This window comes from Gastrolobium bilobum, unplaced genomic scaffold, assembly GCF_033153095.1.
Source record: "Gastrolobium bilobum isolate Gb01-03AN ecotype WA unplaced genomic scaffold, APGP_CSIRO_Gbil_v1 utg3220, whole genome shotgun sequence".
In the NCBI taxonomy this organism is placed as follows: domain Eukaryota; kingdom Viridiplantae; phylum Streptophyta; class Magnoliopsida; order Fabales; family Fabaceae; genus Gastrolobium; species Gastrolobium bilobum.
The window spans coordinates 139,551-211,639 of NW_026896412.1; the positions used below are offsets into that span (position 1 = coordinate 139,551).

Consider the following 72,089-nt stretch of genomic DNA (forward strand, 5'->3'; position numbering starts at 1 on the left):
CATGACCCCAAGTCAACTGGAACTTCCTCATGAAGACCTATCCAGTGGAAGTCTGTAACAGCCGATGTAACAACCCGTTGTACACCAGTATTGTTAACATTGATTATGATATTAAGCGCAGTTACAATCACAGCAATTCATTTATAAAAATGCGAGTAAATGTTTTTCTTTTTATTACGCAAGCATTTAAAACAATAATAAAGCGTAATAAATAGAAGCTGTGATCGTAAATGTAAAATCTTTGCGGAATAATTATTTAAACTATCTAAATATCATAAAACACTTCTCTCAAGTCACTAAGGGGTTCCCATAAACCCACTTAGCTAAAATCTCACTTTTATGTTTTCTACCTACCCGAACATGGTTCGGTCTTTAATTTACTGTGGACGAACCGCATGCCGCGAACCTCCCATATTTTAGTATGTTATTTTAGACTTAATTACCTTTCTATCAAGCTATCACATGAGTCATAAAGTTCTCGTTTGCTCCGGATATCACCGTTTGAAGTTGGACAAGCAAATCTGACAGCCAACCTCAAACAGGTACCAAACAGCTCTCACTCCACAAACGATTCTGGAAAATCCACTCAACCAATTACTCTCAAACTTTCATAAAGTAAACTAGAAATCCCAAGCTTCAATTTGAAATATCATACACCTAATTTAACCAAGAAACGAAGCAGGAATAAAATTCCCAAAAACTGCCAGAAACAGCCCCTGCACAGGCTTCTACTGGGAAGCGTGGTTCACCTTTGATTCACAAATTTTGACACAAGGTAGTTGACATATCAAGATTTAAAATGGCGTATGGCATGTCCCTATTGGACTTTTGTAGAGGGAGATATGCTCTCCCAAAGGACACCAAAATCCTGCTAATTCTTAGAAAATTCGCCAGAGTTTCCTTTGTTTTTCCAATAAATCTCACCTTTGAAGGTGTGTTATCTAACCTCAATTTTGTACGTAATAATCAAGGGTGGAACTCAAGGACCAGCAATGCCTTGGTGCTTCTACAACCCTTCATAATTTATATCATTTGACTTTACGACTCAATCATTTCAATATAAAACCATAAATCATTTCAATCACATTAATTCCTTTGCATGCATTCTTCTTGACATAAAACATAAATCATATCCTAGAATAGGCCTATTGTCCTTTCATCATATAACATGCTTCAATATTACATCAAGTTCCCATAATACAAATTACAAGCCTCTTTACAAATATTACAACAATTCTCCAAATATGCATAATAATCTACCAAAATAAATCATGATAAACATAAGCTAAACTTAGACAAAATATGGCATGAAGAGCGATGATAAAATGCATAAGTCTAACACTACATACAGTGTTCATTCCCTAAGTATAGCCTAGGCCCAATGGCCATAAAATGCAAAATGGCTCTATGTCCAAGCTCAACCTACGGGCCTCTTGCCCGCCGCTCCGACACCACCGGCACTACCTGAAATAAAGTCCCCAAAGCGGGGTGAGATATACGATATATCTCAGTAACCCAAAGGTTCTGGAGAATACTCCGCCCAATGGCTCACTTGATGCATTTCAATAACATAATACAACATTTAAAAACGGGATAAAAGAATGGATTTAGTGAAGTAGGGAAACATAGGGGAACAAAATACGACGAAGCTGGAATAGTCAATGCCAAAACCACGCAACGTCCGGCTTATTGGCCTCGGCATATAGCGTACGGGTTCCAAACCAAGGAGTGTTCCCAAAACATCAACCAAGGCACCCTTCATCCATATACACCCGAGACATCCTAGTGTGCTCCTCTACGGATCACACACCACGACCCCAGGTCAACTGGAACTCCCTCATGGAGACCTATGCAGTGGAAATCCGTAACGCCCGAAGGCAAATGTCTACTGGCCAGAGACTCGGTACATCCTATGTACCACAAACATACACTAATGCATGAATATGTTATACTACATTATCCACATACACCTCCTACCATTACCCTCAACAGGCATGGTGGAGCACACACGGGGATCAAACCCCAGTACCAAAGGATTACCAAAATAATCTCCTACTTACAGCTCTAAATAATACGTTCCCGAGCTTGGTACAAACAGAAATTCCTACACATAGGACATTCCCCAATTCAATTTCCATTCACCAATGCATATACATGATTATAAAGAATTTCATGCATAGGTTCAAGGCCACTCACCAAAATCCCTTTGGTCTGGGACCAAAGGCAACCCACCAAGCTCACGATTCTGAGTTCAATTCCGCGGGGGCAACCTACAATGATCATACAAGGATCGTCAATACAAGGTGAAATCCACCAAGATTACAAAACATCAAAATTCCTCCCTTACACATGGTAGGTTCAGCCAACAAAGGCATAAATCCCAAAATATTTTCCTAATTTTTTTTTTATTTTTCTTTAGCATCCTAAGGCTACCACAACACCATTTTAGGTCCCACTTTCCATCCTACACCATCACAACACTACTTTTTCCAATTATTTCACTCTAGGTCCAAATGCACATCACACACAATCCAATTATTTTTCTTTTGATTTTACATGCATCCACTCATCACACCACACCTCTAAACACCATATAACAACACAACACATCAATTAAATAATTTTTGCATCATCACACCCTACAAGCCTTCCAATGGCCGAAATGTACATGGCCTCCCATAAAAAGGTATTCAACCCAATTCAACAATTCAATACATCATACAATCCTAATATTAACTTATATAAACACTCAACAACTCAATTACACAATCCTAAAATACATCAAGTTCACAAAGTCATGAAACCTTAACCAAAAATTACTAAGTTAAAATCCCAATTTCATTAATAATTTTTATGACATTTATCGCTCTAAAACATCATTCTAAGCCACAATTGTCTACTACACAATTTTCATTTGAGCTCTCTAACTACATCAATCACACAATTAGCTCTAGGTTTTCAAAATTTAGATTCATGAATCAAGCCATAAAAAGTGTTGAAATATACTCACAAGCTTGGCCTAGGACCCCTTCAAGTGATCCCCAATCAAAGGCTAGAATAAACAACTCCAAAAACCTCCAATTTCCTCCAATTTTCGTGGCTGGGTTTTGGCCCTTTTCTCTCAAATGAGAGGGTTTCAAGGAAAATTAATCAGTGGGATGTGTTCGGATGATGATTTCCAACAACTTTGCTCACAAAATTTACTTGATTTGGGTTAGTATTGAAGGAGTTATGATGGAAAAAAGTTTTGAAAGAAAATGACAATGGAGGGGGGAGAGGTTCACGATTTTGAGGAGAGAGAGGGAGGAAAAGGATATAGTCACTTAAATGAGGTGGGCCCCACCGCCACCTCACGCGATTTCAAATTAATTCAAATCTGCCGCCTATTCCACTAAACATCCATAATTTCATAACCTATTTAGAAACTCTAATTTTTAACATTAACCATTGTCATTTAATTGCCCTTGATCAGATGAATCCGAAGTTTTCCGATTGTTCAGAGAAATCGCAGTTTTAAGCTGTTACGCGCGTCGTGGGCACGCTTCACCAAACTAACTAATTTTCGTTAATTTTCATCAGAAATTATATTTCCTAGTCCTATATACTTTTATAACTTATATACAAATCTAGAGCTCAAAATTCAATCGGCACGCTTTACAGTGCAACTGTACCGCAATATTTTTACCCGGTAAAAATACTATTCACCGAATTTTCAGAAACTTGCCTAACCTCTCAATTTTTCGTTCTGAATCCTTTTCGAGGGTTATTTTTATCATTTGAGACCTCCTACTCAATTTTACCTTCCTAGGGTTACGTGTTTTGCTAATTACCATTTTACCCTTCCTTTGTATTTTGACCTAATTTTTAGGATTTTCACTAATCCTTCCTTTTAATCCACATTGAATATACTAATATATGTTTTAGAAATGTGAGGTGTTATATTCACTCCTTCTTTTTGAAATCTTGTCCGCAAAATTAAATTATACTTGTCCGCCAACTCAGGATACATTCGGAGAATCTCATCCTCTCGTTCCCAAGTAGCCTCCTCAGGTGTACGTCTTTCCTATTGTATCTTTAACATTGGAATATTTTTGCTTCTCAGCCTCTTTTCACTGTGGTCAAGGATATCAATAGGATCTACAGGAGTCTTCAAGTTCTCCCGAATCTCAATATCATCCGGTATCACCACATGTGATTCATCCGGAGCATAACGTCGCAACTACGATACATGGAAAACATCGTGTAGATTCGACAACTGTGGGGGCAAGGCAAGTTGATAGGCCACTAATCCCACTCTTTTCATTATCTAACACTACCCAATAAACCGAGAACTCAGCTTCCTCACACCCAATGCACGGCCAACGCCCATGACCAGAGATAACCGCACAAATACATGGTCACCTTCTTCGAATTCCAACGGTCTGTGTCTATTATCATAGTAACTTTTCTGTCGATTCTGTGCCTGTTTAAGCTTTTCTCTGATCATTTCAATCTGTACTGTAGTTTCTTGCACAAAATCCGGCCCAAAACTCTCTTTGTCACCCACTTCAGTCCAAAATGTAGGAGTACGACATCTCCGTCCATACAATGCCTCATACGGTGCCATGCCCAGATTGTAGTGAAAACTGTTATCATAACAGAATTCCACTAATGACAAATACTTGTCCCAAGCAGTACCCTGCTCCAGTGTGCAAGCCCTCAGCATATCCTCAAGTGTCTGTATGGTCCTCTCAGTCTGACCATTAGTCTGCGGGTGATACGCAGTGCTCATCCTGAGCTGAGTGCCAAAAGCCTGCTGCAAGGCTCCCCAAAAGAGAGAAGTAAATTTCGAGTCTCGATCACTGACAATACTAACCGGTATCCCGTAGAGCCTTACAATTTCATTCACATATATTTTTGCTAGTCTCTCCATAGAGAAATCCACTACCACTAGCAGAAAATGTGCAGACTTCGTAAGTCTGTCCTCTATAACCCAAATAGAATCGTAACCAGCCTGAGTCCGAGGCAACCCAACAACGAAATCCATAGAGATGCTCTCCCATTTCCACTCTGGTATATCAAGTGGCTGAAGTAAACCAGCTGGTTTCTAATGTTCTATCTTGACTTTCTGACAAACTAAGTATCTTGACACATACTCAACAACCTCTTTTTTCATCCCAGCCACCAGAACTTCTCTTTCAAATCTTGATACAATTTGTGGCACCTGAGTCGATAGCATATTGAACCTTATAGGCCTCTACCATAACCTCATCTGCTTTAAATTTCAAATCAACAAAATCCCCCTTCCCTTTTATATATTATTTTATTTTACAAGAGTGTTTCTGATTGTAAACAGGTTCTTTGGGAGACGATCCGAGTTGCCCTATCACTACAAACCTGAAGCTTGATAATTTGCGTGGGTTCGACAGTTCACGTCACCCACTAAGGATGTCCTTGTGAAGGATAACCCTAAATCAATCACCGAGGGTCATTGATTTTAGATAAAATAATGGGAGGGCCATATACATTTAAAAGTCTCCGTATTTGGTTATTATCATGAAATACTTATGTAAGTTTATCTTTATTTTTAGAAATTGAGTTATGGCCGAAAATTTGAATTTACGCTCTATTCTGGATAATAACAAGTTAACTGGACCAAACTTCACGGATTGGTATAGGAATGTAAAAATAGTTTTACGTTATGAAAAGATATCATATGTTCTGGATTCTTCTATTCCTGTTGCCCCTGCTGAAGGGCAAGATGGGTATGACCAGTATAACTGGGAAGCTCATAGACAACATTTGGCAGACAATGAGCAAGCAGTATGTATAGTGCTTGCGTCTATGTCTGCGGAGCTTCAGCGTCAGCATGAGCATATGGATGCTCCCTCCATAATCTTGCATCTGCAAGAGCATTATGATAAGCAAGGGAGGGCTGAGCGCTTTGAAACCTCCAAGGAGCTGTTTGGTTGTAAGATAGATGATGGTATGGCGGTTGAACCGCACATCCTCTGGGTTGATAGATTGGGCTGATAGAGAAGCTTGCTTCTCTGGGTTTTATCATGGACCATGAGCTAAGTGTTGACTCAGTCTTGCAGTCCTTGCCACATTCTTTTAATGGCTTTGTGGTCAACTACCATATGAACAAGGTGGAGACAACACTCCCAGAGTTGTTGAATCTCTTGACCACTGCTGAGGGTGCTGTTAAAAAGATCAGGACCCAAGCTCTTCTGATTGGCGGGCCTAAAAAGACCAAGGGTAAGGGCAAGTCTGTAGAATCAGATAAGCTCAAGCCCAGAAGTCAGGCCAAGAAGAAGAAGGGCAAGGGCAAAGGGAAAGGAAAGGAGAAATCCAAGGACAATGCTAAAATTGTATGCTTCCATTGTCAGAAGGAAGGACATTGGAAGAGGAACTTCCCATTATTCCTTGCGAGCCTCAAGGGAAAGAAGCATGATGATGCTTCAGCCTCTGGTATATTCACTATAGAAATTAATTTTTCAAGTGTTGATTCAGCTTAATGGGTATTGGATACTGGCTGTGTATCTCACATCTGCAATTTGTTGCAGGTACTGAAGAGTCTCAGGAAGCTGGAAAGGAATGAGGTCAATCTCCGCGTCGGGAATGGAGCAAGAGTTACTGCACTAGCAGTTGGGGATGTGGATATTTTGTTGCCTACGGGCTTTTCCATACATTTGAATAATTGTTTCTATGTTCCGTCAATTTTTCAAAACATTATTTCTATTTCTAGTTTGGAACAATCTGGTTTTCACTTTGTAATAAAAGATGGCAAGTTTTCCATCATTATGAATGATTTTGTTTATGCTTGTGCATCTAGAGTGAATGGATTGTATGTTTTGGATTTAAATACGGATAATGACATTCTTAGTATTCAGACTAAGAAGCCTAGATTTGGTAATCGATCCTATCTTTGGCATTGTAGATTGGGATACATTAATGAGACAAGACTGTCTAGACTCCATCATGATGGTTATCTGGATTCCCTAGATTTTGAACCCTATGGACCTTGTGAGTCTTGTTTGGCTGGTAAAATGACGAAGACCAAGGTTGAGAAACTTGCGAGTCATAGAGCCAATGAGTTACTAGAACTCATTCATTCTGATGTTTGTGGGCCCTTATCTACTCAAGCTAGAGGAGGATACTCCTATTTCATTACCTTTACTGATGATAAGTCCAGATACAGATATGTGTATCTTATGAGACACAAATCTAAGGCATTTGAAAAGTTCAAAGAGTTTAGGAATGAAGTGGAGAAACAACTTGGCAAGATGATTAAGACACTTCGATCTAATCAGGGTGGAGAATATCTGAGTCAAGAGTTTCAGGATTATCTAAGAGAGAATGAGATTCTCTCACAGTTGACGGCTCCTCACACACCACATTAGAATGGTGTGTCAGAGAGGAGGAACCGAACCTTGTTAGACATGGTATAACACCTCGCAATTATAAATTAAATATTAAAATATTAAATGAGTAATTAAGTGAAGGATTAGTGAAAATCCTAAAGATTAGGCCAAAATACAAAGAAATGGCAAAAAAGTAATTAGCCAACACGCAACCCTAGGCAGATAAAAATTGAGTTGAAGACCTCAAATGACAAAAATAATGCCGGAAACGGACTCAGGACGAAAAATTGAGTGAATAGAGAAATTTGAGAAAAATTGATGAATAATGATTTTTCCGATGTAAAACACTACGGTATAATTGTGCCGATAAGCGTAAAAATATAATTAGTATTTTTATGAAGTAAAAATATGACATGGACGAGAAAAATACGTAGGTTATGAATTTGTGGTGTAAATTAGGTGACTGATTAAAGTTAAATCGCATGTGGGACCCACCTATGGTTTAAGTGACTCAAAAGTCACAATTTCATGACCCTTTCTCTCTCCATTCTCTTCTCCCTCCAGTGAAGTGCAGCCCACCATAGCCATTCCTCCCAAAAATTTCTTTTCTTCCTAAATCACTCATTTCTCCAACAAAATCTTTGAAATTTGTGTTGAAATTCGTTGGAAAACCCATTCTAAAGCCATTGGGGATACTCCCAAGCCTTGAAATCGCCTCTTTATGGAGTATTTGGCCTAGGTCAGATTCGAAAAATTGGGGAAAAATGGTGCTCATGGAGTCATTTGGTCTCTCATTTCTTGGATAAGCCTTGGAGGAGTGTCAAGATTTGATTGTGAGTATGTTTGCATCATTTTTGTGGTTTATTGTGTAGATCAAAATCATGAACCCTAAGTTTTAAATTGTTGATGTGTGATGTTAGAGAGCTCAAATGGAAAATATGCATTAGATGATAATGTCTTCGAATAATGTGTATTAGCTATAAATGCAATGAAATTTTAGATGAAAAGTATGATTTTGTAACTTAGAAAATTTTGAGGCGTCATGACTTTGAACTTGGAAAATGTGTTAGGATTTTAGTGGTGAGTTTTTGGATGATTATATGTGGATATAATGGTATTGTGTGAAGTGTGGAAAGGTTGGAAATTGAAGGAAATCCCTTGGTATTACATAGGTCACAATTCGGCCATTTAGAGAGTTTTAGGAATTTGATGTTGTTTGTATTGATTGGGTGATGTTTCACGTGTTGAATGATGTTTAAATGGGTTGTGCGGTGGTTGGAAAGTGGTAGAATCAATGAAAAATAATAAGGGTATTTAGGGTCATGAAGGAACCTAGAGTGAATTATTAAGCAAAACGATGCTTAAAAGATGTAAAACGGAAAAACGGCACTTGAAATAGCCTCTTGGCAACCTAAGGATGTGTAATAAAATGAGAAAGAAAATTTAGAAAAATAAATTTGGATTTATGCCTTGTTTAGCTGAACCACCTAGTGTATGTGTAGGATTTTGACGTTTTTCGCGTTTTGATGGAATTGCCATGTGCTGACGCTTCGTACATGGATATTGTAGGTTGTCATACGTCGATTTGAAACCCGAACCGTGAGTCGGTGGATTGCCCTTGATCCTGGACCAAGTGAATTGAGGTAAGTGGTTGGATCAATGCATGTATAATTGTAAATTGGCATGTGTTGTATGAGTTTTGAGTAATTGGGAATGTCCTCTGTGTAGGCATTCTGTTGAATAACGAGTTTGGAAAATAAGCTGCTGTGGAGCTAAGTGAAGGAACATTTTGAGATAACCTCTTGGTACTGGGGCTTGTTCCCCTTGTGTGTTCCACCATATCCGTTGATGGTGATGGTAGGAAATGTATATGAGTAGTGTAGAATAACATGAGCATGCATGTAGTATTTATGAGGGTACTTATGTACCGAGTCTCTGGCCAGTAGACAATGTAGCCTTCGGGCAATTCGGACTTCCACTGGATAGGTCTCCGAGAGGGAGTTCCAGTTGACCTAGGGTCGTGGTGTGTGATCCGGATAGGAGCACACTAGGAAGTCTCGGGTGTATGCGGATGGGAGGGGTACCTTGGTTGATGTTCTAGGAAGACGCCTTGGATGAGAGCCATAGGCTTATATGCCGAGGACGTTGCGTGGTATTGGTAGCTACCATTCCAGCTTCGTCGTATTTTATATCCCGATATTTCCCAGTTTCTCTAAATCCCTTGCTTTATCCCGTTTTGAAAAGTGGTTATTTTATATTATTTATATGCATCGAAGTGAGCCATTGGGCGGAGTTTTCTCCAGAACCTCTGGGTTACTGAGATATATTCGTATATCTCACCCCTTCTTGGGGGCTTTATTTCAGGAGGTAGCAGTGGCATTGGAGCGGTGGGCAAGAAGCCCGTAGGATGACTAGTCAGAGCACTTTTATTATGTTGCATTTTGGTGGCCACTTGGCCTAGGCTAGACTTAGCTCATGAACATCCCATATGTATGTAGGATGAGTTTCATAGTCATATTTGTTCATATCATTTTGCCTAAGTCTAGTGTATATGTCATTTGAAGTTTTATGTTTCAAGTTTTAAATTAAAGTTGTGAATTTGTAAGTTGTAATTTAAAGTTGAAGTTGTAAGTTGTAACATGTGAGTTAAATGTTGTAATTGTACAATGGATGCATGATGTACTATGATGGAAGGGCTTTAGGCCTATTTTAGGTGTATGATTGCTTGTATGTTGAGAATTTGCATGAAAATGGACTATGGTGATTGAAACAAGTTAAGGATTATAAAGTGAGCTATATTGTGTAATAAATATAAACTGAGTCAGATTGTAAGTGCCCCAAGGCATTGTTGGTCCTTGTGTGCGCCACCCATTGGTTATTAGGTACATTTGAGGTACTAGTGAGCTTTTGCAAATTTGGGGATTTTAGGAAAAACAAAGGAAACTCTGGCGAATTTTCTGTAGAATTGGCAGATTTTAGACAAACTTCGGAAGAGCATATCTCCTTCCATAGAGGTCCGATAGGGACGTGCCATATGCCGTTTTGAAGCTTGAGATGTCCTCTACATTGTGTCAAAATATGTGAAGATTCTGGGCTGCACGCAGCCCTGTAGAAACCTGTGAACACGGACTGTCCAGAACACTCTTATGCAGGGGATGTTTCTGGCAGTTTTTGGGAATTTTATTCCCGCTTCATTCCACAGTAAAATTAAGTGTATGAAATATAAAATTGAAGGTTGAGGTGTCTGGTTTGTATCATAAAAATTTAAGAAAAATTGGATGAGTGGATTCTCTGCAGTAATTCTTGGAGTGAGTGTGGTTTTGAGCTGTTTTGGGGTGGGTTGGCAGTTTTGTTTGTCCAACTTCAAACGGTGATAACCAGAGCAAACGAGCTCCGATTATAGCGTGTGATAGCTTCTTAGAAAGTTAATTAAGTAAGAAAAAATATAACTAGAGAGAAAGGTCTGGTTTGGTACGGTGTGTCCGCAGAAAAATAATTAGTGAACCATGTTCGAATAGGTAAAAACGTAAGATTGGGAAATTGACTAAGTGGGTTTATGGGGACCCCTTAGTGACTTATATTAAGTAAAATAAGATATAAAAATAGTCTAAATAAGTATTCCGCAAGATTTTACAGTTATGATCATAACTTTGATTTATTACGCTTTTTATGGTTTAAATGTTCGCGTAATAAACGAAAAAAGTTTACTCGCATTTTTATAAATGAACTGTTGTGATTGTAACTGCGCTTAATATCATAATTAATGTTAACAATACCGGTGTACAATGGGCTGTTACATTTTATGGTATCAGAGCAGTTTTGTTAGGGAACTCTGATAATGTATAGTTGTGTTATGTGCTGCAAAGTTGTATGTAGATTCTTATCGATTACTGCATATGTGATTCCTTAGTGTGGGTCTGATCAACCCATTTCTTTGTGTTACATGCGCGGCCATCATAAGAAGCCTGCGTGGCAACCCTGGAGCACCGAATGTAAGTCCTTAGCCTGATGCTGTGGCTGCAGTGTTGACTGCTCCATGGACAAGAGATGGCAGAAAGGAAAATATGAATATTAGAAGACTTAAGGAAAACAGACTTAAATATTTTGTCTGACTTTTGATGAAAGTTAAAAAGATTGTATTATAAGTAAAAGTTGTAAACAAATCTATGATATGTACGGTAGTGGCAGAGGCGAACCTTGTGGTACTGTGAATAATAAATATATAATTGAGATGAGTTATAGTATAAAGATAGTATCGGTAAAATTTCTATGTATAAGTGTAGTATGGTAAAACAATTATGTACAGGTGGACTTGGCGAGTAGATTTCACTAAGGTGAGTGACTTAGAACCTGACGAATTATTGGAAGATATGAACAGGCATGCTTAGGTACGAGTTAAAATATGTTATGTAGATTAGAAGTTATACGTCCCTGATAGAAGATGTACACGTGAATGAATTGGGATGGTTAAAGTAGAGGAACAAATAGAAGGTTTGATGTCTAATCCTAAGGGATTGGACCACTTGAAATCATTATGTTAGTGAAGTGGTAAATTGAGAGATATTGGATTATGGAATTTAAATCCATAAGGAGGTAGTGTTGATTAAACAAAGGTGATATGAATTAATTATGTATTATTGTATAGGGAAGAAGTAGAGAGAATCGCCATGAATGGCATAAGATAAATGTACAATGAAGGCACTATTGTGGTTAATGAACGTTGATTCAAATTGAAAGACTTGTCAATGATAAAATGAATAGGATGGTTGAATTGCATAATTGTATGTAAGATAGTAATGAGAGTTGTAAAGAAATTATGATTTAGTGATCTGTATGTAAATACTACTGAGAGTAGTGTGCTTGTGAAATCATTTAGTATTTAATGTGGATTGATAGAAGGAGTGGAGGTATATTCAAGGTAAGGAATATTCTACAACCACCAAGGGTGGAAGTAAGCAAGAAAAATTGATGGGACTCAAGCAGGAGGTCAGACTTATATATATGAGCCACTTACTGAGGAGGAAAACCGCAGGATAGCTAAAAGTATGAAATTTTAGAAATGTTTTCTAAAGAATACTCATCTAGTGTGATGAAAATTGATAGGTAATTACATTAAGTGTAGATACATGCATAAGAGTAAAATGAAATTGAGTGTGAAAATGATATGACTAGTGAAAGGACTAGGGTACCGTTGAATGATGAAATTGTATTATCAGTGCAAGGACTGATGTACAATAAAACTGTGTATTGTATTATCAGTGCAAGGACTGATGTACAATAAAGTTGTGTATTGTATTATCAGTGCAAGGATTGATGTACAATAAAGTTGTGTATTGTATTATCAGTGCAAGGACTGATGTACAATAAAATTGTGTATTGTATTATCAGTGCAAGGACTCATGTACAATAAATTGTGTATTGTATGATCAGTGCAAGGACTGATATACAAAAAATTATAAATTGTATCATTAGTGCAAGGACTGATGTACAATAAAATTATAAATTGTGTTAATGATGCACTTAGTTTTATACGATTTGAACGGTAACGTGACAGAAGAAACTATTAAGAGTTAGGAAATGTGTACGAAATTACGAAGAGAATATGAATTATTATATTAGTGACTATGTTATAAACCAGGCCTAACAGTTAACCAAAAAGGAAGTAAACTATCAGTGAGAAGAATTGAACGAGAGAGTAAAATGAATTGACTTATATGTAATAGGGTATATTATACCACTACTAATAGTATTATTGGGGGTAGCCCCATGTGAATATACCCAAGATATTTTGCCGTTATATACGGATGTGATACAGACACCAAATGGACTGGGTCCATGTGTGATCTGGAGTGTACTGGGTGCACGTTTGCTATTATATACGGATAAGTTATAGAAATATACATTCCTCTGTGCACTGGGTGCATGTAATACGACTTAATAGTGTGGATATCTCTGTGCGGCTTATGTTCCTGGAGTGTATGACTATCTTCGTGCGGATTATGTTCCGGAGACTAGTGTTATCTGATATGAGTAATATGAGACAAGAAAGTATCCCACATTGGTGGGACTGCTAGTATAGTTGAGGTATTTTATATAAGTGCACAGATAAGAAACATTTGGGGATGCTTCTAGCACAGGGGCAGCTGGTGATAGGTTACCTGTTACTGCATAGGTCATAAGTATAGATTCTCTGATCGGTGGGTTATTTACACCTGGGGCCCTTAGGACAGCAAGAGCTCGAGGGGTTTGACCTGGGGGTACTTTTACCCACTGTATTGGAAGGATTGTGTCGTGTAAATAATGCAAGATATAATATCATGTAAATTTAAGTGAGTAGTAAGATACCAAATGGGATATGTGATGTGAGGCATCATGAGAATGTATTTTGAGGAATGGTTCTGAGCATTAGGAGGTCCGTATACGTGTGTACCAAGAGTGGGATATGGATTTTGGATTTCATGAAAATTGTGAAGTGATCGAGGGGTCCGTACCCTATGAGAAAGGATGGAACTGTTGATACGGATAATTGAGTAAATGTTTTGCTAGGAGGACTAGTGAGGAAAAAACATGCAGTTAAGATAGTGGCCTGATGGCCTTTCGTAAGAAGTTAGTTGTGAAGAATTAAGTGGAGATGTCTAATAAGGATCAGTAACTTAAATTGTGGTGATTAAAGAAAGGTTGATAACTCGGTGGAGTGCTTTAGAGTACGGAAGTGATACATGCAAAGTGTGACAGATAGGTCCCTTGAGATACAAATTATTGATAAAATTTTGAAAATGGTTAAGAATGAAAGTAGTTCCATGTGGTAAAACGAATATGTTTGGAAATTGATTTGCCAATGTGTGGTGGAAGTTAGTAAAGCTGTGAGGTTATAGTATTTTAAAGTTGGAAATCCATGATAAGAATGTCGATAATGAGGAAATTGTGGTATAAATGAATGAAAAATTATGTTGAATCTATAATATTGTTACAGAATGATGAGTAAAAATGGTTACTTGGTGAAAACCTTAGGTATAAGACCTTTGATACGGAAGGCATTGATGGATGCTGAGTTTAGGCTCTGAGAGGGCAAAATTGATAGAGTTTAAATTATATCAACAGGGAGTGTAAATTATAAATATGATTGTGTAGATGGAAATATTTATGAATGGAATTGTGGGTGAAGACCTTGAAATGACTGACAAGGAGTATGAGTTGTTGTGAGGATTGTTAGCTTCGAGTCCCAAAGAGAAAGACATAGTGGTGATTATCTAAGAAGATATGGAGACATGGGACAAAGTAAAGTAAAGTATGTAAGAATGGAATGTAATGTGAGTTGAGATTATTTGGGTGATGTAGCATACAACTGAAACTTAGAGGTATGAGCTTGTGCGAAAGCTAAGGAAGCAACGAAATGGTAAGATTAGTAACATCAATGGAAAAGACTGGTATAATGGAGATGTTGGGGTATTGTTGAAACAGTAAGGACAGCAAAATGAGCTAACTGTTAAAGAAAGTGAGAGTTGGAAAGATTCCAGGAATAATCAGTAAGTATGCATGAGAACGGTTAGAGCCTATTATGGAAACGGTTAGATGCTTTTGCAACAACATTGGATCAAAAAGATAGATAGAGGTGAGAATGAGGTGAAGTGATACAGACAAATTTGTAATATGGTTTTATTATTACCTACAAATTAGCGAAAGTGCAACCGTGAACCAGGAAAAGTCTAAAGTATTGTGAATTAAAAGTCAGAGCACCAGACTAGACAAGTATTGTGAAGGATTGGGGAACGATGGATACCACAAAAAATGAGGTTATGCCTGTGACGAATGCAAAATTGTAAAGATGCCCGTCTAAGGAGGCTAGTAGAGAGTGGAAAGATAAGATTCTCTGATTACACCCCGTGTTACGGGATCGTTAGGATGTTAATTTTGCGGACAAAATTCTACAAGGTGGGGTGATTATAACACCTAGCAATTATAAATTAAATAATAAAATATTAAATGAGTAATTAAGTGAAGGATTAGTGAAAATCCTAAAGATTAGGCCAAAATACAAAGAAAAGGCAAAACGGTAATTAGCCAACACGCAACCCTAGACAGATAAAGATTGAGTTGAAGACCACAAATGACAAAAATAATGCCGGAAACGGACTCAGGATGAAAAATCGAGTGGATAGGCAAATTTGAGAAAAATTGATGAATAGTGATTTTTCCGGTGTAAAATACTGCGGTATAATTGTACCGATAAGCGTAAAAATATAATTAGTATTTTTAGGAAGTAAAAATATGATATGGACGAGAAAAATACGTAGGATATGAATTTGTGGTGTAAATTAGGTGACTGATTAAAGTTAAATCGCATGTGGGACCCACCTATGGTTTAAGTGACTCAAAAGTCACAATTTCATGACACTTTCTGTCTCCATTCTCTTCTCCCTCCCGTGAAGTGTAGCCCACCATAGCCATTCCTCCCAAAAATTTCTTTTCTTCCTAAATCACTCTTTTCTCCACCAAAACCCTTGAAATTTGTGTTGAAATTCGTTGGAAAACCCATTCTAAAGCCATTGTTGATAATCCCAAGCCTTGAAATCGCCTCTTTATGGAGTATTTGGCCTAGGTCAGATTCGAAAAATTTGGAAAAAAATGGTGCTCATGGAGTCATTTGGTCTCTCATTGCTTGGATAAGCCTTGGAGGAGTGTCAAGCTTTGATTGTGAGTATGTTTGCATCATTTTTGTGGTTTACTGTGTAGATCAAAGTCATGAACCCTAAGTCTTAAATTGTTGATGTGTGATGTTAGAGAGCTCAAATGGAAAATGTGCATTAGATGATAATGTCTTAGAATAATGTGTATTAGCTATAAGGCGTCATGACTTTGATCTTGGAAAATGTGTTAGGATTTTAGTGGTGAGTTGTTGGATGATTATATGTGGATATAATGGTATTGTGTGAAGTGTGGAAGGGTTGAAAATTGAAGGAAATCCCTTGGTATTACATAGGTCACAATTCGGCCATTTAGAGAGTTTTAGGAATTTGATGTTGTTTGTATTGATTGGATGATGTTTCATGTGTTGAATGGTGTTTAAATGGGTTGTGTGGTGGTTGGAAAATGGTAGAATCAATGAAAAATAATAAGTGGTATTTAGGGTCAAAAAGGAACCTAGAGTGAATTATTAAGCACAACGATGCTTAAAAGATGTAAAACGGAAAAACAGCACTTGAATTAGCCTCTTGGAAACCTAAGGATATGTAATAAAATGAGAAAGAAATTTTAGAAAAATAAATTTGGATTTATGTCTTGTTTGGCCGAACCACCTAGTGTATGTGTTGGATTTTGACGTTTTTCGTGTTTTGATGGAATTGCCATGTGCTGACGCTTCGTACATGGATATTTTAGGTTGTCGTACGTCGATTTGAACCCCGAACCGTGAGTCGGTGGATTGCCCTTGGTCCTGGACCAAGTGGATTGAGGTAAGTGGTTGGATCAATGCATGTATAATTGTAAATTGGCATGTGTTGTATGAGTTTTGAGTAATTGAGAATGTCCTCTGTGTATGCATTCTGTTGAATAACGAGTTTGGAAAATAAGCTGTTGTGGAGCTAAGTGAAGGAACATTTTAAGGTAACCTCTTGGTACTGGGGTATGTTCCCCTTGTGTGTTCCACCATACCCGTTGAGGGTGATGGTAGGAAATGTATATGAGTAGTGTAGAATAACATGAGCATGCATGTAGTATTTATGAGGGTACTTATGTACCGAGTTTCTGGCCAGTAGACAGTGTAGCCTTCGAGCAGTTCGGACTTCCACTGGATAGGTCTCCGAGAGGGAGTTCCAGTTGACCTAGGGTCGTGGTGTGTGATCCGGATAGGAGCATACTAGGAAGTCTCGGGTGTATGCGGATGGGAGGGGTACCTTGGTTGATGTTCTAGGAACACGCCTTGGATGAGATCCGTAGGCTTATATGCCGAGGACGTTGCGTGGTATTGGTAGCTACCATTCCAGCTTCGTCGTATTTTATATCCCGATATTTCCCAGTTTCTCTAAATCCTTTGCTATATCCCGTTTTGAAAAGTGGTAGCAGTGGTATTGGTAGCTACCATTCCAGCTCCGTTCAATGGCTTATATGCATCGAAGTGAGCCATTGAACGGAGTTTTCTCCAGAACCTCTGGGTTACTGAGATATATTCGTATATCTCACCCCGTCTTGGGGCTTTATTTCAGGAGGTAGCAGTGGCATTGGAGCGGCGAGCAAGAAGCCCGTAGGATGACTAGTCAGAGCACTTTTATTATGTTGCATTTTGGTGGCCACTTGGCCTAGGCTAGACTTAGCGCATGAACATCCCATATGTATGTAGGATGAGTTTCATAGTCATATTTGTTCATGTCATTTTGCCTAAGTCTAGTGTATATGTCATTTGAAGTTTTATATTTCAAGTTTTAAATTAAAGTTGTGAATTTGTAAGTTGTAATTTAAAGTTGAAGTTGTAAGTTGTAACATGTGAGTTAAATGTTATAATTGTACAATGGATGCATGATGTACTATGATGGAAGGGCTTTAGGCCTATTTTAGGTGTATGATTACTTGTATGTTGATAATTTGCATGAAAATGGACTTTGGTGATTGAAACAAGTTAAGGATTATAAAGTGAGCTATGTTGTGTAATAAATATAAACTGAGTTAGGTTGTAAGATCCCCAAGGCATTGTTGGTCCTTGTATGTGCCACCCATTGGTTATTAGGTACATTTGAGGTACTAGTGAGCTTTTGCAAATTTGGGGATTTTAGGGAAAACAAAGGAAACTCAAGCGAATTTTCTGTAGAATTGGCTGATTTTAGACGAACTTATAAAGAGCATATCTCCCTCCATAAAGGTCCGATAGGGACGTTCCATACACCATTTTGAAGCTTGAGATATCCCTTACGTTGTGTCAAAATATGAGAATATTCTGGGTTGTACGTAGCACTGTAAAAGCCTGTGAACACGGACTGTCCAGAACGCTCCTATGCAGGGGCTGTTTCTAGAAGTTTTTGAGAATTTTATTCCCGCTTCGTTCCTCAGTCAAATTAAGTGTATGATATATCAAATTGAAGGTTGAGGTGTCTAGTTTGTAGAATAATAATTTGAGAGCAATTGGATGAGTGGATTCTCTGCAGTAATGCTTGGAGTGAGTGTGGTTTTGAGCTGTTTTGGGGTGGGTTGGCATTTTTGCTTGTCCAACTTCAAACGGTGATAACCGGAGCAAACGAGCTCCGATTATAGCGTGTGATAGCTTCCTAGAAAGGTAATTAAGTAAGAAAACAGATAACTAGAGATAAAGGTCTGGTTTGGTATGGTGTGTTCGTAGAAAAATAATTAGTGAACCATGTTCGAATAGGTAAAATCGTAAGATTGAGAAATTGGCTAAGTGGGTTTATGGGGACCTCTTAGTGACTTATATTAAGTAAAATAAGATATAAAAATAGTCTAAATAAGTATTCCGCAAGAGTTTACAGTTATGATCACAGCTTTGATTTATTACGCTTTTTATGGTTTAAATGTTCGCATAATAAACGGAAAAAGTTTACTCGCATTTTTATAAACGAACTGCTGTGATTGTAACTGCGCTTAATATCATAATTAATGTTAACAATACCGGTGTACGACAAGCTGTTACACATGGTACAGTCTATGATGAGTGGTACAAAGCTCCCAAAATTGTTTTGGGGATTCGCTCTGCATACGACATTACATCTTCTTAATAGGGTACCGTCGAAATCTATTATGACCACTCCATATCAGATATAGAGGGGCCGGAAACCCAACTTGAGTTATCTCAAGGTATGGGGTTGTCCAGCTTATGTCAAGACCCTAGCACCTGAAAAGTTAGGAGCTAGAAGCACCTTGTGCTACTTTGAAGGATATCCCAAAGAAACTAAGGGATACTACTTTTACTACCCTGAGGACCAAAGTGTTATTGTGTCCAAGAACGCTACTTTTCTTGAGGAAGACTTTCTTTCTCAAAAAGATAGTGGGAGTAAGGTAGAACTTGAAGAAATTCAAGACCTATAAGAACAGATAGGGGAACCCGAGTCTGTTGATTAGGCGATGCCTCGACTAGAGGCAGCAGACACCCATCCCCGTAGGAGCACTAGGTTTAGTCATCCACCTAAGAGGTACGGTTTTATGATTGAGAATCAGCAGACCGTTGAGGATGACGAGCCTGCTTCCTACAATGGGGAAGTCAAGGATGTTGACTCCTCAAAATGGCAAGAAGCCATGGAATCCGAAATAGATTCGATGCATCAGAACAAGGTATGGACCTTGGTTCCACCACCTGAGGGAATAGTTCCTATTGGGTGCAAGTGGTTTTTCAAGAAGAAGACTGATGTTGATGGCAACATCCACACTTATAAAGCTAGGTTGGTAGCGAAGGCTTACCGTCAAAGACAAGGAATTGACTTTGAGGAAACCTTCTCACATGTTGCCATGATCAAATCTATTAGGATTATGCTAGCGATAGCCGCATATTATGATTATGAAATCTGGAAAATGGATGTCAAAACCACCTTCTTGAATGAGTTCTTGAAGGAGGAAGTATATATGACACAACCTGAAGGTTTTGAATCCAAGAATCAAGAGCATATGGTATGCAAACTTCAAATGTCAATATATGGCCTTAAGCAAGCTTCCAGGAGCTGGAATCTTCGTTTTGATGAAGTCGTTAAGAATAACGGTTTTATCAAGAATGAGAATGAACCATGTGTCTACAAGAAGGTTAGTGGGAATGCTGTTGTTTTCCTTATGCTATATGTAGATGACATATTGCTCATTGGAAATGACATTCCCATGTTACAGTCCACAAAGGTTTGGTTGTCTAAGAACTTCACCATGAAGGATATGGGAGAGGCAGCCTATATACTAGGTATTAAGATCTATAGAGATAGATCCAAGAGGTTGCTGGGATTGGCCCAATCCATGAACATAGACAAGATGCTAAAGAGGTTTAGCATGGATGGGCCCAAAAGGGGTTTTCTTCCTGTCGGACATGACATTCATCTCTCTAAGACTATGTGTCCTAAGACACCTGTCGAAAGGGAACGCATGGAGAGGATTCCATATGCATCAGCAATTGGATCCATCATGTATGCCATGCTATGTACTAGACCAGACGTCTCTTATGCTTTAAGTATCACGAGCCGATACCAGTCTGACCCTGGAGAGAGTCCCTGGACGACCGTGAAGACAATCCTTAAGTACTTGAGAAAGACTAAGGATTTGTTTCTGGTTTATAGTGGCAGTAATGAGCTGATAGTGAAGGGGTTCACTGATGATAGCTTCCAGAGTGATAAAGACGATTGTAAATCTCAGTCAGGCTTTATATACACCTTAAATAGTGGAGCAGTTTCTTGGAAGAGTTCCAAGCAAGAGACCACGACAGACTCTACTACTGAGGCAGAATACATAGCGGCTTCAGAAGTGGTTAAAGAGGCAGTCTGGATCAAGAAGTTCGTTGCAGAACTTGGAGTGGTTCCGAGCATTATTGATCCAATACCTTTGTATTGTGACAACATTGGTGCTATAGCTCAGGGCAAGGAACCCCGGTCTCATCAAAGATCCAAACATGTGCTCCGTAAGTATCACCTCATCCGAGAGATTATTGAAAGAATGGAGATAAAGATGGATTACGTCCCCACTGATGATAATGGCCGATTCTCTGATGAAGGGTCTCTCCCAGAGAAAAACATGATAGTCATTATGAGTCTTTAGGTTTGACACGTCGAGGATCTATGACACGTCGAGGATCTATGATTCTCTGATGATGGGTCTCTCGCCAATATTTTATTGTAAATATACGTTAAAGATAAAGACCCTAGGAATATAACAGGTGTTCACTCGAGGATCTATGATAGGGATCATTATCATGAGGACTCGAGGACACTGAATGTCTATTACCTAAAATCTGTTCTTGGTCTTGAATCACCAAGAAAGGGTATTGGTAATCTCAATAAGACTAGTACGACATCATCTACTTGTATGGAGATACAAGGTAAGGACCTCATGGAATGCAGGCATGGTGATGCCTTAGCTGATGTCGTGGGTGGATCTGTTGGAGAACAGATAGAACTGAAATGACCCGCCTAGAGACTCCACAAGGATTCATTATAGAGAGTATCATTGGATATGTAAAGTCTCTGAATGTTTGGTAGTGCGGATCGTCCTAGACTTAAGGATGTCATCGAATACTATGTCCTAGAGTTATACTTTGACTGTACAACTCTTTTCGCCTGAAAATGGGGAGAACAGTGTACTCTTAGGTATAACTCGAATACATGAGTATAGATGGACATGCCGAAAGCACTCACAATCTCCTATAAGGGATTAGTCATTCACAAAGACCGGTAGGGCTGAGATGACTTCTAGTTGACTCAGGAATCTATGCATAGTAAGAGATCATGAAGAGTCATGATCTGTCTTAGAGTCAATAGAAGAAGATTCCTAGTTCCTGCGAAATATTATATTTAGTCAATAAAGAGAGATGATACTCTATCCTTGCTCTCGACTAAATGTGAACGACGATGTGAGGGATAATGCTGGCACGATATCCAAATCAGAAAGGTAGATCACTTGATCAACTTTATTAGTTCTGGGGCTACAGAGCATTGCTAGTGTATCATATAGTCATCAAATGGATTGGGACTTTTAAAGGAGTTTAATTGGTTCAAGTTTATTTATGTCAGTAACTAATTGGGCCTAATGGGTCACACACAAAGGTTATTCCTTATTGCAAGTTATAGCAAGTTTGGACCAATAGTGAGTTATTGGGCTTTGTCAAGACTATGAGTCAAGTTGGGTTGGAGTAGGGACTCCAAGCCCACTTGATCCATGCGCCCTTTTGGTGCATTAGTGGTGAACTAGTTTTCTCCACTAATGGGCCCAAAAATGATGGTATGCCAAACAGGCCTCGGGGCATGAATCCTAGTAAGTCAAAGAGTTGACTTAACCAAAATAAGGTTTGGGCAAATTTGAAATTTGAAATTTGAATTTGAAATTTGAATTTGAATTTCGAATTCAAATTACTAACTGGGAAAAGATTGAATTTATATTTGAGTTTAAATTTCAAATTGTAATTTGAAATTTGAATTTGAATTTGAATTCTATGAGGTTAGGATGTTGAGGATAATTTAAAAATTATTTAAAAGAATTATCCAATAGAGATTGGATGAAGATTCTCTCAATTTCTCTTTCATTTGAATTCGGAATTTAAATGAATACTGTTGCGACAAAATTTTCCGAGGAAAGAAGAGGAATTAAAGGGGCGCATAATTAAAGGGAGAGAATCAAGGAAAGTCCCTATCATCATTCAATGTGTGCGCCTAATTAAAGGGAGCTGATATGGGGCGCCTAATTAAAAGGAGAGAATCAAGGAAAGATCCTCTTATCACTTTAATTTGTGCGCCTAATCAAAGGGGGGCTCATGTGGTTGATCAAATTATATAAAAACCTGATGCATCATCTCTCCTTAGTGTTTGTGATTCAAAAACAAGCTCCAACTTTTCCTCCTCTCTCTCTTGTTGCACCATGACCTAGCCTCAAGACACCAATACAGTCTTGAAAAAGATAATCCAAACACTTGGTAGCCTTTTCCTTGCATGCGCCTAGCCAGCCACCGAGGATAAGGAGGGATCAAGGAGAAAGAATTCTCGCTAGCAAGAAGGAGATAACTGTGTGGATCATCGTTGGAGGGTGTCATCCTTTTGTGCCAACAAGTGAAAAGGTAATTTTGAAACCCTATATCGTTTCAACGTAAAGCATTCATACATGGGGTGTATAGATGGTTTATGCTTCCACTGCGAATTTTTTTATTTTTCCACCTATGTATGCGCTCCATAGTATGACTATGGTGCAGTTTTCGAACCTTCAGCAAAGTACAGCCTATTGGCATCGGCTTATAGCCTACGAGTTTCATACCAAGGAGTGTTCCCAGAACATCAACCAAGGCACCCTCTATCCATATACACCCAAGACTTCCTAGTGTGCTCCTCTACGGATCACACACCACGACCTCAGGTCAACTGGAACTTCCTCATGGAGACCTATCCAGCGGAAGTCCGTAACACCGGAAGGAAATGTCTACTGGCCAGAGACTCGGTACATCCTATGTACCACAAACATACACTAATGCATGAACGTGTTATACTACATTATCCACATACACCTCCTACCACTACCCTCAACGGGCATGGTGGAGCACACACAGGGATCAAACCCCAGTACTAAGGGATTACCTGAATAATCTCTTTCTTATAGCTCCAAATAATACGTTCTCGAGCTTGGTACAAACAGAAATTCCTACACATAGGACATTCCCCAATTCAATTTCCATTCACCAATGCATATACATGATTATAAAGAATTTCATGCATAGGTTCAAGGCCACACACCAAAATCTCTTTGGTCCGGGACCAAATGCAAACCACCAAGCTCACGGTTCTGATATCAATTCCGCGGGAGGCAACCTACAATGATCACACAAGGATCATCAATACAAGGTGAAATCCACCATGATTACAAAACATCAAAAATCCTCCCCTACACATGGTAGGTTCGACCAACAAAGGCTTAAATCCCAAAATATTTTCCTAAATTTTGCTTTTATTTTTATTTAGCATCATAAGGCTACCACAACACCATTTTAGGTCCCACTTTCCATCCTACACCATCACAACACCATTTTTCCAATTATTTCACTCTAGGTCCAAATGCACATCACACACAATCCAATTATTTTTCCTTTGATTTTCCATGCATCCACTCATCACACCACACCTCTAAACACCATATAACAACACAACACATCAATTAAATAATTTTTGCATCATCACACCCTACAACCCTTCCAATGGCCAAAATGTACATGGCCTCCCATCAAAGGGTATTCGACCCAATTCAACAATTCAATACATCATACAATCCTACTATTAACTCATATAAACACTAAACAGCTCGATTACACAATCCTAAAATACATCAAGTTCACAAAGTCATGAAAGCTTAACCAAAAATTACTAAGTTAAAATCCCAATTTCATCAATAATTTTTATGACATTTATCACTCTAAAACATCATTCTAAGCCACAATTGTCTAATACACAATTTTTATTTGAGCTCTCTAACTACATCAATCACACAATTTAACTCTAGGTTTTCAAAATTTAGATTCATGAATCAAGCCATAAAAAATGTTGAAATATACTCACAAGCTTGTCCTAGGACCCCCCAAGTGATCCCCAAGCAATGGCTTGAATAAATAACTCCAAAAACCTCCAATTTCCTCCAATTTTTGTGGCTGGTTTTGGCCCTTTTATCTGAAAATGAGAGGGTTTCAAGGAAAACTAATAGGTGGGATGTGTTCGAATGATGATTTCTAACAACTTTGCTCATAAACTTTACTTGATTTGGGTTAGTATTGAAGGAGTTATGATGGAAAAAAGTTTTGAAAGAAAATGACAATGGAGGGGGGAGGGGTTCACAGTTTTAAGGAGAGAGAGGGAAGAAAAGAATGATGAATAGTGACATTGTGATGTTGTCATGTAGTCACTTAAGTGAGGTGGGCCTCACCGCCACCTCACGTGTATTCAAACTAATTCAAATCTGCCGCCTATTCCACTAAACATCCATAATTTCATAACCTATTTAGAAATTGTAATTTTTAACATTAACCATTGTCCTTTAATTTCCCATGATCAGATGAACTCAGAGTTTTTCGATCGTTCGGAGAAATCGCAGTTTTAAGCTGTGATGCGCGTCATGGGTACGCTTCCCCAAACTCACTAATTTCCGTCAATTTTCATCAGAAATCATATATCCTAGTCCTATATACCATTTATAACTTATATCCAAATCTACAGCTCAAAATTCATTCGGCACGCTTTACGGTGCAACTGTATCGCAGTATTTTTACTCGGTAAAAACACTATTCACCGAATTTTCAGAAACTTGTCTAACCTCTCAATTTTTCGTTCTGAATCCATTTCCATGGTTATTTTTATCATTTGATACTCAATTTTACTTTCCTGGGGTTACGTGTTTGGCTAATTATCGTTTTACCCTTCTTTTGTATTTTGACCTAATTTTCAGGATTTTCACTAATTATTTTCAGGATATTCACTAATCCTTCCCTCTAATCAACATTTAATATACTAATATATGTTTTAGAAATGTGAGGTGTTATAGCCCAAGGCAAAATGTCTACTGGTCAGAGACATTGTACATCCTATGTACCACTAAACATACAATAATGCATGAACATGTTATATTATATTACTAACATACACCTCCAACCACCACCCTCAAGGGGCATGTGGAGCACACACGTGGATTAAACCCTAGTACCAAGAGATTACCTGATTAATCTCCTTCACTTGACAGTTCCAATTTAATTTGTCACCGAGCTTGGTACCACAAGAAATGCCTACGCATAGGACATTCCCATTTAATATCTATTCATATAATTATTACAACTTACCAAACTCAAAGCTCCAAGTTCATTTCTGTGGGAGGAAACCTACATTGATCACACGAGGATCATCAACACACGGTGCAATTAACCAAAATTACAAAGCACCAAAATACCCCCTCTCACAAGCATAGCTTCGACCACTAAGGCCAAAATTACCAAACAATTTTCGTAATTTTATTTTAATTTACCATTAGCATTCTAAGGTTACCATAACACCATTTCAAGTCCTATTTTCCATCCAACACCATCCAACACCATTTTTCCATTTATCCTCTTTTAGGCCAATTCCTACACTTATGCCCATCCAATGGTTCCACCCCCAAACCTCATGCATCTAACCAACATCGAACTCATTTAAATACCATACACAACATCAACTATACCATTTTTACAACATCAAGCCCCACAAGCCCTCACATGGCCGAATTCATCATGTCCCTACACCTAGGGGTATTCAATCCAATTTCACACTTCAACACACCTTACAATCCTATAATTAACTCATACAAACACTCCACAACTCAATTATATAATCATCCAACATATCAATTTCACAAAGTGTTGACATCCCAACTCAAAATTTTCCTAACTTATCAACCAAATTCATCAATAATTTTTATGGTTTCTAACACTCTAAAACTTCATTTTAAGCCACTTTAATCTAATACACAATTTCAATTTGAGCTCTCTAACTACCTCAATTTAAGAATGCAAGCTATAGGTAATCAAATTCAAATCCAAAAATGGATGAGAAAGCTTACCACCAATCAACTCCTAGGCAACCCAAGAATGAGTTTCAACCTTTGAGCGGTCCAAAACCGCCACCAAGTGTAACACCCCGTAGTACTCCGGTTGTTAACATTATGATATTATAGCGTACACAGCGAAAGATTTTATTTAAATATTAATAAAATGTCTCGTAAAAATACGACTAAAATTTTTCCAAAATATTTTCTGAAAACATTTCTAAAAACGTTCACATGAAATACTGCAAAAGCGTAAATTTAAACATACAACTACGAATTAATCCCATTAGCCAGTATTAGTGGCCATTGACTAACCGGATATGACAACACGTGTCATTCCTGTCAGAGTCTCATGGATAGCATAACGGCTGTTTAACGGATAATTGGGAGATAAGAATCTCACACACAATTACACCTGGTAGACATAGTTATATAACAGACAGCTTGCAAGTCCCACACGAATTGCAATCCCCATCTAGGGTCAGTACATACATAATGGCTCTGTGCCCAAATTAATAAATCCATACATCATGTCTATATGTCCTCATCATATGCATATAACATAACTTGTAACAATTACAGACATAATCCATAAGCTCAATTAATAACAATCCTGAGCATTTTTACATACAACACATAGTCTCAAAATAAACTAACTAGGCATGTCAAAACACTACACATGCCACATACAACATAAAATAAATAGCAACCACAATCCACTAATCCGTAGCTGGGCCCTTTCTCTTAGACTGCACACTGCTACCATGGGTACCTGAAATGATATCCCCAAAAAGGGGTGAGATAACAACATCTCAATAAGCTCAAGGTTCTTAGAGGATCCTCTAATCCCCTGAGCCCACTTCCTGCATGATAAGTCAGATATAAAGCATATAATATAGGCATACAACATAAACATAGCATCACCATATCATCCTTGTGTAACCCCAGGGTCAAAGCCATAGACGGTTACACATGTGTGACTCCAAGGTCAAGCCATAGACAGTCAACACAACCTCTGTATGAAATAGCTCCCAGAGTCAAGTCATAGGCAGCCTACATAACATAATCACTGGCCAGGATTCTTATAACATATATCATCAGTGCATCATCATAACATCAAGAATCATATAACATCTATATGAATGTGAATGAATGCACATATACATTATACCAGATACTTTCATACAATACAACCATAATGCCCACCATCATGGTGGGGCCACAAGAGAGAGGAGCAACCAGAACTAGGAGCTTACCTCACTGAGCTTATCACAAGCCTATCTCCAACAGTAAAACACGTATGCTCCAATAAATCCTCATGTGTTAAGTCCTCTAGGCAAACCTAGAGCAGAAATCATTTACATCATTAATACTCAATCACTTAATGATCCCACATTTCATTCTTACATGCCAATAATATTCCCATTACAATTCTAGACCATTTATTACTTAATTACATATTTTTAGTGCATAAGGAATTGATCCCTAAGTCCACAATAACTCATTAGACACTTAGTCCATTAATAAACTCTCATAGTCTAAGGCATTTTCAACTCACCTACAACTAATCAAGACATTTATCATCAATATATTTCACTCATAACCTTGAATATTAATTATTATAAATTACTAAGGGTTCCTATAAATCCACTTAGCCTAAATCTCGCTTTTACAGTTTTTCTACAACTGTACACGCTTCTGTTTTATAGTCATTGTGTGCAACCCACTTGTTATAAAATTCTCATATGTTAGTATGTTAATCTAGACTCAATTAAATTTCCAACAAGGTATCTCATGCCTCATTTGGAGTTTTCTAGCTCCGGTTATCACCGTTTGAAGTTGAACAAGTAAAACTGTCTGCCAACCCCAAACATCCCTCACCATTTCTACGATTATGGAAAATATACTAAACCAATTGCTCTCAAATTTTTATAAAGAAAACTAGACATATTCAGCTTTAATTAGATATATCATGAGCCTAATTTGAGTAAGAAATGAGGGAGAGAAAAATTTGTGGAAGATGCAGCCACGTACAGCCCCTGCACATGGCCTCCTTGGGCAGTCTCCACTCAATCGGACCTTCAGAATACTACACATTTTCAAATGGTACACAATTTTGACACCATATATCTGATATCACAACCTTCAAAATGATGTTTGACACATCCTTATTGTATTTATGTGGAGGGAGATATGCTTTCCCAAAGTTAGCCTAAAAACTGATCATTTAACCAAAGTGTGTTTAATTAGCAAATCCTAATTAGGTTTAGTTAGAAACCCTAAGTGAACATAAATTTAGGATTTTACATTTATTTATATCCCTTATTCAATTCCACATCATCACTTATGCATTAGTTTATTTATTTCACTAATTACATTATTAGTGGTCCTAAACCCTAATTAGTTCAAATTTTAGTGTTTAAGATTTAATTAATCAATTATGCTTAATCCACCTCACTTGGTCCCTCCATTAGTGTCCTAATTAAGTCTTAGAACCATTTTAAGACAACAATCCCTAATATATATCTATATGGCTGAATTTCATAGTCATAAGTTTAAGGTTTTTACTTGTCTTTTTAACACACTTTCGTGGTTTAATTAAGTCCTTTATGTCTTTAGTCCCCAAAGGTGTCATCTTTATTAATGAAGAGGGCAGAATCAAAGCATGGGGTTTTTAGGGTTCTTAGTTCATCTACATCAAGAACAACTCCTACACAAGCCAAATCTGACACTTTTTCTTACAAGTCTTCACCTTTCTTGAGTTTTAGACTTCCACCAACACATTTAACCATCAAGACCCCATTTTAAATAATTTACAACATCATTATCAATATATAATCATTATGGCCGAAATGGAAAGTGGGAGGAAGAAGGGTTTGGAGTCATATTTTCCATAGATTCAAGCCTTACTTCTCCAAGATGGCTCCTTTAGTTCAAGCTCCAACCTTTACTTACCAAGAATGCTTCTTTTTCACCAAGAACACGCCTTCACGAAATATTCAAGGATTTAGAACCAAGAACATGAATTTAGGAGAGTGAAGATAGTGTTTTTTCAAAAAGAAAATGTAAGGAACTTATACTAGAACTCAAGGGAATAAGCACCAAAGTGGTGTTCTTCAAAGAGAACTCAAAACACCATCACCATGACTTGAACATACTCAAAATCGCTGCTGTATGGAGAGCTATTCACCATGAAAATTTGGTTTTCAAGAATAAAAATGGTATGTTCTTGAAGAGGATGATGAGAGGAACAAGTTTTGTGAAGGAAGTTTGGTGATTTGATGAAGTTTTGGTGGTGGAACTTAGAGATAAGGTGGAGAAAATTTAAAAACTCAAACTTAGAGAGAGAGGGGCTGCTTGGGTGCTGATCAGAAATGAGGGGAAGGGTCCCTTATGTTTTTAGGGTTTATGCCATGTCATTAAGTGACTTTTTGTCATTTAGTGACACCCGGTGTAATATTTCTTTGAACTGTTATAAAAATTTTATCCAGAGACACTCAAGACTCTAACTTTAAGTAATTAACATTAATTTTGTCTAATTATCATGTTCATAACTTAAAATTTTGATTAGTAGATCACAAATCCACTTACTGCAGTTTAATTGCACTGTATACTTTACCGGTGTTCCTAATTGTACCCGGATTTCATAATTTTCTTAACTTTAACATTTTTGGTCTAATTATGACTTGTTAGGAATAGATTAGGATTTCGTTCCATTATTTCATCTTTTTCCCATTCTGGGATTCTATCGGTTGCTGCCTTAGCAGTATAAAATATCCGGTAGAAGTGACTTTTTAGAAATACCCCAATATGGATATCAATCTTCACCATTTCACATACTAACCTCATTCATGATGTTTATATCATTAGATTAGCTCTCTAGCTCAGATTTGCTAGATTGGAGCTATTCTACATATTGTTACTGCGTCAGCAGTCAAAAACAACAGTTGAAAACTCAACTGTTCAGAATACCCCCAATATGGGTATCAAACTTCATCAAATCTTAAGCTTACATCATTTATGATATTTATATCATTAGGATAGCTCTCTAACTTAAATTCAATGTACTGGAGCTATTCTACAGTCTATTACTGCATCAGCAGTCAAAAACAGCAGATGAAAATTCACCTGACTGGAATACCCTCAATATGGGTATCCAAATTCCTAGAATTTCATTCTCATTCTATTTATGACCATAAGCTCCTCATCATAACCCTCTAATTTAAAAATCATGTAATTAGGGTTATTATACCAACCACCGCCAAAATCCACAAAACCGCCACCCTCAATAGGAAAATGATCTCCTTGCTCACTCAATTTCGTGCCTCACTCAAGGAAGGAAAGATGTTCGCAAGGTGATTTGGAACAACTTTCATGTTTTACACTTTTGGATTTGATTAGGTTTTGGATGAGTTTTGGTGGTTTAAAATTTTTGAAGCCAAGCTTCCTTCCCTTCAATGGAGGCCGCAGGTTGTGTGGGGGGAGGAGAAAGAAGGACCAGATTTTTATGTTGTCCATGGTGGCCAAGTCCACTTAAGTGAGGTGGGCCCCACCGCCACCTCACGCGATTTCAAACTAATTCAAATCTCCCGCCTACTGCGCTAAACGTCCATAATTTCCTAAACTATTTAGAAACTCTAATTTCCAACAATTTTCACCAGAAATCATATTTCCTAATCCTACGTACCATTTATAACTTATATCCAAACCTAGAGCTCAAAATTCATTCAGCATGCTTTACGGTGCAACTGTACCGCGATATTTTTACCCGATAAAAACAGTATTCACCAAATTTTTAGAAACTTGCGTAACCACTCAATTTTTTGTTATGAATCCATTTCCATGGTTAATTTTCCAATTTGAGACCTCCTACTCAATTTTACTTTTTTAGGGTTAAGTATTTAGCTAATTACCGTTTTACCCTTTCTTTGTATTTTAACCCTGATTTTAGGATTTTCACTAATCCTACCCTTTAATCCACATTTAATATAAAAATATATGTTTAAGAAATACGAGGTTTTATATTAACCCTCAGAGATGGAGAAAGCTCAAATATGGGCAAGTTTAGCCACACAAAAATCAGACTCGCAACATATGATAGCGCAATCCTAGAGTCAAAGAACACATTAGTGTCATATCCACCAATGTAAACTATATCACTCACGAGGTTCAGAGCTCTATCGGATTGCTGACGGTCCCAACTCACAAGTGTATACTCAGTCGGTCACTTGTGGTGCAGGAACTATCTGAAGTGGAACGACTTGGACAACTGCGACTCTAGCAACAGGTGGGTGACAGTCTCTAGAATAGTGGCCCTCCTTGCCACACTTGAAGCAAATGATCTAACTGGTGGAACAAGGTCTAATGTGTAATCTCCCACAACTGGTGCATCTAGGAATGGTGGGTGGTCTCACCAAGCTCCCCTGCTGAGCAAAAATTCTCTTGAACTTATCGAGCTACTATATGACATGTAGCTGCTTCCCTTTACCTTTGCCATCATACCTCTTGTCCCTCCCTTGAGAGGAACCACTAACTCTATTTGCCTCAGACTCTTTAATTCTCTTTTCCTTGTTGATTACACAAACGTCCTCTATGTCACGATACTATTAGATCAAAGTGCCAAAGTCTCTGGATGCAGCTTCGGCAATCCTTTAATCTATCTCCTCATGTAGGCCTCTATGGAACTTAGAAGTTAGGAACTCTGGTGTAGGAATTGCTAATTTGAAATTAGAAAATTTGGCTGACTCATTGAATTTAGCCAAGTACTTATCCACAGTCATAGAGCCCTGCACTAGGCGTTCAAACTCTCCCAGCTCACGCTCTCTCGCATTATACGAGAAATATTTCCCCAAGAATAGCTCCTCAAAGAATGGAAAGTCACAATCTGACCATACATCTCATAACCCTGAGAGGTGTTCGTCACCACTCATATGCATCACCTTCAAGCATGTAGGTGGCAAACAACAACTTCTGCGGATCTGTACACTTCATTACTCTGAAAATCTTATCAAGCACTTGAAGCCATCTGACTACAATGATAGGATTATAAACTCCATCTAATGAAGATGGATTATGCTTACGGAAAGCATTCAACCTGCGTTATCTTGTCTCCTGGTTGTCAATGGGCTCGTAGTATGGTTGGATCATATTGAAAAGATGACTCATGCTCTCCACATTGCTCTGTCTGATGTCCTCCTAAACGTATGTCCCTCCATTTCTATTCCCTTCCTGGTGATGGAATGAAGGCAGTGGCGGCAGCGGATGCTAGCCATCATTACAACCAATCCTCATCTCCTCCAATATGACTTGAATCATGGTTATATTCGCCATTTGATTCGCCTCTAATACATCCTCAGTCGCTTTCCGATTTATCTCTCGCATGGTGTCCATCATAACCTGATTAGCCTATCTAATTGCATCTAACTCAGCTTACATAGGAGCCTGCATTGAGGCCAATGAAGCTACAATGGGATCTGAATGCCCATTTGTTGTCTCTCGCGAACTCCAAAGGTTAACAATAACTTTGCACATGTTACACAAAGACATGAATAGATCATGCCGACGCTCGGCGGTCACACATGCACCACATGTTAGGTTCTAAGAGTAACTCACATGACATCCTAAAACTCACAAGACATCCTAACACTCACACAATGATTGAATTATGTGGAAAGAGGTTGATTTTATCTCCTGAGAAGCCCGCTGGTAGTCCATCTCCTGAGAAGCCCGTTGTAAGCCCGCCTTTCAATCTTAGTTTATGCAAGGTACTCTGAACTCACAAATCTTGCAATTTGATCATGAGATAGAAAAGACAGAAAGAAAACTTAGGAAAGGCGTAAAAGAAAGAAAAGCAAAAGAAGCAAAGGAAGCCTCAGCTTCGACGGAACCAAAGGAAGAACCAATGGCTGACAATAACGAACTTAAGAACCCTATGTTGGGTCAAAAGCTTGTTGGGTGAAAAATATATTGTGATGAAGAACGTTATAGTTCAGTAAGAGAAAACACTTGTGTCCTCTTACTTTCAACGCAAGTGCACGCATCAAGTAATAAAGGGACTATTAGTTCCCAGATTATCGTTCCCACGAAGATAGAACTCTAAGTAATGCCTTAAACTATTTTTTAAAGAATGAAAATGAAAAGAAAAGTTAGTAATTGACCTATTTGCTCAAACGTTCCCTACTATCTTGACAACATTCCTCAAGAACAGTAGGTTCAATCTTTCATCGCTTCGTTATGTATGATACCCTTCTTGTTGAGAAAAAGAACATCAATATTCATTGAGAGATTTATAGATACAAGATTGAATAAAGAAAGAAAAAAATACAAATAGTAATAACAGTAATTAAGAGACAACTAGGTGGATGGTTTAAAACAGTTTTAATAGAAAAAACGGATCCACTGCTTCATTCTTAAATAGCTATTTTCTCTACTCAAGACTTAACACTTTTGTCTTTGTTCCAGTCTCTTCACTGCCAACCTCTGATTCCTCAGCTCATGGACTAAATGGCTCAAAAGTTTCCATATTTCTATGGCTCCCTTGACTCCAACAGTTACTTAGCACAGGACCTTCAAAAGAACGAGGTGGTCCCTTATTTCTAAGGCAACCAGCAGTGTTGTGGCTTCCTCCTCTGGTTAAGCTGTCTGAAATCCCTTCCTTATGGAAGTTCCTTTCTCAGTATGTGTTCAATTTCCACTGATACACAATGAATATAGCTTACTTAATCAGAGAAATACAAAAGCTCAGTACAAATTTTTTGAAAATAATTCTTTAAGAACTTTGCAGTTTTTCCGTTCCACAGATAGTTTAGCCTATGGCTACTACTTTAAACATAATTATTCCAAACTGAAGTCCCATAGACCCGAGATTCAGTTCAGAGATAACGAGTGGAAAAGAGAGAAATAATACTTATATTTAAATGGAAAAAACTTAGGTTACAATAAAATAAAAAGTGGAGAAGATGGTTGTTGCTCGTGAGGAGTCTCAAGTGGGTGATACAGAATAGAGAAGAAGTGTTGTCACTTAACTACAGCTAGAAAAATACAAAATAAACTAAGTGATCTCTTCTTAAGGAATTCGATGACGTTCTTCGTGCTGGAATGCCCTATTTATAGGCAGAAGAGTGAATGGCAAAGTGAGTAATTCCCTTGGAGTTGTTTTCTTGACTGGATGAAAGAGGCGGTGCGAACAGTGGCTGGATGGGACATTTACTGTTGAGATTTGTCTTTCCTTCTGATCATCCTCATGCCTTGCTTTCCTCTTTAGCCAATAGGAACCGTTTATTCCCTGCTGCGCACGTTTCCTCTTGCTTGATTGCTGCTCCGCTTATGCTTTATGGAAACTTCTTTTCAACGTTTCCTGAAAAGTGGTTAGAGAGATTGAGTGAGTGAAGCATGTGTATTTAATGGTCCCAATTCGTTTCCCTTTTAATATATTTTCCAAAGGATTACGTCATCATCCGTTCCTTACTGTGTTTTTGTCATAAAGATATTAAACATGTGTTTTTAGTGCTAAAGTTGCTCATCAGATGAGGGAACAGATGGTATTTTGCCATCAAAATGGGCTTAGATGGGAACAAATTTTCGTCCCATCACCTTCCACGGACGTTGGGAGATTACATAACCCCAGCTCGAGTTCCGCAGACGGCAAGCATTGTTAGACCAACCGTGGATTCTAACAACTTTGAACACAAGCCAACATTGTTACAATTGATTCAAAAAGATCAGTTCGCTGGAGGAAGCACAGAGGACCCTTACAGTCATCTCGATGATTTTCTACTTTACTGTGATACATTAAAGATCAATAGAGTCTCTCGTGACGCCATTTTGCCATGTTCACTAAAAGATGACGCAAGAGCTTGGCTGCAGTCACTACCTGAAGGAAGCATAACCAGTTGGGATGACTTAGCAGGGAAATTCTTGGCCAGATTTTTTTCCGCTTCAAGAATGGCACGACTCAAAGTGGAGATCACTGCTTTTGAACAAAAAGAAAGCGAATCTCTGTATGAGGCTTGGGAAAGATTTAAAGGACTACTCTGAAAGTGTCCTCAACATGGCATTGAAGCGTGGGAGAAAGGAAGAATCTTCTTCTAAGGGATGATGCCAAGCACAAGAACATTGGTGAATGCTGCAGTAGGAGGCTCCTTGAAAACAAAAACTCCAGAGGAAGCGCTAGAATTGTTGGAATCCTTAGCTTCACAAGAGTTTGACAATGCCCTAATCGCGCAAAGAAGAGCAGAAATTATGAAGCTCGGCGGCTATGATGCAATCTTAGCCCAAAACGAACAGATGCTGCAATTTCACAAGAAACAACAAGCACAATTAAATGCTCTTACAAAGCAATTTGCTACTTCTCAAGTTTCTTCTGTTAATAGTACTCAAATAATTTGTGGCATTTGTGCAGATGATCATGCAACTGAAGATTGCGACTATATGAGAACAATTGAAAAGGTTGAAGTCAACGGAATCTGGTACGATCAAAAGACCCAGAATAATCCGGGAAGGAATCAATATGGTAATAACTATTATCAAGGGTGGAAAAATCAAAATCAACACCCCGAGTTAAGTTACAAAACAAATCATCAACTGAATCCTCCTTTGCCACTGCAACATCAGCCCCCACCTCAAGGCAACACTTCAGAGTGGGAGAAAGCTTTTGCACAGCTATCCAAGACCACCTCAGATTATATTCAGAATACAAATGCTTTCAGAGATGAAACAAGAGCTTCATTCTAGAATCAAGAAGCTTCTATCCGAAACCTGGAGACTCAAATTGGCCAGCTGTCAAGATAGTTCACTGAAAAAACTCAGGGCACCTTCCCAAGTAACACAGACACAAACCCAAATGCGCAATGTAATTCTATTGTTACTCGAAGCGGGATCGTGATCCAACCTATGGAAAAGCCACTAGTGGAGAAGAAGAAATAAGATGAACCTGAAGCTGAGAAGGAGAAAGAAGAAGATGAAGGAGAAGCTGAAAAGAGCAGTCCAGAAAAGAAGATGTTCAAATGGGAGAAAAAGAAAGCTCTGGACCGGCAACCAAAACCGGCAGACCCGTCTCCCTATGCACGAGTTCCATATCCTCAGCGGTTGAAACAAGAGATCCAGAAACAACAATACACCAAATTTCTGGGCATCTTCAAGAAGCTGCAAGTTAACATTCCTTTCGTAGAAGCCTTGGAAAGCATGTCGAACTGTGCAAAATTCATGAAAGACCTTCTGCCAAAGAAGCGCAAGCTGAAGGAGTGCGAAACAGTGGCCCTGACAGAGGAATGCAGTGCAATCATCCAGAAGAAACTTCCTTCCAAGTTGAAAGATCCAGGCAGCTTTAGTATTCATATTGCCATAGGAAATATTAAAGTAGGAAAAGCATTATGTGATTTGGGAGCAAGTATAATTCTGATGCCGCTTTCCATGTGCAAAGCTCTTGGAATCAAAGAGCTAAAGCCGACTACGGTTTCTCTCCAGTTAGCTGACAGATCGATCAGACGACCAGATGAGGTAATTGAGGATGTTTTAGTTAAAATTGACAAATTTATCTTCCCTGCAGATTTTTTAATTCTGAATATAGAAGAGGATGCCGAGATTCCCCTACTGCTTGGGAGGCCATTTCTAGCCACTGCAAGAGTAATGATCGATGTGGAGCGAGGAAAATTGATGTTGAGGATGAACGAAGAGACAGTCACCATTGACGTCTTCGAGTCAATGAAACATCCGTCAGATGGAGGAGATTGCTTCATGGTTGACATAATACAAGAAGTAGTTGATGACGCGATGAAAGAGGAGAGTTCTCCACTAGAGTTAGAACAAATCAACGAAGAAGCTGAACTTGCTGATAAAGAACCAGTGGTGGAAGAACTAGAAATAAAGAAAGATGACATCCCTCTTGCAGCACCAAAGGTGGAGCTTAAGGAGTTTCCTCCAAATCTGAAGTATGCTTTCCTTGGTGACAACAACACTTATACAGTCATCATCAATATTGAGCTGTCAACCATGGAAGAAGAAAAACTTCTCAAGGTGCTAAAGAAACACAAAGCTGCCATAGGATGATCCTTCTCCGACTTAAAAGGTATAAATCCTTCCTTTTGTACTCATAAAATTCTAATGGAAGATGATGTTAAACCTGTGAGGCAGCCACAAAGGAGACTTAATCCAACCATGAAATAGGTGGTAAGGAAAGAGGTAGTTAAACTGTTGGATGCAGGAATGATCTATCCTATATTTGATAGTGCATGGGTAAGTCCATTACAAACTGTACCAAAGAAAGGTGGAGTCACTGTGGTAAGAAATGAGAACAACGAGTTGATTCCAACAAGGACAATCACCTGATGGAGGATGTATGTTGACTATAAAACACTTAATGCAGCAACTCGGAAAGACCAATTTTCGATTCCTTTCTTGGACCAGATGTTGAAGAGACTAGTTGGCCATGCCTTCTACTACTTCTTGGATGGGTATTCGGGTTACAACCAAATAGCAGTAGCGCCAGAAGACGAAGAAAAGACAATATTCACATGCCATTACGGAGTCTTTGCTTACCAGAGGATGCCCTTCGGCCTATGCAACGCTCTGACAACTTTTCAAAGGTGTATGATTTCTATATTTTCTGATATGATTGAAAAATCCATTGAGATCTTCATGGATGATTTTTCTGTTTTTGGTCCCTCTTTTGACACTTGTTTAAAAAATCTGTCATATGTTTTACAAAGATGTCAGGAGAGTAATCTTGTTTTGAACTGGGAAAAATGCCACTTCATGGTAAAAGATGGCATTGTTTTAGGACACAAAGTGTCTAAAGATGGTATAGAAGTTGATAGAGCTAAAATATTTGTTATTGAGAAACTTCCCCCTCCCTCTAATGTTAAAAGTATTCGAAGTTTTCTCGGTCAAGCAAGTTTCTACAAGCGCTTTATAAAGGACTTTTCTAAGATAGCAAAACCACTATGCAAGCTGTTGGTCAGGGATGAGGAATTCAACTTCACAGATGAATGTTTGTTAGCATTTAATATTTTAAAAGATCGCTTGACCACTGCACCTATAATCACTGCACCTGATTTCACTTTACCTTTTGAATTAATGTGTCATGCTAGTGATTATGTGATGTGCCTCTGGCATGCGATTTTTTCCAAGCCAAAAATAATAAGAAATCAGTCATAAAAGAGCATTTTCTGTATATTAATTACTTTTATTAGTTAGTTTTCCTATTTCAGTTTATTTTTCATATTTTATATCATTTTTACAGGTTAAAGCAAGAAGAAATAGGAAAATTGAGAAAAATTGAAAAAGGAAAATGGCGCTACCCGCACCACTTTGCGCTTTTGCAGCGCCAGAAAAATACAGAGACCAGGGATTTGGCGCGAGACCCACGCCAGAATGGCGCTACCCTCGCGAAAATCGACCCAGTGCAAAAAAAGTGGCGCTAGACCCGCACCAGAATGGCGCTACCCGCGCGGACTTCAGCGTGGAGGCAATTTCGAACTTAAAAGGACGCTGCGAGGGTTCTTGGAGGGAGAATTTTTTACGACGGAGCAGAACAAGGATTCGTGAGGGAGGAGAAGAGCAGAGGATCGTTCTTCGTTTCTCCTAGTAATTTTATTATCAATTCTATTTTATAATTGTATGTCAGCTATGTCTATGGCTGGCTAATCTCTTTTATTGTAGTTAGGGTCACAAACCCTATGTGAATCCTTCTTACGCTGGATTGATTATTTTCGCCCGTAAAATATATTTTATTTTTACCCTGTGCGTATTGATATTATTTCTGTTAGACTTTATCAACCTAATAGGAGATAATAATTTGGGAATTAGGGCTCGCAATAGGAATATTGGGGTTTTGATTCTGAAAGGGGGTAAGGTAACAACTTATGCATACTCTAGGGATAGACTTGTGTGAGTTGCAGTCGTTTGATTTTTTGTGATTAATGCTTAATTTCATGCGGGGTTGCTAAGGGATTAGGATTCCAATTGAATTAAAGGGTTAGATTGCCAAGGGATTGGGATTTAACTAATTATTTTAGATGATAATTTGTCTGAGTTATTAAATTGAATGAACGTTGTCAATCAATCCAAAGTAAGAAGTGGGGATCATAAGGTGAGTGCGCTCTACAATGCTTTTCTCACATTTGAGAAAAATCAATTCTCAGTTTATTGTTCTATTTCTCATAAACAAAATTACAAAAACAAGTCTTTATTTTTAGTTCTCACTTTTACACAAATCGACAATATTTGTCACAAATCATTTGAACTCATCCATTCTTGAAAGGACTATTAATTGATATTCGATCCCAATCCCTGTGGAGACGATACTTTTCTTATCATTATATTACTTGTGCAATCAGTATACTTGCCGGTGAGCATCAAGTTTTTGGCGCCGTTGCCGGGAATTGGCATATCTTTTATCAATTGATTTTGATTTTTAAGATTGGATTTTTTTATTTTATTTTTAATTTTGATTTCTCTGTGTGATATTTGAACAGTGCTACTAATCTCTTTTTTGAGTTGTATGCGATGTAAAAAGCCAGAATTTCCACTTGATTTGGAGATTACAAAAACTGAAAAGAGAAACAGGAAATTTGCTCGGAAGAAACTTGAATTCGACGAGTCAGAAATTCTGTCAGAAGAAACACACACCATGGCAGGGAACAATGAAGAAGACAATCCACTCATGGACACCATTCTGACGCCACTATTTAACAGGCCCAATTCAAGTATTGTCCATCCTGAAGTTGGCAACAATAATTGGGAGCTCAAGTCTGATAATATTCGATTGGTGGAGAGAGCTCAGTTTGGTGGAGAGGATGATGCAGACCCTCATAGGTTCATAAACAGATTCCTGATGATCTGTGACTCGACTAAACATCCTCAAGTGTCCAATGATGCAGTCCGGCTGAGACTGTTTCCTCTTGCTCTTAAAGGAAAAACTTTGAATTGGTTGGAGAGGCAGCCTGCGAGAAGTATTGCCTCATGGGGGAATTTATCAAACAAGTTCTTTGCAGAGTTCTTCTCGATGGAAAGATACAATCAAATGGTGAATGATATCACCAATTTCACTCAAGCTGAGGGTGAAACTATGTGTGCAGCCTGGAACCGGTTCAAAGATTAATGAGGAGGTGTCCTCATTACCCCATGACCAATGGTGATCAGGTCCAGATCTTCTTCAACGATTGTAAACCGGAAATCCGGATGGTTCTCAATGGTGCAGCAGGTGGTAGCATTAAGTCAATGAGAGAAAATGAGACTCTTGAATTGATTGAAAGAATGGCTGCCAATGAAAATGAAGGGTTATCATCTAAGCCTAAGAGAGGCATTCTTCACCTAGACAACAATGATGCAACATTGGCTGAAAATAAATTATTATCACAGCAGATGGCGAATTTGACATCAAGGCTTCATAAAATGCAGCTCTCTAGCGTCCAAGCTCAAGTTGCTTTAGTTATTTGTGAATATTACAAGGAAGGTCATGAATCTAATGAATGTCCTACCTTGCTATCTGATGATCCCCCTCAACAGGTGCATGTAAATGGCGTGTGGTATAATCAGAGACCCCCACCATAAAATGTTCCAAGAAATCAGATTTTTCCTTTTGGAAACAATAACTTCTAGAGGAAGGTGCATGGTACTGGTCTTGACTTCAAGTCCAATAATTATCTGCAACCACCACCAGTTCAACCGAAGGAACCTTCTGATTTAGAGAAGCTAGTGGGACAAATGGCCCAACATTCTAATGCTTTCATGGAAGAGACTCGGGAAAATACCAGAAATACACAAGCCTCTATCAGAAATTTGGTAAATCAAATTGGCCAGCTGGCTAAATAACTTGCTAATCCGAGGGAAGATTGTATGGCCATCACAACCAGAAGTGGAAAAGTATTGCCATCTCCTGAGATTGAAGAGAAGCTGGATACTACAGGTAAACCTGAAAAGAAATTGAAAAACCTGCTAAAGTTGTGAAGCCTTTGCAGAAAGGTGAAAAAGAAGAGCGACTGATTGTTGTTGAAAAAAAGAAATTTGAATTGAATCCTGATTATGTAAGAGCCATGGCACCTTATCCTGACAGATTCAAGCAGGATGCCCAGAAGGAACAATATGCCAGGTTCCTTGATATATTCAAAAAGCTTCATATCAATCTTCCATTTGCTGAAGCCTTGGCTAATATGCCCAATTATGCCAAGTTTATGAAAGACCTGTTGTCAAGAAAACACAAGCTGCAGGAATGCCAAATGGTGACACTCACTGAGGAGTGTAGCGCTATCATTACGAAGAAGTTTCCTCCTGAGCGTCATGATCCAGGGAGTTTTATTATTCCTATTACTATTGGAAACACAAATGTTGGCAGAGCTTTGTGTGATCTTGGGGTAAGTATAAATCTGATGCCCTTGTCCGTGTATAAATCTTTGGGGATATCTGAGCTCAAACCTACTGTGTTTTCCTTGCTACTTGCTGACAAATCTTTAAGGAAACCTAGTGGTATAATTGAGGATGTCCTTGTGAAAGTGGACAAATTCATCTTTCCAGCAGATTTTGTAGTGTTGGACATGGAAGGGGGAACTGAAATGCCTCTTTTATTAGGTAGACCTTTCTTGGCCACTGCTCGGGCCATGATTGTCGTGGAGAATGGGAAGCTAGAGTTAAGGATGAATGATGAGTCCATTACTATCAATGTCTTTGACTCTATGAAACAATCTTCTGGCAAAGGCGATTGTTTTATACTTGAGCAAGTGGGGAAGGAAGAAAAATATTTTACTCAAGAGCTTGATGAAGAACTTGAGGCACATAAGATTGTTCCTGCTAAGGAAAAAAAGAATGTAGTGTTTGAAGTTATTGAGAAAACAAATGATGATAAAGAAGATGGTGCCCCAAAAGTAAAGTTGAAAGAGCTTCCTGAAACTCTGAAACATACCTTCTTGGGTAATAAGGAGGCAGTGATTGAAGTACTGAAGGAACATGAGACTGCAATAGGGTGGTCTACTCCAGATTTGAAAGATAAATATCCTTTTTCCCGTACCCACAAAATTCTCAAAGAAGATGATGACAAACCTGGGAGGAAACCCCAAGGAAGGCGTCATCCTATTTGATACTGGTTGGACGACATGTGCTGATCACCGACAAATAAAGGCTTAAAAAAGAAGAGTCTTTGACAAGAGACACCGAGACTCTATCTCTCTGAAAAATCAATGCTTCAAAGAGTTCTTAACATGGCTTCATGGTTTGGACCAAATCTGGGAATGGTGGTCTCATACACCAAGGCATCCAGTACCACCAGATTTTCCATTTGCTGAGTCATCCCATGCTGCTGAGGGGGATGACATGGATGATTGATATCTCCTTGCTGACGAAGATTTTGTATATTAGTTTATTTTTCTGTTTCGTATTTTTAGTTACTTTGTGTTGGTATATTTCTCTCTGATGTTTTAATGTGCGCATTATAGTTCATCCTATATGTCACTGTTTGTTTCATTGTGCAGGTTTTTCTTCCTTCTTGTGGTTTAATTATTGCTGAGGACAGCAATTCTCTAAATCTGGGAATGGTAGGCTTGCATCTTAGAACTGCAATTCTTCTACCAGGGGAGATATTCTAACTCTTTTAATTTTCTTAGTTATTTTTGTAGTTATTTTGTGTGCTATATAAAAAAAAACTTTGGAAAATGATCTATTTTTCAAGCAATTCTCAGGTTTAAACGTGTTTATCTAGTTAATGTGCTTGACTGAATTTTTAGAAGTATGTTGTATAAACTTCTGGTATGATATTGTATGGGCACGAGTAGATTTCATGATTGCTCGTTGGTCTGAATTTTGTGCTAGAATGATTAATGATGCCTGATGTTTCTTTTGGAAGTCTAGCTTGACATCATAGCTGGTGAGGTTTTGTGCTTAAACACTTATTTTATTTTGAGAGACCTCACTGTGATATTTGTTTCTCTGAGATGCATGCATTGATTGAAATGATTAAGGCAATTTTATTCTGTTAGCCATGGCCAGATAGCCCACCTGTTTGATTTCTCTATTGTTAACCCCTTTGAGCCTCAGCCTTTTTGTTCATAATTCCAGCGGATTGCTTAGCCATATTCCTATTGTCTTACCTTTGCGGAGATTGAAATACTTGAAAAGAAAAGAAAAATCGATTGGGGTAAGTTCCATTGAAGCTAAGTAATATGTCAAAAAGAAAAGAAGAAATATAAAATATTTCTTTGAAAAAAATTTGAAAGGGTCTATAGCAATGTAAAAAAAAAAAAAAAGGTGGAAAATAAAAGGGATGGGCCCCTGATCTTAAAGAATATTGGAGCTGAAATTTCTTTGAGAGTTGATTGTTTTCAAGAATATATCAGTATTCCAATCTCAACTCATAATTTTAGCTACTTCCCATAAATTCCTACCCTTAAGCCCGGCCAAATTATATCCATGAGAAGTCCTTTTGATCATTTGTGCATGTGTTAATGTTCCTCATCTTTAGGAACTTGAGAATATGATCAAGCTTATGGTAGTGTTATTGCTATGATGGATTGAGTGATTGTTACTTCCTCAAACACTTGAGTGTTGAGTGTTATATGTTTATCTTGGTGAGGGGTGTTCAAGCTAGATTCTGATTTTTTCATGAGAATAGAAGGTGTTGTTAGGAGTTCTTTGCATTGACTCAGTCATGCTTAGCATAGTGATCTATTGATTATCTGTGTGATGTTATGTTGGATTAATTGATTGTTTCCTGGATTGAGTCTTGTACATTGCTGGGGACAACAACGTTTAAATCTGGGAATGATTTGATGTGCCTCTCGCATGTGATGTTTTCCAAGCCAAAAATAATAAGAAATCAGTCATAAAAGAGCATTTTTTGTATATTAATTACTTTTATTAGTTAGCTTTCCTATTTCAGTTTATTTTTCATCTTTTATATCATTTTTGCAGGTTAAAGCAAGAAGAAATAGGAAAATTGAGAAAAATTGAAAAAGGAAAGTGGCGCTACCCGCGCCACTTTGGCGTGTTGCAGTGCCGGAAAAATACAAAGACCAGGGATTTGGCGCGAGACCCGCGCGGACTTCAGCGTGGAGGCAATTTCGAACTTAAAAGGACGTTGTGAGGGTTCTTGGAGGGAGACTTTTTGACGATGGAGCAGACCAAGGATTCGTGAGGGAGGAGAAGAGCAGAGGATCGTTCTTCGTTTCTCCTAGTAATTTTATTTTGAATTCTATTTTATAATTGCATGTCAGCTATGTCTATGGCTGGCTAATCTCTTTTATTGTAGTTAGGGTCACAAACCCTATGTGAACCCTTTTTACGCTGGATTGATTATTTTTGCCCGTTTATTTTAATAATTTTTATTTTTACCCTGTGCGTATTGATATTATTTCTATTAGACTTGATCAACCTAATAGGAGATAATAATTTGGGAATTAGGGCTCGCAATAGGAATATTGGGGTTTTTTATTATGAAAGGGGATAAGGTAACAATTTATGCATGCTCTAGGGATAGACTTGTGTGAGTTGCAGTCGTTTGATTTATCGTGATTAATGCTTAATTTCATGCGGGGTTGCTAAGGGATTAGGATTCCAATTGAATTAAAGGGTTAGATTGCCAAGGGAATGGGATTTAACTAATTATTTTAGATGATAATTTGTCTGAGTTATTAAATTGAATGAACGTTGTCAATCAATTCAAAGTAAGAAGTGGGGATCATAAGGTGAGTGCGCTCTAGGTACAATGCTTTTCTCACATTTGCAAAAAATCAATTCTCAGTTTATTGTTCTATTTCTCATAAACAAAATTACAAAGACAAGTCTTTATTTTTAGTTCTCACTTTTACACAAATCGACAATATTTGTCACAAATTATTTGAACTCATCCATTCTTGAAAGGACTATTAATTGATATTCGATCCCAATCCCTGTGGAGACGATACTTTTCTTATCATTATATTACTTGTGCGATCGGTATACTTGCCTGTGAGCATCATTATGCCATAGGAGCTGTCTTAGGACATAGAAAAGATAAATTGTTGCATGTAATTTACTATGCTAGTAAAATTCTTAATGATGCACAAATGAATTATGCAACCACTGAAAAAGAATTACTAGCAGTTGTTTATGCTTTTGATAAATTTAGACCGTATTTGCTAGGGTTTAAAGTAATTGTTTACACTGATCATGTTGTTTTAAAGTATTTGTTGAATAAGCAGGATGCAAAGCCACGATTACTCAGATGGATGCTTCTCCTTCAAGAATTTGAAGTAGAGATCAGTGAAAAGAAAGGAGTGGAGAACTTGGTGGTTGTTCACCTCTCCAGGATACAAGAAAAGATCTTCAAGATGGACCTGAAATGAAGATCAGAGAAGAGTTCCCTGATGAGAAAATTCTGGCTATCAATGTCATCTCAGATCTGTAAATAGAGGAAGTGAAGAACACAAGTACACCTCCATGGTTTGCAGACATCGTAAACTTCAAAGTAGCAGGAGAGATTCCAGTAGACTTTACATGGCAACAAAGAAAACAATTTATGCATGACGTCAAGAAATATCTATGGGATGAGCCCTTCCTTTTCTACAGATGTGCTGATGGAGTGATCAGGCGATGCAGTCCGAAAAAGGAGATGAAAGATATCTTGTGGCACTGCATGGTTCAAGCTACGGTGGAAATTTCACGGGAGAAAGAACAGCCGCCAAAGTACTGATTAGTGGCTTCTATTGGCCAACCCTCTACAAGGATGCAAGGAAGTTTGTTGAAGCATGTGATAGATGTCAGAGAACGGGGAATATTTCCAGAAGACATAAAATGCCCCTCAACAACAAATTGGAGGTTGAGATCTTCGATGTGTGGGGAATAGACTTCATGGAACCTTTTCCCCCTCCTATGGCAACAAATACATCCTGGTTGCAGTTGATTAAGTTTCCAAGTGGGTAGAGGTTGTTGCTCTTCCTACTGATGATGCTCGGATAGTCATCGTATTCCTCAAAAGAAATATATTCGTTCGATATGGAGTACCATGAGCAATCATAAGTGACGGAGGGACTCACTTTGACAACAGACAAGTTGAATATGTGCTGGCTAAATGCGGAGTGAAGCATAAGATAGCAACACCGTATCATCCGCAAACAAGTGGTCAAGTGGAGATATCCAACCGGGAGCTGAAACGTATCTTGGAGAAAACAGTCGAAAGTTCCAGAAAAGACTGGTCCAAGAAGCTTGATGATGCACTGTGGGCATACCAAACTGCATTCAAGACACCAATAGGAATGTCTCCCTTCCAATTACTGTTCGGGAAAGCTTGTCACTTACTAGTAGAGTTGGAACACAAAGCACTGTGGGCAATCAAGTACCTGAACTTCAACTTCAAGACCGCAGCTGAAAAGAGACTACTACAACTGGATGAGCTTGATGAATTCCGACTCTCTGCATACGAGAGCGCGAGTCTCTACAAAGAGAAGATGAAGAAATGGCACGACAAGAAGATCCTACCTCGAGACTTCAAGGTGGGAAATCAGGTATTACTCTTCAACTCTCGTCTCCATCTTTTTCCAGGGAAATTGAAGTTCAAATGGTCGGGACCGTTCATTGTGAAGAACATGAAATCATATGGAGCAGTGGAGATCAGTCCGCTGGATTCTGACAAAAGCTTCACCGCAAATTGTCAACGACTGAAACTATACATGAGAGGAGAGATAGATAGGGGAACAACCATCGTTGCCCTTGTTGAGATAACTTGAACTAGGTACGTCAGGCTCGTAACGTTAAACAAGCGCTGATGGGTAGACAAACCCATAAGTTACTATTTTATTTTAAATTTTATTTTAATTTATTTGGATTTCAAGAAAAGAAAAAGAAAAACAGGTAGATGTGTGAGACTAACAGTGTTCATGATCTAAAGTGACAGGAAGAAGATGACTCAAGCATCTAAGGTATGAATTTTCCTAAGTTAGTCTAAAAACCTTACTGCCTGATAGCGTTTTAACGCTCATAAGAGTACTAAAACGCTGAGAAAGAAACCAAAGCTGAGCTCGAATAGCATGTTTTAGCGGCTACATGCGCTCTAAAACGTGCTCATAAAGGGAAAAAGGAACAAACTTCACTGCCTATGGGCATTAAAATGCTCTTGAAAAGGATAATTGAGGATTCGAAGAGCGCGTTTTAGCGCTCTCCTAGGCGCTAAAACGCGCTCATGAAGTAACAGAACCCAACCCCTCTGCTCCTTAGCATTTTAACGCGCTATAAGCGCGCTAAAACGCCCTCACGCGGACCAGTTTTTTTTAAAATCCCTTTTCCTATTGCCCATTCCCGTCATTTCCACATTCTTTCATATCTCACTCGCACTCTCATCTCTCTGCAATCAATCTTTCCCTCAAGCATCTTGTTCAATTCCACACAAGAAAATCCAGGTATGTCATTTCTTTCACCCTCTCTAAATTATTGCAACATGGAAGTAGAAGAATTGAACCTAGGGCTAAGTTCTATCACCACCGTGGAATTGAGATGATAGTGCAAGGTTCATTAAACCGAACCTAAGGTTCCAACTAGGGTAGATGAATTACACTGTACACATAACAAATCATTGAACAAGGATGTTAACTGGAGTTATTTTTTTGAATTGTTGTGGTTGATGTGGATCTAGCATCTTCAAATTATAGTCAAATATTATCTCCACAAACATGCACACCACCTGTTCGATGCATTGGCACTGAGTAAATTGTATGTCATATATTTACACAATGAAATCTCTAGCTAAATATGATCATGGAACATGGGAATTACAACTCATAGGGAATTTAAATCTTTGTTCTAACCTTTGTTCTGCATGGTATACCAAGTTTTCATGTTTTGTTCTAGCGATATCTAAGGTTGAAAAAGGAAGCACACCATATGTTGACAAAATGCTAAACTTATTTTGCAAAGAAAATAACATATGCATTCATATTCACATTCACCAATCATTGTACTACTTCAGTCTTTTACATTGGGGACAAATGTCATACAACCATTGCGTGAGGCATGTTATTAAATTCTTGTTCAGAATTTTGTGTAACAAGTTAAAAATGGAAGTGACCATCACGGTTGAAATTGGAAATACACAAATGCAAAACTCCAAATAGATACCTCCTGAATTTGATTCGTGAATTGCCATTTGACTTGGAATACTTTTCTGAATTTCAGGAGATGTCGACCAGGAGCAAGAACACCAAGAGACAAAAGGTGAACCGGGGTGGATCCAGCTCTAGGCCAGCAGCTGAAGCTGGCTATGATTAGCACCGGTTCCGGTCCACAGCTCATGCTGCCAGGTTCAATGAGATGATCTAGAAGAAACCCTTTGTTAGAGAAAGGGAATTCTACTTGAAGCAAGGGTACACACCCGAACTTTTACAACATAATGATGGCAAGAGGATGGAGGAAATTGGGTAGACTACCAATTAAAGCCATAGAGGAGCTGTCTAGAGAATCCTATGCCAATGCTTACATGTTGAGAAAGAAATGAAAAGAGAATATATTAGCTATGTGAGAGGAAAAACAGTTAGCTATGATTCTTCTACAATTCAAAACCTACTCCAAACTGCTCACCATGACAACACTACAGAAACCACCTGCATGTTCCAACAGAAATACAACAGGATAGCATATGAAATGGAAGATCCTTTTGGAGTGGCTGAATCTGTTCTCTAGGGTATCACACTTCCTGGAGAAAAGTGGGACCCAACCAAAGAGGATCTGGTTGAGACAACTAAACAACGTGGCCAAAGTGTGGCATCACTTCATCATCTGTAATATCATGCCAAGCTTAAACCAGACCGAGGTGGTCGTGAAAAGAGCATCTCTACTTTATTCCATCATGAAGGGATGAGATATAGACTTGTCACGGATCTTAGCTGACAGCATATATGAAATGGCCCACATCAGATCCAAATCAGCTGCCATTGGTCATGCCTCTCTGATCCAGAGTCTATGTGAGGAGGCATGGGTAGAAATCCCCACTGAAGGAGACACAATTCCTTTGCGTCCCATTATAGACGCAAAGTACATTTCTTCTTATGTAGGAGGCCCAGCTGGTGATGGGGAGGATGCCACAACACCATCACAGGAGACTCGTGGTAGGCCTGGACGCACGTCAAGACCATCTAGTCCAGCTGATAGAGAGCCAGTTCCGACTACTGATAGTCGACTGGATGATATAGAGACACTGATGGGGTTTCTCAGGCGGCGCCTCAGGTACATGCTGCGGAGGGAGCAGGACTACCAGACATATATGATGGCATATCATTGCCCGGCTTGACTTGATGGACCTCCACCTTTCCAGCCAGAGCCATATGATGGATCGGATGAGGAGGATCCTTTGATGCAGCCAGGATGAGCACATCTACAGCCCAGGCCACGACTTCACATGCTGCAGAGAAGCCTGATGAGGATGCCGATGCTGATGTCAGACATCATGAGGAGGCTGGCGAGGACAGTGACATGATCCCAGCCATTGTGCGAGACGCTGGGGAGGATGACATGGACGATTGAGACTTTATTAGTCCACTGCTACCACTGCATCCCCATATTTTCTTTTAGTTTTCTTTTATTTTGTGATTTAAGACTAGTATTTTGCTAGGTTACCCTGTGATACGATTTCGTATTTCGCTCTTATGACTGATTATTTTGGGATTGTTTCATGCTGTTTCATAATGAGCGACTAGTTATCCTTAGCTTCCACGCTTTTTTTTTTAGATTTAAATCTGTTGCTGAGGACAACAACATTTAAATCTGGGAATGGGGAATGCACGTTCCATTTAAGCACAATGGATAGAGCTGGAGAAACTTCATGAGTATACACAGAACCTCCAGTTGAGATAGGGAACTATCTCAAATCTCTTTTTCCTTAATTTTAATTTTGTTTTTCATGTTTTTAATTGAATTTTTTCTAATTGTTTTTGTTTGAAAAACCCCAAGCCAATATTTTGTGAAAATTCTAAACATTTTGAAAGTTTTCTCAGTGTTTTTAATTGAAAAAATGGCAGAAATTTTAAATGAGTAATTGATTCAGAGCATGATGATGCACTTATATAATTTTTCATAATGAGCATCACTGCAATAAGTGACATGATTCATTGAATATTCTCTTTGATGATGAAATTTTTTTAGAAAAAGATCAGGAAATTACTGTGCATTCATAGCTGTGAGGTTTTGAGCCTATACAAATTTTTTTTGGAGTGTGCATTCCACTGTTGAGATACTCTAGAACTTGCTTTGTTTCTTGATTGAAATAGTATGTGATATATTTTGTAGAAATGATAGAGGCATGTTCTTTCTGTAACTAGATGGCCAAACAACTAACCTTTGTCGATATTCCTTAGTTAAGCCCCTTTGAGCCTAGACTTGTTATTCGTGAAAACCCTTGAATGTGAATAGCCACTTCCCTAAATAAATCCTCACCGTAATTGAAGATTAATTTTCATATTTGAAGTAAGGAGTGGATGTAAGTTGTGGTTACACAAGTGTTCAACGAATAGAAGTACAAATGAAAAGAGCAAAGCCCAAGGAAGAAAAGTTGGTTAGAATAAAGAAGAGTAACAAAACTACTCAGAAAGTGAAAAAGGAAAAGAAGTGAAAAGCAAGAAATAAAATGTTCTTAGAAAAAACGACAAAAAAGAAAGGTTCAAATGAAGGAGAAGAAAGAACTGGAAAGAAGAATGTTACAACTGGAAGAAATGAATTACTCTTATTCCTTTTCTTCTAAATCTGAATTTTAATCTTGAGCTTTTGTTCCAAAAATCCTTCCCTTCCTTTAAACCAGGCCACATTACAACCCTGCTGAAGACCTCTTGATCTGCTTAATTTATCATAAGAATTGTGGAAGAGCGAGAATATAAGCAAGCCTATGGCAGTGCTTATTCAGTGGAAGAAGAGTGAAACACCAACCCTCTAAACAATTGAGTGTGAGTGAATTGAAATCCTAGTGGGGGAGTGTTTCAGAAAATTTCCTTGTCTTGATCTTAAGGAATTTCATTGAAATTTTTTACTGATGGATTATGAATCTTGCTACTTTGATGTATCATTCTTTTAAGTTTGAATGCTCTGTAGTCATGTCTCTAATTAAATGCTGCCTACGAATTCCATGCAATTGAATGTCATATTTGATTTCCCGTAGTTAATTCTAGTTGATTGCTGAGGACAACAATATTCAAATCTGGGAATGGTTGATAAACCCTTGGTTTACCTTAGTTTAGGTCTAAATATAAGTGAAATACATCATGAATTGCATGGGAATTAAGGTTTTACACCATAAAGTCACAAGAATTGAATATCTTGCTAACATGTTGTCATAATTCTTGTTTCAAGGGATTTTTGACATCCATTATGGTTTTTTGGAACCAAAAGAATGCAACAAGATGAGTTGAAGACTTAAGGAAGCAAGATTTCAAACATGTGCAAGCTGGAGGAGGACGTTTTGGCATCCAAAGAGAACATTAAAACGCTCAAATGAAGGAAAACAACAAGAACTCACCGGAGCAGAATGTTTTGGCGCCCAACAGAACGCCAAAATGTTCCAGCAGCAACAATTTACCCTTCGAAGAGGGCGTTTTGGCGCCCAACAGAGCGCTAAAACGGCCAGAGGCAAACAGGAATGCAAAGGGAGAACGTTTTAGCGCACAAACAGCACGCTAAAATGTCCATGTACGGTCAAATCCAAGCCCAAAGAAGATTTATATCTTAATCAAGATTTGAACAAGATTTTATGAAGATGCGAAGAGAAATCAGAAAGATATATTTATCTCGATAAATAGAGGGCCTATGGACCAATTAAAAAAATCCAGCACCAATCCAGAGAATTACACAGAGACTTGAAGGAGGAATCCTGTTGTGGAGCGTGGGAACACTGAGGAACCAAGTCAACATCACACCAATGGAGGCTTGGGGTTCTCTTTTCTTTACTATTGTTTTTGAATTCAGTATGCTAGGCTATAATTTTATGTAGTTAGGGGTAGATGGAACCCAATTAAATCTTTATGTTTATGAATTAAATTGTCTCTGAATTCTTTTTTTTATAATTGAATAAATTTATCTATCTTTAATGCTTTCTATGAGTTTGCTCCTTATAGAATGATTTTGGAGAATTGTATGACAATAGGGATGTTGGTGCATGAACCCTGATTTGATAAATTTATCACAATCCTTATGATCTAGGGATAGACATAGGGTAATTGTGCAATCTTGGAATTCTTGATCTTAATGCATGTTTTCTTGGGAATTAACCGGGGAACTAGGATTCTTCTGAGATCACATAGATTTAGGGTAACAAGGAATTGAGCCCTAATTAACTTAGAAAGAATTGATTGGCAATATATTAAGATAAGGTTCTTGACAGTTTAATTCATAACATATTAAGGAGATTGGGGGAAGTCGAAACCCTAACTACGCTTGTTTTAATTCTTTAATCAATCATCATCTTTTCCAATTGTTTCTTTTTAATTCTGAATTTTTATGTTATTGCTTGTTTTTAATTTTAATTTCTTCAATTAAAATTCTCTTCATCTCATTATTGATTGTCCAACTAAATTGCGGCTAGCGAACTAGTAATTTAAATTCAATCCTCGTGGGAACGATCTCGTATTCCGGTACACTTTATTACTTTACGACCGGTGCACTTGCCGAGTCGCAACACATACCAATTAAATATGATAACACTAGTGTAATTTATTTTAACAAAGAATCCTATCATGCATTCTAGGACAAAGCACATTGATATAAGATATCATTTCATTAAAGACCTTGTTCAAAAAGGAGATGTCAATGGAATTTGTAGAATCACATGCTCAATTAGCCGATATATTTACTAAGTCATTGCCTAAATATCAATGTGAAAAGTTAAAGTTGGAATTAGGATTGCTAAATCCTCTCACTTGATGTTTATGATTTGATGATTCATACTTGTATATGATGGATTTGATTAATGATTAACATGCCCCGATACCTTATTTTGATGCTTTGATGCCATATATAAGTATTTTGATTATATCTAGTTACCACTCTAATGCCATTGAGGTGATATTATAATCATATTAGCTATATTGTCAATGGATGACAATTTTGTAATTACTGAAAAATCTGCATATTTTACTATTTTTGAGTTTTTTTAATGTGACTTTTCTGATTTTGATATAAACTTTTGGTTAATATGAGACTAGTTTGACTAGAAGTTGACTTTTTGGGTTCTTATGTTATACTCGTGTTCTAACATTTTTTGAGGTTGCCAAAAGGGGAGAGATATGTTGAGATTGAAAAAATGTGTGTTGTATGTTCCCATTATAACAATTTTTGATTTTTTGAATTTTTTCTCTTATACCTTATCAACATGCATAATGCTGTTGCAAAGTCACTTTGTGAGGGGGAGAACATATTTTGAAGGGGAGTGTATAGTAAGAGGGACTGTCACATGCATAATTATGTAATTATGTAATTCTCTTGCTACTAACTCCATTTCTAAATGAAGTTTTTGTCATCATCAAGATGAAGGAGATTGTTGAACCATAGGTTACCATTACCAAGACCTTGTATCTGAAGTTTTGATGATAATAAAGCACCAACTAGCTCAACATGGAAGCACAACTTAGACAATAGTACAACAAGTCCCAAATGGTCAAAGTCAACTCTAAATCCAAAGTTTCAAGTGAAGAAAGACTTGACAAGATTCAAAACTTGAAGATCAATGAAGAGTCAAGCTAATATTGTTGTAATAATATTTTATAAGTCTTAGGAACTTAGAGGATGAGTTTATTGAGCCTTATCTCTTTAGATTAACATACATACATCATAAACTCATGCACATAGAGATACACATACTTCATTCATACATACAAAGTCTCATACACGTGGAACACTGTTAGATTGATGCTAGAAACATTCATTCATGTGTTAGAAGTCATTATAAATCACTTGGAATTAATTTGGTTCGAAAATTGCATTTTTAGGATTTGTGTTTTGTCATTTACCTAAGTAAAACATGACATTTCCCTAAGTAAATCCTGATGAACAATTTACCCGCGAAGCCTTCGTGATTTACCCGAGTAAATCAATAACAAAACCTCATTAACGATCTAATTTTCGTCCAACGATCATAAATGGCTATATTATGCATTGGAATTCTATATAAACATGAGATAAAGGTTATTATGCATGAATTGACAAGAAAAAACACCAAATAACTTGCAAATTAGATTATTCATGAATTTATGCTTATTTTGCATATCTTGATAGCGAGCTTAATAATCTTCTTCTTTTCTTTTGAATTCTTTTATAATTCTGAACGTGGGGAGGCTACTTTGCATATGTTTTGATTGATTCAATTGTTGGATTTTTGTTTGAGACAATTGGAGTGATTATAAGGGGCTTAGGTTGAGTGTGATCAAGGTTTGATCATAGATCTTGTAAAACTTCAGTTGTAAATCGATTTTTCAGGCACCGGTTGGAAGCTTGAACATAGTGAAACGATTGACATCAGTCTGAATGTAGCTTTCAGTGGTTTGAGAGTGAACCAGGATAAATTACAGTGCTATTTCTTACTTTCCTTATCTCTTTTGATTTTCAATGCTATAACTCATTTTGAATCATTATCTATGTTGTTTTGATTGTGTATAAGGGTTGGAAATTAATTATTTTATGATATATTTCGTTTTTTGCATGTTTTCTTGAAAGGGGAGTGTGTATGTCATTGTTTCTTGCAAAAGAAGTTACTACATACCCTCGTGTTTATGTTTAGTCATTAATTTCTTTACAAGATTGATATCTAAGTTGATATAATAATAATAATAATATTATTATTATTATTATTATTATTATTATTATATTATGAGTTTGACTTTGAGTAACTGGATAGCATAAGAATATATTGTCAGGAGGCAAATTGAAATACTAACATGTGTATAATTTAAATTAAATTTATGAACTATTGCTAATAGAAAATGCTGTAATGTGACAAGCGTCAAAGTTAACATGCATACAATCAAATTCTAAACACATTTTTTTTGTCCTTTTCCACCCTTTAAATATAAGACTAATTTCCTAAAAAATTATATAAAACTTACATAGTTGTTTATAGTATAAATCATTTTATGATCCAATAAATTATTATATATTATTTTGCATACTTTTATATTTAAATAATTACGTAATACTAATTTCTAGTTAAAATTTAAAATAAATCACACAGCAGTATATTTTTGGGTTGGTCAAATGGATTTGTTTTTGGCAAGGTTCGTTTGACTTGTCGTAAACTAAGTCAATTAGGTCCACCTATAAAGCACCGCCGAAAAAGAAGTGAAATTGAGCTCGTTTGCATAGACTTATTTCTCTCTAAAAATTGTTTTTTTTTTTTAAGAACAAAAAAAATTTATCACTGTAAATTTGTTTCGATGTCTACTTTAAAAAATAGAAGAAGTTGTAAAAAGAGTCAAAACCTGTTTTTTGAAAGTTAAAAATTTTAACTTTTAAAAAAGTTAAAAATCAAAAGTCAAATATTTTTTTTCAAAAATTAAATATTCTTTTAAAAATTTAAATAGCTTTAACTTTTGTAAAAATTACTTTTAAAATAAACAAGGCATAAAAACTGCTTTTTTTAAAAGGTCAAACAAACTGCTCAGTGTTACACGTTTTGTCGTTTTAAGTTTCTTCTATATATTGTTTGAGAAGCAGGGAATATTCTGGGCAATGAGGGGGAAACTCCAATATTTGTTGTGGTTTGCTTTGTATTGCAGAGAACACGGTGGAGTGGAGTGTATTATATATAAAACTATTTATGTGCTTTGATATTTTGGTTAAAACATGGTCAGGTCAATTGCTTTTTGTGTAAAGAAATGTGTTAAATAATATAAATCTCTTCATTAGGTTTATGATAGAAGAAAAATAAAAATGTAACATTGACTGAAGTAGCAAGAGGCTGGAACAGGCAGCTACCTTTTGGAGGTTCGGAGAGCATCTCGTGTTTTCACAAATCGTTTTAACCAACACAAATCGTTTTCTATCCAATAGCATAACAATTTCTTTGGAAAATAGAATTGAAGATCCTTTTTATTCGTTTCCTTGGAGGACAAATGAACAAGTTGTCACTACTTTCAAGTGTCAGCCGCAAAAAAAGAAGATGATCATATAATTTAACCAATTAACAGTGGTCCTTTTGGTGATCCCTTTTGATTGGGTGCAATGAAATTAGTAAAATATAAAAATGGAGGTTTAAAGGTAAAAATTTCTTGCATTTATTCTACCAATTTAATGATGCTATCTTTTTAAAAGCAATCCATTAATCCTCTAATAACATAATCTATAGCTTCCATTTAGGAATACTTTCTAATTGTGCTGGTTGACTAATTCCAAAAGTTGGCTTCAAGAGAGCCTTCTAATTGGGCGCAAAAGGTTTGAAAATTGTCCAATAGCATGGATTATCTTAGTGCTTAGGCAACATGCCTAAATGTGTACTTGTCTATTGCCTCGGTGCTTAGGCAACATGCTTAAAAGTCTACTATATTAGTGGTTGAAGCATCATTATTGAACATTATCTAATGTATAGATATTCTTGGCCTAATCTTAGATCATCCAAGTGATATGATACTTCGCGTAAGTGTATGGTATAATGGCAGTCTAGAATTTTTTTCACCATAAGATAGATTAATTGAATACCACTCATTATTTATTAATGAACAATTAAACTGTTTGGTTGAATTAAAAAAACTGAATTATGGAATTCACTGTCATTTTAACAAGGAACGGTTATGAGAAAAGTGGAAGAAAATAGTCGTTGACAAGAGTTACTTTTAATGGATCCTCTCATATGACATGAGTTCATGAAAAGACATCCATCATTCAAATATAAATCAACGATGACGAGAGAATGTATTCGAATAAAGGATGAAAAAGGGGTCGCCCTTTGATTTGTATTTTAATGGTTAAGATCCTCTTGTACAATCTCATAGCATATGATACGATCCTCATAGGTCTTAATCTGAAGACCCATCGTGTCCTAATATTTGATAATCTTTCTTAATTTGACATCTAATTTCTTGAGCTTAATGCACAATGTGATCCAATTACCATTCTGTCTCTTAATATGTAGGCTGGAGACAACCTATTTGCATTTAGACCGGTTGTGAAGCGAATCACATTCACAAAAGACAAAACGAAACCAACCTCTCAACTTGAATATGTGGGACAAAGAACCATAATCCAGTAAAGAAAAAGGAACCCAAAGTAGACAAGCCCAAAGGGAAGTTTCTAAAAAATCCAAGTAGGCACAAAATGAAAAGGAAGAGAAACATCTAACACGAAGGAATCCATGCATTGGGAAAAAAGGACTAAGATTGGTGTGAGAAGAATTCGCATCAACCATCAGAGAACCGAAGTCACAACTCGTTGCTGCTCAAGGTATTCCAGTTAAGCAACGAACGTAGGAATGAGGAATGTACATTCTAATCAGACCTTCCTTGATTTTATTTCACTATATTAATTGTGTTGTTAATCTAATTAAGTAGTACACAAGAAGAAAATCTAAAAATAAGTCTCTTAATCGTAATTACATTCTGCTCTTTATCTTTGAATATGCTTTTGCTCATGAATTTTCTATGTAAACTGTTGGACATTTGTTATACCCAATTGTTTAATTGATTAAAAATATATTTTGATGATGACAATTAATTTAATTCATAATATTTTATTGTCTTAAAATTACTAATGAGATTATTGTTTTGAGATTTCAGATAATATTTATTCTGATATGTATAATAACCCTAATTTGTTAAATACCTAATTGCATTGGATTAATTATTTAATCATAAATAATCAGATTAACTAAGTGTGAGACTTAATAGAAAAGTTAGATTAAATATTAATTATCACATTGTAGATAAAATAAGTGTAACGCTTAGTTCAATCAATGTGGTGTGTGTATATTCAAGTAGGAAGACCATTTAAGAGAGAGCAAATGGGCCTAAGTGAGTGCAAATGGGCTTCTGTGTAAAAGGCCCTGTCTGGATGCTCCTCGTTGGGATGCTCGCTGGAGCGAGCTGCCCAGCGAGCGTGTAATTTGCTCCCTCTCCATTGCTCGCTAGAGCGACGGGCTGAGCGAGCTACGCAAGATTCAGAAAACACATCTAAGTGACTGTATTTCTCTCACCCATTTTATCACTCTCTTCACCAACCTAAGGCTTCAGCCATTGTAAAACATTTTTGAGCTTCAAAAACCTAGCTTCTTGATTTCTTCATGGATTCAAGTGGGACCAAAGGCAAAGTTGCTTAGTTTGGTTAGGAAAACACAACCCTAGACTTGGAAACCATGGAGGTTTTGGCTTGTGAAGGTCATAAATTTGGGGCATTCCATGGAGCTTGGAGCATTGCATTGCTTCATTGGGTGTTGGAGGACCTTTCTTGTGCCTTTGTGGAGCTATTTGGGGTAAGAACCCTTAACCTCTTTGTATTTTGAGTTGAAATGCAAAGTTAGGGTTTCGTGTTTATGTTGGTAGATTGGATAAGTTGTGACATGAATGGGGGCTTAGTGTATGTTGGGAAATATGCTAAAGATGATGTTTAATCGGTAGAAATGTACTTCGAAAATCGTTTAAGAAACCTTCATAAAAATGACTTGATAAAGTGATGAAAATTCCTAAGTTACTAACAATGTAGCTTGTTTGGTTTGTAATTGTCATGTTCATGGTGTTTCTAGGGTTAAGACAAGTGAGCTATCATTGACAAATCAAGCTTCGGATGATGCAATGAAAGTGGACTTGGACCTAGAGTTATTCTTGGTTAGGTAGGTCTTCCACTTGTTGAAGTGTGTTGGATTACCTTGTATTACTTGTGAATATATGTTGATATTCACATGATTGCTATTGATTGCATGGCACTTTTGTGTAGGTGTTGGTTTTAGAAAGTTATTGAGTGGAATTCGTGTGCTTGGAGAGCTTTTTGTAGGAAGCTTCTAAAGGTAAGCTTTCGAACATTGAGATCTATCCCTTTGTTGTTCCATCAAATCCCGAGTGGATGGTGGTTTTATGAGGTGTGTGTAATAGCATTAAAGTCTTGTTATAGTGCATCGATATATTTATTGGCATGCTTTGTGTGCTACACTTGGTGTGTGGTAAGGTAGAGCCTTATATAATTCATAGAGTGTAGGTTCTCTGGCTAATAGGATTGGTGCATTGCTATATGAGCATTCCTGAGGAATGGCTTGGATGGGCTTATTTGCATAGCATGATATGTATATGTTGTATTATTAGGATTTATGCTTGTATTCCTATGTAAACTTTGGGGGTGGAGAAATCCACAAGGACCTTTAGTTTATTGAGATGTATATGTATATCTCACCTCGCATTATGGGGCCCCATTTTTCAGGTACAGATGATGTTGGAGCATCCGTTGGCAAGAGGCCATAGTAGACTACATTTGTACATGGCATGCTTTTAATGCATTTTGGAGATATCCTATGTATATGATAGAGGAATATGTGTAGGATCTATATTTGATGGTCGTTGTTATCTTTTGATATATTATGATGTATTTTGATGGACTTAGCCTATGCTCATTTCCCTTGGTATCTCTTGTTGTTGGAGGGAGCCAAAGATATGATCATAGAGTTTTGTAGCTAAGTTCCATAATTATGTATTTGAATATTGGAACTTGTGTAAATATATACCATTGCCTTTTATGATGGAAGGCCATGGATGCTTATTTGTATGACTTGAGATTTATACATATGTGCCTAAATGATTATGTGTATGAAATAGACAAGAAGAAGATAGTGTCGTAAAAGCTAAGTTAAAGGTTAAACAACTTAATGATTAAAAACATAATTGATTCGATTTATGTTCTAAACATGAGGCACAATTGATGGGACAAAAATTCATTCCCATCTAAGCCTAATTTGATGGCAAAATACCATCTATTCCCTCATCTGACGAGCAACTTCAGCACTGAAAACACATGTTTTATATCTTTATGACAAAAAACACAGTGGGGAACGGATGATGACGTAATCCTATGAAAAATATAGAAAAAGAGGAACGAAATGGGAACATTAAATACACCTGCTCCACTAACTCTATCCCTCTGTACACTTTGCAGGTAATGTTGAAAAGAAGCTTCCATAAAGCATAAGAGGTACAACAATCAAGTGGGAAGAAACGTGCACAACAGGAAATAAAGAGTTCCTATTGGCTAAGAGAAAAACAAGGCATGGGGGACTGCAGAAGAAAAGGAAAATCTCAACAATAAGTGTCCCATCCAAGCAACTTGCATCCCTCTAAGCATTGTTCACACCGCCCCTTTCATGCAGTCAAGAAAACAACTCAACGGAAATTACAAGTTTTGCCATCCACTCTTCTGCCTATAAATAGGACGTTCCAGCACGAAGAAAATCATTGAATTCCTTAAGAAGATATCACTTAATTTATTTTGTAGTTTTACGTTTTCAGTTGTATAGTTTAGCATTAATTAAGTGACAACAACTTCTTCTCTATTCTGTATCACCCACTTGAGACTCCTCACGAACAGCAACCATATTTCTCCATTTTTCATTTTATTGTAACCTAATTTGTTTCCAGCTAAATATACGTGTTATTTCTCTTCTTTTCCACTCGTTATCTCTAAACTGAATCACGTGTGTATGAGATTTCAGTTTGAAATAATTATGTTTAAAGTAGTAGCCATGGGCTAAGCTATCTGTGGAACGAAAAAATTATGAAGTTCTTAAAGAACTATTTTCAAAACTCTTGTACTGAAGCTTTTGTATTTCTCTGGTTAAGTGAGCTATATTCATAGTGTATCAATGAAAATTGAACACATACTGAGAAAGAAACTTCCATAAGGAAGGGATTTCGGACAGCTTAACCAGAGGGAGAAGACAGTGTTGTGGAAACAGCACTGCTGGTTGCCTTAGGAATAAGGGACCACCTCGTTCACTAAACGTCCTGTGCTAAGTAACTGTTGGAGTCAAGAGAGCCATAGGAATATGGAAACTTGTGAGCCATTTAGTCCATGAGCTGAGGAATCAGAGTTGGCAGTGAAAAGACCTGATCAAAGCTAAAAGTGTCAAGGCTTGAGTGAAGAATATAGCTATTTAAGAATGGAACAGTGGATCCATTCCTTCTGTTAAAAACTATTTTTATCACTCTATATTGTTGTCTCTTAAATATTGTTATTATTATTTTTCTTTATTCAATCTTGTATCAATTATTCTCCCATGAATATTGTTGTTCCTTCTGTCAACAAGAAGGATATCATATATAATGAAGCGAAGAGCTGTTTGTTGTCAGGTTGAATCTACTGTTCTTGAGGAACATTGTCAAGACAGTAGGGAACGTTTGACCAAACAGGTCAATTACTAACTTTTCTTTTCATTTTCATTCTTTTTAAAATAGTTTAAGGCATTAATGAGAGTACTATCCTCGTGGGAACGATAATCTGGGCACTAATAGTCCCATTTATTACTTGATGCGTGCACTTGCGCACTTGGGTTGAAGTCAAGAGAACGAAAGTGTTTTCTCTTGATGAACTAAAGTAAAGGCACGTCCTTCATCATAATATTTTAAGCAACCAACAAGTTAACACCCAACAACAATCATATGATACGAATTGGGATATAAGTGCATCCTCATGTGGTGGGTAGTGGTTGTCATTCCATGATTTAATTAGGTACATAAGATTGGTGGAGTTTTCCTTTAGATGGTGCAAGAAACAAACAGGCCCTATGCAATTTTTGGGTTGCTCGCTGGCCTTCTCGTTGAAACGAGAGGTTCAGCGAGCCCTTTAAACCCTTGAAGTGGCAAACGTGATGCAGGGGAGACCTCGCTAGCTCGCTCGCTGGAGCGAGCAGGTGAGTGAGGGACTTGAGCAAGGCAGAGCATTGCTCGCTGGAGCGAGGAGATGAGCAATGAGGTAGGGGACCAGACAATGAGCTACTGCCTCAAATTGTCCAACTGCTCATTATACTGCATGCTGGAGCGAGCTGGGCAACAAGGAAAAGAAATGGAGAGCTCGCTGATAGGCTCGCTCGAGCGAGCAAGTCAGCGAGCACGTGTATAACACTCGCTGAGCTGCTCGCCAGAGCGAGCTGGCCAATGAGCAACCCAGTCTTCAGAAATATGAGAAATTAGAGTGTGAGACCTTTAGTAACCTCATAGTGGTATCCCTTAGAAATGTTATGATATGTCTATGTTGGTATTATTTATTCCCCATTGTTACTAGGTTACGATTACATTGTTGGTTATTTTAAATACAGTTTAGTTTAAATGGAAAGGAACCATGTTTTAAAAGAAAAAGTTTATCCGTGTTTTTAATTGAACCAATGTGATTATAGCTACGCTTAATATCATATGCAATGTTAATGAATCAGTTTTAGAACAGGGCATTACGATATGAAATAGTATTCAAGATAATTGAAGATTGCATAAAGATTAGAGAAGATAGAGAAGATATCATGAAGAAGTGAGGAAATACAAGAGATAGAAGAGAGGAGAAAATACAAGAGAAAGAAGAGAGAAGAAAATACAAGAAATAAAAGAGAGAGAATTAGATTTTCAAGATTAGGATTCTTTCTTGTGCATCAATTGAAGAGCTTTCTCAAGAACAATCATTTAAAAATTTATCCTATTTGCAAAGTGAATATTTCTCCATAGGAATACAGATTACCTATCTGCTTGCGAAAAAGAAGCACTGAGGTAAGTCATTTTAATTGTAAATTTATTCTTGACTTTTTGAAGGTCTGTACTGAAAAACTTGGATACCAGTATATATCTTTTATTTGGAAATTGAGAGTGACTTGAGAACCCTTGTGTGGTAGGGTTTTGAAATCGTAAAGGGTTAGGATTTCGTACTGGAAAACTAGGATACCAAGTTAAAATTCTTGTAAGGGGTAGACTAGGATACTAGAGAACTTCTTGTATACAAGTTTCATAGTGAAGTTGCTCGTTGAATTTCAGTATTCGATATTAGGGACCGTTGTTTTTCTCCCTTTTGGGTTTTCCACATAAAAACTACTATGTCAATATCTCTCTATCCTTAACTTGACTTATTACTTTGAGTTAATTTTTAATTAGCAAATTATATTTATAAAACTCAATTCACCCCTCTGAGTTAATCTGAGACCAACAATTGGTACCAGAGCTGTGTTCTCTATTTTTGCAAGTAACTCCTGAAAAGTGGATTCTAAGATGTAAGGGAAATAAAATATTCTTTGCCAAAGATTTTGATTAGGATTGCATTGCATAATACGATAAGATATTTAATGCTTTACATTTTTTATTTGAAAAAATGAAAAATCTTATTTTTGAAAATTAGTGTTCATGCAATCATAATTGAGCATTCATGTTATATCTGTGATGATTTAATTTTTCTCGATACATGGCATAAATTGTTTGACATCATAAAAAAGGGGAAATTATTGGACATTTGTTATACCCCAATTGTTTAGTTGATATAAAATATATTTTGATGATTACAATCAATTTAATATTATTTAATTGATAATAATCTACTGTCTTGAAATTACTAATGAGATGATTGTTTTGAGATTTCAGAATAATATTTATTCTGATATAAAATAGTATCCAAGATAATTGAAGATTACATGAAGATTGGAGAAGATATGGAAGATATCATGAAGAAGAGAGGGGAAAATACAAGAGAGAAAAGAGAGAGAATTAGATTTTAAAGATTAAGTTTTTTTATTGTGCATCAATTGAAGAGTTTTCTCAAGAACAATAATTCATACATTCATCTTTTGACAAAGTGAATATTTTTCTATAGGAATTCAGATTACCTATCTTCTTGAGGAAAAGAAACACGGAGGTAAATCATTTTAATTGTAAATTTCTTCTTGAACTTTTGAAGGACTGTATGAAAAACTTGGATACCAGTTCTTGTGTTGGGAAACTGGGATACCAGGATATCTCTTTTCTTTGGAAATTAAGAGTGACTTGAGAACTCTTGTGTGATAGGGTTTCTAAACCCAAAAGGGTTAGGATTTCGTACTCCAAAACTAGGATACCAGGTTAGAATTTGTGTAAGAGGTAGACTAGGAAATTAGGATACCAAAGAACTCCTTATACACCAAGTTTCATAGTGGAGTTGCGCGTCGAATTTTAGTATTCGATATTAAGGCCTGTGGTTTTCCTCCCTTCTGGGTTTTCCACATAAAAAATATTGTGTCAATATCTCTCTATCCTTATTTTGATTTATTGCTTTGAGTTAATTTTTAATTAACAAATTATTTTTATAAAACTCAATTCACCCACCTCTAGAGTTCATCTGGGACCAACATAAACAATTTCCATTTCTGTCCATACACAATTTTTGCTATCTGACTTAACATTTTCTCTTTGGGTAAGATACTTGTGACCTAATATTCCACTTTAATACCTGATGTGTATACTTGCACTAATGGACTCGGTAATTGATTTATGATTGCTCTCCACAACAGTTACTAAATTGGCTCCATCAGATCCATTCCCACAAATATTCAATTAAAGGAACATCAACCGTTAAAACAGTTAACCGCCATGTATATTTGGCAAGAAAAGGAACAATCAATACAACTAAGAAAATAATTCTCAATTTGGAGGAAAAAAAATAGTATTTTGAAATTCAATTGCACGATGGGGGCTTCCACTAACGTCTATAATGGCCTAATATTTATAAGCTAGTTAAATTCTCCTTATATGTAAAGTATTATACTAAAAAGGAGTGGAAAGCATCAAAGTTTGAGTAAGGACTTAGATTTGATATCTCAAATATTTTCAAACTTTTTAACTTTGAGATATCTAAGCTCTAGTTAACAAATGCCAAATTATAAAAAGATATCTCTTATACATACATAAAAGTATGTGGGGCTCATGTATGCCCATGTTAGAGAAGAGAGAAAAAAAATGGGTTCCACACTTTTTATGTGTGTGTAAGATAAAATTATCTCTTACAACATGAGAGATATTAATCCCTCTTAAAAAAAACTACCGACAGAAGTCAATAAGAACGAGCCTAAAAATAATTACCCTAAAAAGAAAGAAAAACACAATTTTTACCCGGGGAAAGCCGAGACATTTCACAAGGAAAGAATATCAAACCACATAACCTCGATCTCATGCCAAGCAAACATTATGGTAGCAACACAAGTAACAAGAGAACTAACTATAGTTAACAAAATTAAATAAAAATGAATATTCTGCAAAATGAATATAAGTTTTGTTAATCATCCTCTTATCTGCAAAATGAATATTCTGCAATTTACCAGTCAATGGGGTTCAGCTGTCCTCTGTTTATTGGGCTATGGATAACTCTTCAGTTGACATCTTAGTATGTAGATCACATAATCCTTGCGATAATGAAGGCCTAAAAGCTTCAAATTAAAAGTGTCACTATAGAAAGCTGGCACATAGAAAAGGTCAGCAATGAAAGACTTAAAAGTGAATTAGTGTGTTAGAAGGGTTGAACCCTTAACAGAGGAAGAGAACTCGATAAGGAACAAGAACAATGTTTATTTCAATTTTCTGCAATGAATGTGCATCAATTATAGCTGTCCTTTTATTACAGTGACAACACTACTAATGTCCTAAACCAATGCCACGTCATTGTTTACACTTGCCATATCAGTAGTTACAACCTCAGAGTCTATTTTACATTTTTCTGATATACTACTAATTATATACAAATTTATTACTTATATCAATGCTACTACCACTTATGTTTCTATTGTATATTCACCACAAAATCTTTTACCCAACCTAGGGCTCCACATCTCCTCTTCGTAACATTGCCCCCATCTTGAAAAGCAACCTTGTCCTCAAGGTTTAATGGAGGATAATACAATTTAAGGTCAGCTTCATCCTCCTAAGTGGCATCCTTTGGTAAAGCATGAGACCACTGAATCAACCATTGAGTACCAGATGTATTTCTGCCTGAAACCTTTCGAGACATTAAAACAGCCACTGGCTCTTGAACAGGGCAGTTACCATGACTTAGTGCAGATAAAGTTGGGACCAAATCAGGGTGATCACCCCTAAATGGTTTCAAAACTGATACATGGAAAGAAGGATGTATATTACTCCCACTTGGAAGCTGCAATTGGTAAGCAATTGGGGCTCAATATTCTGGTAACAGGGAAAGGACCAAAATACCCTTTAGCCATTTTTTGATTATGCCTCCTTGCCACTGTAATCTGCCTGTAGGGTTGGAGTTTCACAAGGACTAAATCCCCCACAGCAAAAGAGATATCATTCCTGTGTTTATCAGCTTGAACCTTCATCCTATTTTGGGCTCCTTGCAAGTGGTTCTTTAGTTGAGCCAACAATTCATTCTGATGAGTCAAGGTTGAATCAACTAATTCCAATCAGACCAACCCTTGGGGATAATAAGGAATCATTGTTGGCAACTTACCATACAATGCTTGGAAATGGCTCATTCCAATAGAAGAGTGATAGGTTGTATTATAATGCAATTCAGTCCAACCCAAATAAAAAGACCATTTGTGATTTTCATCAGAACAAAAAGCTCTGAGATATTGTCCAAATACCTGTTTGTAACTTCTGATTTCCCGTCAGATTGCGGATGATATGCGGTGCTGGTGTGCAATTTCGTTCCACTAAACTTAAACAACAAGGTCCAAAACTAACTAAGGAAAATATTGTCCCTATCAGAGACTATGGTCTTCGGATACCCATGAAGTTTCACCACCATATCACGAAACAATGATGCCACATTTGCTGCTGTATAAGGGTTTGCTAATGCACCAAAATTTGCATACTTTGTGAGGCGATCTACCACTGTATTACAGAATAGCCACGGGAAGGTGGCAGTCCCGTTATAAAATCCATACTAACGTCTTCAAAAACTCCATTTGGAATTGGTAGAGGCTGCAATAACCCAAATGGAGGAGTTTTAGCTGTCTTAACAAATTGGCAGGTAGAAAATTCCTTGATAAACCGAGTCACATCTCTCCTTATTTGTGGCCAATAAAATAAGGCTGACAAGCGAAGCAGGGTGCGTGTCACACCAGCATGACCCCCCCAATGGAGTAGCATGAGCTTCAGTTAACAACTCTTGCCGCAATTAAGAATGTGAGCTAAGAAAAAAAATGATTTTTATGGAATAAAATTCCATCCCTCACAGAAATACACAGGTCATAGCATTCACTTTTTTCCAACTTCGAATGAAGGAGCAACAACTCAGGATCTATAGTATTTTCCTTCTTAATCTAATCAACAATTTTAAACAAAATTTTTGAGACAAGGGATAGACACATACCAGAATCATCATCCTCATCTCTTCTCGATAGAGAATCAGCCACCACATTGGATACACTAGGTTTGTATTCAATTGAGAAGTCATACACCATTAGCTTGTAGGCATATTTTTGCTGCTCCAAAGTTTGAATAGTTTGAGACAGAAGCTCTTTTAAACTTTGATTATCAGTTCTAATGATAAACCTAGATCCCGACAAATAATGGCGCCTTTTTTTTACAGCCTCAGTTACAGCAAAGAGCTCCCTGACATATGTTGAAGTAACTCATTCTTGGTCCCAACTTTTTGCTGAAAAAAGCTATAGGTTTATTATTTTGCAACAAAATAGCACCAAAGCAAAAGGTGAGAAAAAATCAAGCAAGGACAAAATTGGTGTGGAAGACATTGCTTCTTTCAACAAAGCAAAAGCTTTCTCTGCATCTGCACTCTATACAAATGCCTCAGTCTTCAAGAGGTCAGTAAGAGGGGCTGCCACAGACGCATACCGGCTAATAAAATGGCGATAGTAACCTGTGAGACCGATGAATCCTCGAAGTTGCTTAACGTTCTTGGGTCGAGGCCATTGCATCATTATTTCTATCTTTCTTGGGTCAACTTTAACTCCTTCTCCAGAGACCATGTAACAGCCCGTTACGTACCGGTAATGTTATCATTGCATATGGTATTAAGCGCAGTTACAATCACAGTAATTGAGTTAATTAAATTGCGGGTAAACTTTTTCTTTTATTAAATCCTTATTGTTAAACATTAACCATTTCCGTAATCAATTAAAACAACACCATAATTGTAAAAGAAAAACTCGCGGAAGTATAAAACTTATTCATTACAACTCCTCCAAGCAATACCATAAACTCAGGGTTATAAAATCACTTATTTTCAGAATTTGCACAGTGGTAATCGATTACCATTCTTACGGTAATCGATTACCGAAAGCTACAGTAACAGACAGTAGCTCAATTTGGGCTCCCCTGTTTTTGGTAATCGATTACCTTTCCATACGTAATCAATTACTGAACTAGGTAATCGATTACCTATGCCAAAGTAATTGATTACTTAGATCATAGTGGCACAATCTTTGCATCCCCTGTTTCAGGTAATCGATTACCAGACACTGAAGGTAATTGATTATCCTACTGTAAAAGTGATAGATGACAGCTTTTTCATTGCAAAATAGATCATGTAATCTACTCCTAACACTTGAATACTAAATTTACAGCTTGTACAAGTACTAATGTAGGCTCTAGGCCCTTCCATCATGCATAATCTAATACAAATGTATCATTTACAATATTCACCATTTGTCTTGCCATTTACACATCATATGGCTCATTTACAACACTAAGTCTCCAAATGCCTCAAAACATAATATGTGGCCATGGACAAGTCTCATGTTCACCAAAAGGTCAAAGTAAACAATAGGCATAAATATACATCAACTACTTAGACATAGAATCTAGTCATGAACACCACAAAAGCATAGCAATATCAACACGAAATATGTTCATAATCTAAGTCCAAAATGCTAAACCCTATGCTATGTGCATCAATGTAATCCTCCAAAATGCTATGCTCTCCATATGCACATTATGCTCGACTCCTCCACTAAGCGGGCCTCTTCCTCGAAGATCCTCCATGCTCACTATAACCTGAAATGATGTCCCCAAATGCGAGGTGAGTTATACAAATATATCTCAGTAAACCAAGGGTACTACCGGATCACTCCACCCCATGGCTCACTCAATGTGCATACAATGATCAAATAAAATGCATAACATAGAAAATCACAACACACTGGGTTCACATCCAAGAACATCCATTCAAGGATTCCGTTCAAGGACCCCATCATATAACTCCCGGGAAGCTTCCTGGTGCCTCTTCCATGGATGAGATGACCCCATGGCTAAACCCAATTGGAACTCCTCAAGAGACCTATCCAGCGGAAGTCCCACGTTTGGATCATCCTGGTGCCACTCCAAGAGTCGGCCCCACGGAAAACACGACCGGAATCCCCCAAAAAGGATATCTCCAGTGGGAGTCGAAACCACACACATCTACTAGCCAGAGATCACAGATATGTCACACAACATGCTCCAAGCATGTCACACAATCAAGCAATAATGCATGAACATATAATTCATACAACGACAAAGAGCACAAAATCCAACCACTACCTTCCACTAGGTATGGCGGAACACACAAGGGATAAAACCCAAGTACCAAGAGTTTACCTTAACTCCGTAAGCAATGCCCTTCCACGTAAGCTCCAAGCTTATTTGACTTCTATTGGTTCTGTGAGTGGTAACCTATATTCATCAATTAACCAATATCATCAACACTTGCATACAACTGATTCAATTCACAACAATAATACATAAACATAACCACTTAGGCCTGATGGCCATCTTACTTTTAATTCAACTACCTCAACCATTTCAACCACCAAACTAATTCACCATCTCACCATTTAGGCACCAAAGCATCAACCATCGATCCCACCATCTTTTCACATCATTTTTCTTATTTCTTTCCATATGGTCGAATTCTCCATGCCATTACACTCCAAGGTTTTAATTCAATCTAACACTTACACACACCACATAATCCTATAATTAATTCATACCAACAACCAACCATTAGTTCTCAACCATCACATTTATGATTTTCAAGACAATTCTTGTTGTTGATTTAGCAAGTGTACTAGTCAAACAAGTAATAAAATGATGAGTAAAGATCGTTCCCACGAGGATTTGTGTCAAGCAGTGACTAACCAAATGTTATTAAGTTGAATCAACCGAAAAATTCTGAATTGCATTGATTTCTTGTCACTAGAAATTTAGTTTGAATAAAATTAAAGAATTGAAAAACAAATAAAATATGAATATAACTTAACAAGTAGTTAGATGTCAATTTCCCTCAAGCATGAATTTATGGATGAACCAATTTCCATTATGAATTATCTACTATGTGATGTTGATCAACCTTTTTCTTATCATCAAGATGTAATGTCTTACTATCCTGATAGATACATTAATCAGAAACCCCAATGTCTTGGTGATTCCCTTCTTAATACATGCATTAATTACTAAGGTCTCAAGATCACATCAGAATCCTAGCATCAATGTCTTGACTACTAGAACACTGATGATGAAGTTGTCAAATATAGAAACAATGTAAATATGTCTGTTCTACACTATTCCTTTAACATGAAGAATTAATCAAAACAACTTCATACAATCACATAAGAGATAAACAAAACATCTAATTAACCATTCATAAATTCACATTTGAGTTCCATTGAATCAGACTACAAAGGACTCTACTCAGACATAATTGAAATACAAACAAGAGAAGAAGAAAGATCAAACTCCGTTATCATAATAATGAGTCTTCAATCTTCAAGTACAATTACATAGGAAATACTAACTAATACAAACTACTCCTAAGAATTTAGAAAGTAAGAGAGAGAAGTCAGATCAGAGGATCTGATATAGGAGAGAGAGATATGATGGATCTCTGAAAAATGTGAAGGTCCTTGCCTTTTATAGTGTTACAATTTACAACTGTAAACTAACATGGGCGCTAAAATTTTCTTGATGGGCGTTTTAGCGTCCATGCTTGACGGATGACAACTGCTTTCAACTGTATTGGGCGCTAAATTATGAACTGTTGAACGTTTTAGTGACCATGATTGGTGGATGTCCAACTGCTTCCAACTAATTCCAACGCTAAAACGTTTGACTTGGACGTTTTAGCGTTCGAGAGCAGAGTCTTTTTTCAACAGCAGGGCGCTAAAACGTTTGCTCAGGAAGTTTTAGCGCCAAAGACTAGCAAATTTTGTGCTTAGTTTGCAGCAGTGCGCTAAAACTTTCTGTGTTGGACGTTTTAGCGCTCGGTACCATCTTTTCAAAACACTATCCAAGTTTTCTAAACATGCATCAAAAGAAGGACCAAACACAGAAAAATCATGCATGAAAATCTCAATACACCTTTCTACATGTCAGAGAATAAGGAAAGCATGCACCTTTGAAAAATTGCTGGTGACTACTAAGGTCTCAAGATCAAATCAGAATCCTAGCATCAATGTCTTGACTACTAGAACACTGATGATGAAGTTGTCAAATATAGAAACAATGTAAACATGTCTGTTCTACACTATTCCTTTAACATGAAGAATTAATCAAGACAACTTCATACAATCACATAAGAGATAAACAAAACATCTAATTAACCATTCATAAATTCACACTCTAGTTCCATTGAATCAGACTACAAAGGACTCTACTGAGACATAATTGAAATACA

General features: G+C 37.3%; 2 protein-coding genes and 1 non-coding gene across 3 annotated transcripts; 2 read left to right on the plus strand and 1 right to left on the minus strand.

The window, feature by feature from the left end:
• Positions 1-5,580: 5,580 nt before the first annotated feature.
• LOC133299582 (uncharacterized) lies at positions 5,581-6,012 on the plus strand. The gene has a single exon (XM_061499048.1). It carries the CDS (start codon positions 5,581-5,583, stop codon positions 6,010-6,012), a length of 432 nt encoding a protein of 143 aa, XP_061355032.1.
• A 29,507-nt stretch (positions 6,013-35,519) lies between these two features.
• On the minus strand, positions 35,520-35,626 carry LOC133299584 (small nucleolar RNA R71). The gene has a single exon (XR_009749951.1). It is a non-coding gene; the product is annotated as a small nucleolar RNA R71 (small nucleolar RNA).
• Positions 35,627-36,566: 940 nt separating this feature from the next.
• LOC133299583 (uncharacterized) lies at positions 36,567-37,616 on the plus strand. The gene is made up of 2 exons (XM_061499049.1): positions 36,567-36,957; positions 37,117-37,616. The coding sequence occupies exons 1-2, from the start codon at positions 36,567-36,569 to the stop codon at positions 37,614-37,616; spliced, it is 891 nt and encodes a 296-aa protein (XP_061355033.1).
• Positions 37,617-72,089: the final 34,473 nt, after the last annotated feature.

Excerpts from the sequence above, each read along its gene's own strand:
- LOC133299582 (XM_061499048.1), top strand. The coding sequence starts at position 5,581 with ATGGCCGAAAATTTGAATTTACGCTCTATTCTGGATAATAACAAGTTA.
- LOC133299583 (XM_061499049.1), top strand. The coding sequence starts at position 36,567 with ATGTTCAAATGGGAGAAAAAGAAAGCTCTGGACCGGCAACCAAAACCG. Across the intron at positions 36,958-37,116 it reads ATTATGTGATTTGGGAGCAA|ATTTTTTAATTCTGAATATA; the intron begins GTATAATTCTGA and ends TCTTCCCTGCAG.